This window comes from Tyto alba, unplaced genomic scaffold, assembly GCF_018691265.1.
Source record: "Tyto alba isolate M040663 unplaced genomic scaffold, T.alba_DEE_v4.0 Super-Scaffold_2, whole genome shotgun sequence".
In the NCBI taxonomy this organism is placed as follows: Eukaryota; Metazoa; Chordata; class Aves; order Strigiformes; family Tytonidae; genus Tyto; species Tyto alba.
In genome coordinates, this window is record NW_024881282.1 from 17,526,600 (window position 1) to 17,598,688 (window position 72,089).

Consider the following 72,089-nt stretch of genomic DNA (forward strand, 5'->3'; position numbering starts at 1 on the left):
CTAGGGAAGATCATGTACTGGCCTAGTACACTTTCCAGGGAGTCAGAAAAGTAATATGAAGTACTGAAAGAATCATACAAAATACTGATTTCCCTCCAAATTACCGATCCCATCAACACGTGGTTTAGTTTAGCCTTGAAATTGTTAGAAAGATTCAAAGTATTTCTGTTCTCTCTGGCACAAAGGATGAAAATTATCATCTCTTCAAAGCCTGCACATACTTTATATTCTCCTCTTGCTCTTTATGCCTGCTTTCCATGACGAGAGAAGTATTTTTTGGAATTACTGATTGAATTATATTATTCTCTAGCCCTACAGTCAAAATCTTGCACTAACCTGGCAAAACCCAGTTCTGTCACAAGCAATTAGGATTTGGTAGGCATTCAGAAAGCAATGCGACCCTACACAGGGATCCTCCCTGACATCTACACTAGGCAGTCAGTCTGCTTTCCTGCAGAGCCTTGGAAACCATTTTTTCTCACAGTTATAACTTCAAGGCATAAATGTATCATAAGGACAATCATGGAATATCATACAGTGAATTTGTCTACTTCATCAAACATTACATTTTTAAGGATATAGTGCTTGCAGTCCAGACACAATCTGCGAAGTTAATTTTTAAAGGCATAGTGTTTTTTACATACAGAGAATTAAATATTGCACTTCCGTCATAAATTAGAGCCTTGGTGCCTCCAGTGAGATTGGAGGGAATAGTGCAATGTATTCCTTAGACTGGGACTCTAGCCTTTCAGTCCGTTTCAGGCATCACCTCAAGAGGTCTCATTAGCTGTTGCTCATGCAATAGATTCACCTTCTTTGGGAAACATATAGCTCTGCAACCATAAATTAAAATTTTCTACATGAAAACATGGTCAGTTTCTCGAGTCACTCCACTTGCTGCTCTTGTAATCCAGTTTTCTTTGACTTCTCTGAATCTGTACGCATACACAACACATCTGAAAAATAAAAGTTTTAAGTTTTTCAACTGAACGGGCCAAAAAAAAAGTTGCAACCAAACTTAGTGGAATTTTTTTTACAAACACCCCTTCTCTGTGACTCAATTTGTCAATCTGTATGACATTTACATAAATATTTACCCAACTTGTCAAGTGTTGTGAATCTTCATGAATCATTGTTTGTGTAACACATTGTAATCCTTGAATGAAAAGTAGCATATGAATTCAGAGTATGGATCTGATTAATGGCAGAGGATAAATGAAAAGAATAGATAAAAAATGATCACATCACTTTTTTTTTTTCCTTTGTTCAAAATTGGTTTCTAAGACATTTTCTATTACAAATGCAAATCCTTCTTTTTTCACATAGACATAATATGGTTGATACACATTTTAGTGAAGAAGATTAGGACACAATCTGATGTTAACATATCCAAGTTTGTTCACTTTTATGAAGATAAAAAAGCAGGCGTTGTTAGCATATAGTATTTGAAATTCATGTCTACATCACTTTATTTTACTCTTTCTATATAGAAATATCAAACAGAATGATTTAAATTAAAACATAACATTAAATGCTCTTAATTCAGACATAGACAAAGTCCTTTTTGGCAAAATTCTTTGCTTCAAGAGACAGGTAAACTAAATGAGCATACTGGCTGCTTCACTGTGCTGTCATCTCTCTAAAGGCTATGAGTAAGCCTGACACTTCATCTCTCGTGTTTTCATCATCTATGTGCTTTTGCTGTTGTCTCCCATGTTAAACTTTATGGCATCTTTAGTCAAAGGAATAAAAATGAAACAAAGTGTATCACTGTAAATGGACAAAATAACTAGCAGAGAGATTTAAGAAATGATCATAAAGCTTGTGTGCATGCCGCTTTACTTTCTATAATATCAGTTCACAACAGCCATATAATACACCATCTCAAGACAATTCTGTATTTGACATTTGTCTTGAGCTAGGCACAAAGAATTGCCAGCTCCTCAATATTTCAAAGTACAATGTTGACACAGATTATGAAATCACTGTGATACTTTAAATGGATACTCAGATATAGCAAGAAAATAGTTTTCAATTTGGGGAACCAGATTGCTTAAGCAAATAAAATTATAGAAGTTAGAGATTGGAAATATATTTTGTCACCCCATCCCTCTCTTCGCTGCAGCAGGATGGTTCTTTATAACACACTTCTGTAGTGTTCTGCAGCAAAACTGTAGGCATACATTTGGGGAGGAGGATATCTGGAGCTAAGTCCCCATACACCAGTAAATTACCCAGGACAGTGTCCTAGGAATGGAATCAGCACCAACTTGAATGTGCATAGAGACCAAAGAGAGGAATCTGTGACTGAACCACATAATTCAGGGTCATGCTCACTACATGAGCACTGCATGGAATGGAGAGGAATAAACTACAAACCCCAGATCCCGCCCAGTAAATCCCAGCATGGATATATATGATTATATAAAAACAAATGGCTCCTACATATGTTGTACAGTATCAAACATAGAGATGCTAACTCATGCTAGCACATGAGTATCCTCAGATGAAAGGCTCCAAAAGGGAGATGATTCTTACATATAAGCAAACCTACAGATGTTTAGTATTCTGTTTCTAGATTCTCATGGATCCCCATGAGGGCCTATTTCCAAATTTTTTAAAGCTTTTTTTTTTTTTTTTTTGCTTGTTAGAAGTAACTATAAAGCTCCAAGCAGATACTTAAAAATTTCTGGCTATGCTGATGTAGGAGTAAGAACCCTATTGGGAGCACCTGTCCAGCAGCATACATACAGTCCAACAGCTAGAAATCAATTTACTATAGACACCTTTCACTACAGAGCTCACTATAGTTAGCATACCTCTCACAGGATTCCTGCTCCCACTGGCAACCTCCAAGACTCCATTCTTCCCCTGCAATGATCCTTACTGAAGTTTTTTTTTTTTTCAGAAAGCAACATCCACCCCAAATGTACAGAATCATGGAATGGTTTGGGTTGGAAGGGACTTTAAAGATCATCTAGTTCTAACCCCCCTGCCACAGGCAGGGACACTTTCCACCAGACCTGGTTGCTCAAAGCCCCATCCAACCTGACTTTGAACACTTCCAGAGAGGAGGCATCGACAGCCTCTCAGGGCAACCTGTTCCTGTGTCTCACCACCCTCACAGTAAAGAATTTCTTCCTCATACCTAATCTAAATCTACTCTCAGTTTAAAACTGTTACCCCTCACCCTATCTCTACACTCCCTGATAAAGGGTCCCTCCCCATCTTTCCTGTAGCCCCCTTTAAGTCCTGGAAGGCCGCTATAAGGTCTCCCTGAAGCCTTCTCTTCCCTAGGCTGAACAATCCCAACTTTTGCAGCCTGTCCTTATAAGGGAGGTGACACATGTGTGCAGAATGGTAACAAGCTGTGCTCAGACAAATGTTGTCCTCCCATCTGCATCTTTACAGAAGCATCCCATTCACCTAGATCATAATCACCTCCCAGAAGACATAGCTGGATGTATCTTGATGACATCCTACATCTAAGGTAATCTGAGCTTGATTCTTCTGTGAGCAAAAGCTGTAGTTACCATCAGACTCACTAATTGCAACATTCTTTTTTCATCTGCTTGCTACTGGCTTTGGAAAGGCTCCATTTCACCACATACCAGTATTTGGTCATTTTTGGCAGAGGTCTAACACCAAGAGACCATACAGTTTCATATAAACATACAGTTTTCTAAATGACAGGAGGTGAGATGGCCTTTCCTATGGAGTGAGAGCAAATAGCTGTTTAAACTGAAATCAGACTTCACATGTTCCAGTAGGCAAGAGTACTAGAAGAAAGATACAGACTTTTTAATGCAGAGCTTTTCCTCACAAGCAAAAAAGTTTGATTAGCTCAGTCAATGTAATAAAGAAACACAGCAGCTGGTCTTGCAGTACTTAATCCACTATTGTTCCTTTGATATCACAAGAATCATTATACTTATCAGTATGCTTCCATTACAGCAATTTTCTTTTAAATGCACAGCACTGTCACCGGTTGCCTAATGCATTATGGTCTCTTAAATCATGCTTGGGCTAATAGAACCAGAAGATTAAACACTAAGAAATAAAAAATAAAAAGTTTTAGCTGAGGCTCAGGTCTCAGGAAAAATGCTAGTAGACTAAACACAAGGGTGTGATTTATCACACCCTGATAATGCTCAGCTGACAAAAGGGTCCCCTGACATCCAGAGCAGGTGAGGAAGATTGAAAGCAGCCTGAGAAGGTTTTAATTTATGCTGAGAGTAGCCTGTTGCATTCTGAATAAAACCTAAACAGTTTGATAATCTGGAGTATAGATTCTGAAAACTGAGGTAAAATGGTTCCTTATGTAAATAGAGGAGGTCAGTTTTATTCCTTCCTTATCTTTCCTTACTACAACTTCTAAGACATTTCTGGGAGTACGAGGGTTGTTAGGTAAAATATATTCTTTCTCTTGTCTGTTTTAAGTAAAAGAATACACCTATAGCTAAAGTATTTCTGCCACCATTTGTATTGTCACAAAATGAAAAATGGTATTTGTTAAAAAGAAAACAGAATAATACCGTAAAAGCATTACCTAAAATGTAACTCCTGATGGTGCATTTAATAATGCTTGGGTGGTACATCTTCTGACAAAAGTGCTGGATGGTGTCAAAACACATTAGGTTCTTCACAAGGGCATAGCACGTGTACTCTTTATCAGTAAATTGTGCAACAACAACAGCCTCTATCCAAAATAACGACGGACTTGAGCTTTTGATTTTTCACCAATATCTGAGCTAGGTATGTTGCTATCTGTTTTTTTTTGTTGCTTCTGTCACCTTCTTTCTAAGGCTAAATTAATCATGCAGGTGACCTTGCTGGTTTTTATTACGCACAGCAGGCTGTATGAGCTATTGCTGGAAAAGTGTGACATTGCTCAACTAGTGGGGTCCTGTATCTATTTTTTCTAATACGTTTTTCTCTGCCACTTCTAAGTACAGGTTATATTTCTGCTGTCACGCACAGTTTCTTTCATTTTCCGTAAATTAAAAATAATTATGCTGTTAGGAGGAAATTACAGCATAGGAAAATGTTATGTAACTTCTTATAATCAAAGGAGCTGGGGGCTTTTTAATCCAGGCCCCTACTAGCTTTAAAATGCTGGTTTGCCTAAACTTTCCATGAGAGCAATGATGCTGAACGTAGGTGGCATAGTAATCCAGGTGATTTCCATCCCAAGATATGGAGTGAATGGGTACATCAAACCGCAACTTGATATCAAGGGTCTTATAAAAATCTAGTCAAGTCTGAAGTGGCACTGCATGACTACTGTATAGCTATGTACTACTATGTGATTCCAGAGGACGGGCAAGAGGCCATCTGGAAACTCCAAACACATTGGTTTGATCACCTAAATTTGCTGTAACAGTAAGGGATTAGTCCAGTTTACGTTTTAAATTCCTCCACACTTGTGGACGAGAGTGTTGCATCTGGGAAGGTAAGGCTGCTTCTGTAGCCTGGATCGGCTTTTCATGCTCATGATACATCTTACATAATTATGAATGAACTGCCTCATAAGCTCTGTTCCCAAACTTGTTTTGGGAAGCATTTGCGAAGAGCTATTTGGGAGGCGTCTGAAGCCCCTGAAAATTTCCCCAATACTGGGTTTACTCTAGCCAGTGATGTAGTGACCCGTGGTGGCTCTTCCAGCCTAGTGCTAGAGCAGTTCCTGACAGGCTGAGGCACTGAGGGCAAGGATCTGTGTGTTGGGGGTGGAAATCATCGGGATACAGTAATTAGAAACAGTGCTGTAATGCAGGAGATGGGAGAAAAAACTACTTTTCTAGTTGCACTGATGCATGGAATTGACTTGAAAGCTTACTTTGATGTGCAAAACATGACACAAATAAGCGATGAGGTAGTAGAGCTGCGGTCTGATATCCATCATATAGTGGGTTCCTTTGAGCGTTGGGCCTCGGTGGCTGACGGACCGCACGGCCACCGCGGAGGCTGCGGTGACGCGTCCCGGCCGTTCAGTCAGCTCTGTGGGTCACAGCGTCTGCCAGCCAGGCACGTCAGGCGTGCTGATGTCAAGGAGGGGAAGAGGGACTACGTGGCTCTAGCTAGGAGGAGGATTAACTAGCAGTCTGCTTTGCCCTGAGCTTAAGACACGAACAGCGGTTCCTAGTCATTAAATGTTTAACTTGGCGAACCTAGTGTTTTCGCCATACTTCTTGAATGTGACAGTTGATTATGTGATCAAAAGGACTGAAAAGGGAGATTCAGAAGAAATTAAACCATGTGCCTTTAACAGGCACGCAGAAAGCTATTTTCAGGTTAAGCATAGAAAACCCTTTGAAAGAGGTTAATTAGCCTTTTCAAAGGGCATCTGAAAACCCAAGACAATGTGGGGATGCCAATGGGGCCTGACAGCCTGCTTACAGCTTCAAAGGAACATCTGGACAGATGCGTGGAGCAGTAAGGAGGAACAGAAACACAGACTACTTGCCTACTGGCGGTAATTATAGCACTGGGCAACTTTAAATGATTCTGTGGATGCTTCAGGCAAGGGTCGTTGTTCTCTTGAAGGGGAGAGCCACAGAAATAGACTGGCATGCCTGTGATCCTGATGAACGGATTTTAAACTTTGACAATCAAAAGTCTTCAGGATATGCTGCTGGGGAAGAAGGGACCCTGATCTTGGCAGGTAGGTGGGGTGGGATATGGAGGCAGTATGCTGACTCGCTGGGTACTACCTTAGCTAGCCGCGACCTTAACGCCTTGGAGATGTTGCCCGCTCTCTTCTGGGACCTTCGCTGTCTGGCTGGACAAGAGCACGCGAGGTATCGCCTTTCCTCGGCAAGCGTGGGGAGGACGGGGCGGGAAGCTCTGGGAAATCCACCTTCATTTTAGGACGGGGGAAGGTCAAAAAGGGGGGGAGAGGCGCATCCTTCAGCAGGGGCCGGGGACCGGGGGCGCGTTCGCTCCCTGCGCGCCGGCTGCCCGCGGTCCCCGGCCCCTTCCCCTCCCCACGGGGCGGGCTCGGGCCCCGCCGCAGCCCCCCCCCCGCGCTCGCCGGTGGGCGGCACCGCCACCCGCCTTCCTCCGCCTCCTCCTCACCTTCGCCGGCCGCCGCGCCGGGTGACCCAGATCGCGACGGCGGCGACAGCGACAGCGACAGACCCCGCCCGGCGACGGAAAGGACGATCCGGGCCGGCGGCTGCGCCGCGGGGATGTAGCGGTGAGTGCAGGGCGGGGGGAACCCGCGGCTCGCCTGGCGGCGGGAGGCGGCTCCGGGCAGCGCAGCTCAGCCCCCTCCTCACCCCCCAACCCCCCCCCCCCGCCCCCCCCGTCCGGCGGTGGCAGCGAAGTTTTGCCCCTTTGAACACGGGACTCTCTCTGCGAGGACCTTGCAGCGTAAGGAAATTCGGGGGCCGCTGGGTGCTTTGCGCATTTCAAGGGGGAGGGGGTGTGTTTTGTTGTTTTGTTTTGGTTTTGTTTTTGTTTTTTTTTAATGGTTCTATTTTATTCATATTTTTCTTAAAACACCCCCCACCCCCCTCCATCCTTTGTTAATTCGCGGGGAGGCCGGCGCTGGGCGTTCGCCAGGCGCAGGGCTCTGCGGCTCCGCAGTGGCTCCGCTCCCTGCGTGGGGGCCACCGGCCCGGTCTGCCGTGGGGTCGTGTGGACCTCGGCTACACCGGCATGTGGATATGATAATTATAAAATTTGTTTTTCCTTTTTTTTTTTTTTTTTTTTTCCTCCTTTCCTTCCCTTCTTCCCTGCCTCCCCTTCATCCCTCCGCATGGTCACTGTATATTGAAGTTACACTTGCTCTTCTGAGTTAACTCTAGGATTGATGTCTGTAGTCTTTTCTGTTTCTCTTTGTCCTCACCGTTTCACCTTTTCTTATCATTTCCACGAAGATGCGTAAAAGAGAGTAGCTAAACTGTATGTCAGAACAGGGACGAGGGGGGGCCAATGGAGGGGGACAGAACAACACCTTTGTCCCGATTCAGCCAACTCAACAGTCAGATCACAACAAGCTGTTTTTTGTGACAAAGGCGTTTGAAACAAAGGAGCCATTTTAGAAACTGAAAGAAATTTGTTTTGTGGCATGCATGCTTTAGTAAACCCAGGTTTTCATGCTTCTCTCTTCTGCCCCACCCCCCTGCTATGCAAATTTATCCTAGAATGAAGTAAAGTAGAAGAAATGGCATCTCTAAATCCTGCATCATCCCTATGCACTACAGCAAGCTTACTGTTTGCCTTCTGTTTCAAACATTTTGTTACGTGTTTTTAAAGAACATAATTTGATATTGGTAGATCCGTGAATAGTTGAAGCAGTTGAGTGTGCTTGTGATAAGAACATCTCATCTCCTTAAGATGAGAACAGCAAAAGACTCATTATGTGCGGTAATTTGGTAGGTACTGCGTACTGATGTCTATTTAGCAAAGCGCAAGTACAGAGGAGACTACCAATTCTTAGGAGACCCTGTTTTTCTCTGACTTTCTTAAAAAATGTGGACCGCTGCATTTCCAAACCAAACAGGTGGAGTTACATCTAGAAATATCTTTTGACTTTTTCAGTTCTCATAATTTGCATATCATTTTAAGCAGCATTTCAACTAAAACTAATGCTAAACCACATTGCTGTAGCAATTGACTTATCACCAAGCCTAATAGAAGCTTGGAGACGGGAAGCCTATGATTTTCGGGAGTGGAATCATGTGACAGCATCAGATGCTGCATATATCACTCTAGACAGCAAACCAGCAGAAAATACTTCCAGGAAATCACTAAACAATTGAAAAAATCATGTAACAGAATACATTGGTTAATTTTCTGCTGGTTCAATGATATACAGTAAAACATGTTGTGCTAACGTGAAGCGTGCTAGGGCTTAAGCATATAACCAAAGTGTCTATGAATCCTTTGCCTGCTCAGTTCATGAGACAGGGCTTTATTAGCCGTGGGACAGCATCACATTAGCTGCGCTGACACTTGTGAACCCAAGAATTGCCTCTGATCAAACATCTTTCTGTCACTCTTGCCAGTGAATTACAGCCCCTTGAGCTAAGCTGCACTTAAGTGGGGAAACTTCAGTGCTATGTTGCATTAGGTGGTTATTTAGTTATCTATCATCTCTCCTGCGCGGAGTCTTGCTGCTGCTTGCAGTGACGGAAGCAGAGAAAATGCTGTTGCATGAATGCTAGTGTAGGACTCCAGACTGCTGCTAGTGTTTAAATAATCTTGTATTTTAAAGCTATCCGGAGAACTTGTACTTACAGTTAAGCTGTGATTGGCTGTAACTAATGTTAACAAAAATTCTGTTTAGTTGTACAGACAGAGCATAAATGCTATACAGAGCCAGGCAAGCTTTGTTTTTCCCAAGGGGTCATTTGAAGCGTTAGCAGAAAATTGCAAGAAGAGCAAGGTTGGGCTGCCTGGAGATCAAATCTTGTTGGATTTAATGCCCTCTGGCTCATGAGACTATTTTTATTTGCCTTTTTTTTTTTTTTTTTTTTTAATGAACATCTGCTCAGCCTTCTTGATTGGAAAGCTGGTTTTACTTGACATTCATTTGAAATCTTTTGCTTAGTATGTAGGCCAAAAGACTGCATGACCTATGTTACCCTCCTTGAATGACAGCTTTGAGAAGGAGGCAAGAAGGGTAAACTCCAGGATACGCTTTGTTGGAATACTGGGGAGGAAGCAAAGTGGTGAGATTCCAATCAGGAAAGGGATAAAGTAAGGAAAAAGAAAATGAAAAATTAGACCGATGTAAAGAGATCTGGAGAACGGTTGTGGTAGTGCAGGACTGAGGCTTTGGTTTGGGTTTAGCATCCTCGGCATCCATGTAACATGATATGAGCTCAGCCACATAACTGAGCTTGAGTGCTGAGCTGTGCTGCACCGCAGGATTTGTCAAGCCTGAGCCCAAGGTGGAAACGCTGCTTGTTCCTCTCAGGTAGTGGAAAGGGTAGTTAGTCTGACAGCAGAGGCTGCGGGAGCAGCTTTCCCGGTTGTATTTTGGACTGTGAGAGCACTCCTTTTCAAGGCAAAGCAAGCATTGTAGTGGTAAACTGACCTGTTTGACTTAACCATAATTTGTTTCAAAGCAATGTTTACACTAGCGATTTGGCTTGCATCCAGCTTGAGTATCTGACACATCCTCTGGAGACCTTCTCCAGTTGCCTTGTGGTGGTTCCTGTCTCGGAGCAGTCTCGCTACAAGAGACCTGAACCCTCTCAATGAAACTGAACCAGGAGTCGTGTTCTGTGAGCACTCCCAGTCGATTACCGAGCCTTGCATGAAAGATAATGGTTTCTTAAAATTACCTCTCAGCTGGAATTGAGTGAGCAGTTCTCATTCACTTTAGCATAGAACCAGTGAAGAGCCCCACACCAAGTTTGTTGATTCAGACATTTCTGGGAGTTTGTTCTGGAGTGCTACGTCCCACTTTGCTTCAAAATGTGAGCAAACACTTCTCAGCTGTTACAAGAAGCTGTTACAGCTGAGAGGCCCTTCAAGAAGACAGTTTCCAGCACTTATAGTAGGTATAGTACCTGAGTGGAACCAAGTGGTTGGCATGATGTTTTTAACATATCCTAATCTGTCTGCAGATCCTCAGGCCAAGCCCTCAGTTCTGGTCCAGCCAGCTACAGTCATAGATGTACAAAGGAGCCTGGAGAATGGGAGAAATACAGGAGGTGCAAAGACTAGAATTGGAAAACAATGGGCAGATAGAGCAGGTGAAATTGCAACTTGTTAGAGCAGATTTAGGAGGTACAGGATACTGTGGTCCACATGACTATGTCTATAGGAAACTGTGTACCTGTGAGCTCCCCCCTCTCTGGTGGTATTGTACCTAGGATTACTTCACAGGCATTTTTAGCCGTAATATATATCTCTACAGTAATGTTTTAGCTGAGACAGAGAGTGTGTTTTAGAAGCAAATGTCCCAGTTGTCCCTGCCTTTTTGTTCTTCGCCTCACTTTGTGGACTAGTCTTGGAGCACCTGAGAATAAATGGGAGCAACTGTTTTGGGAGCACACCAACTGCAAGCTGGCATTCAGTCCCAGGGACCAGGTTGGAGCTACTCCAGCATCTGTGTTGGGTGTTTTGTTTAAAAAACAAACAGCCTTTCCCCCATCTATGTAGTTTCAATTTCAAATGTTTGGCACCATTTTTTCCCCCTCCAGAGCCACTTCTGTTGGTCTGTGCTATGCACTGGTGTAGCTGTAGCTCCTGTGGCAGGTATGTATTTTGCTTTTCCAGGGCAGGATGCTCAGGTAGAGAGATTAAGGGACAGGACCAAACTCAAGAAAATTAGTTATGCAGGGTCCTGTCTCCATAGCTCCCTGTGTCATGCAGCTGATTCACTCAAAATTAGCTGTCTTCTGAAGGTGCATAAGGAAGAAAGGCTGTTTTTGTAAAGAATGCTTACTCAGGACTATGTACAACTGGCTATCAATTTCACAAACATAAGAGTTACTCCTTAGTGTATACACCATCTGCCACACAAGCCCGTATTGTGTGTCTGTGACTGAGCCTGCCAAAAGTGAACTGAGGAGTTTCCTAGGACCCCAAAATTGTGATGCTACTGGGATCAGCATATTGAGCAAGAGGTCTTGCAGCCAGTTCCAGATCGTACTAATAATGAGCAGAAGTTTTGCAACAGATTTTTTTTCTTCTTTTTTTTAGTAGTCTTATTTATATATTTAAAACCAAAAAGAAATCCCTATCTTTCATTGCCCTCCAGGATGCTTCAGGTATTGATATTTGTCCATGGTGTAGCAACAATTTGCTACTTGCACAATGGCGTGGGCGTGCAGGTGATAAAATTGGGCACCTTAGTGCAAAGAAGTCCTGTGGTCATGGAAACTGTAGTCCTCTTCCACAGCTCTGGTAGGCAGTTATAAGAGCAAGTCTCTTATTCCTTCTCCCACTCTGCTTTCACAAAGCCACATCTATATCAACATTGGCTTGGATGCATGCCATCAAACAGGTTGTGCTTCTGAAACACTAAGATCAATGTGGGGTTTGTTAAATTTGGGCTTGCTAGGCCTTCACACTGTCAGTGTTAAGGCAGCCTGAGGAGAACAGATGGATTGAAGGAGGAAAAGAGGAGTTCTTGCTGAACCATGGGAGGAAGAGGAGAGATGTTGCTTCCAGAGGAAGATATGGAAAACAGGACATACCCTGGGCACAAATTAAGAATATGCCTTGCAATCTGCCTCAACTGTTTGGACCACAACAATATCTCTGAGGATCTGAGATAGTCATGTTCTTCTTTGAACCTTGTTTGTCCTGACCACCTACAGTGCAAGTGTTTTGGGCCACAGCTTGTTTTTATACAGTATCTTTGAGTCTTTAGGCATGTGTATGACAACAAGATGCCTTAGAACTGTTGGATTGAGGTTTCCCTTTGGAAGGGAAAAATATTTCAGCATTTTTTTTCTCATACTGAAGGCTGTTTTAGCTAGAGTGGTTTTTCGTCCCAACACCCCTTATTTATCATGCTGTAGGGATTATTTGAAACTCTGGGGATGTTTTTCTTCCAGAGGAGGAGTTGAGTGGTGCAGCATGAGCAAGAGAGTGCTTTTGCACATCTTGAACATCCAGTTCACATCATATGCAAGGCAAGCAATTTGGGACTAAATCTAAAGCATGAAAGATGAGATTGTGATCGCCATTCAGTCCAAAAATTAACCCAACATCAACAACAAAACTGACTGAAAACCACCAACCCACTGAATCTGGAAAAAATTTTGGTCTAAATACAGGTTGCCATCTCAAGAATGAGATCAGTTCGTATCACTGAGTTATTATGGCTGTATCTGTTGCTAGTGTACTGGAAACTTGTTTTATTTATTTTCTTCTAGAAATTTTTCTAAGTATCTCTATACTTATGAATTAAAGGGTGGAACTGTAAAAAATGTATGCCCTATTATTCTAAGTAGAAAGACGCTGAAGGAAGAAGACTTTCAGTGTTGCATTATGTTAAAAATAAGTGCGTTATGGCAATGCTGTCAATCATTCTGTCCTAGTTTGTATTCTTCCTGGCTCTGCTCTGTTCTTCTTACCCCTTGGTAATGGTGTTGCAGGAACAGTTTCCAATGGCCTTAACATCTTTTCTTTCTGTTATCTCCCCACATTGTCTTCTCCCCTGTTGCCAATTTTCTGCTACCAAATCTTTGCCAGCATCCTTTTCTATCTGAGACTGGGCACCTAAAAGAAAGCAAATGCCTGGTAGGACTGAGCAGGAAGTGGCAGAGGCAAGGAGAGCACCACGGCACCTCACGCTTCCCTTGCCACTGACTTTTTTCCTTCTTGGTTGAGCAAGGGCATCTTGTGCAATTACCGCATAAGGATGGTTCCTGGGCCATGCCTGAAAGTGTATTTCATAAGTCTTGCTTACCCACTGGTACAATGCTATTGACCTTCAAACCATTCCTTCCTTCTTTACCTCTTGCAGATCTTCATCACCTTTTCGTTTTGCTTTGTCATGGTAGAGGGATGCTTGCCTTACTGTGTCCCTCCTTGCTATGAATGGTCCTGTCACCAAATGCCATCCTAGCTTGCTTTCTGTACTACTCATAGAAGTAGTGCTTGATTTTGCTGCTGTTCGGAGTTAGCTTAAGCTATGGAAGGATGAAGTGAGTCTTAATACAGTCACTTTTACAGTTGGTACAACCCCTGTTAATGGAAACTAAAGTTTGGTAAGATGCTTGTGACTTCCAGTTTGAGGAGTCAAGTGGTAGCTGCTGGTACATTGGCTTGTCTGAACAACAGATTTGGGAAAATGCCCTAAAGTGATTTTCTTTTTTTTTTTTTGGACCATGTTGCCATTCAAAACTTTTCCCTAAAGAAGTGCTTAAACCTGTTTCAACCAAAGCACTTAGTTTGCAATATTTATTGCAGAAATTTAAGAAAAATTTCTGGTTTCCATGGGCAAACAGATTATTTCTTCCATTTCTCCTCACCCCAGACATTGGTAAAACCAGAGCAATCTACCCTGCACATGTTCTTCTGGGCAGCAAATGCATAACCAGAGCTTCCAGCAAGGTCACATACTTGAAGCTGTCCTGGTTTCCTGCCTCCTGGGATGCAGAACATCTCACTGAGCAGCAAACAGGAGATAAAATAGTAGGCCATGAAGTTTACAAAAAAAAAAAAAAAAATGCAGTGGGATTTTTAGTTCTCTTGTCTGCAGATTAAGTATGTTGCTCATTTATTGTGGTCCTTTTGCAGACTACAGAACCACAGGCAGATAACAGCTGGCACGTAAACACTTGCTATAGAATGCTTACAGTTTCACAAACATGTTGCTTCATTACAGCATCTAACTGGTTTACTGCATGGGAGGTCATTATTCTTCAATCCTGTTTTGGGGAACAGTGCGTCTGTAAAATTACAGAAGGACATTAAGAAACTCTCATGTACCTTACTCTTGCACGTCTGTCTTGGAGAGCTCTGTTAAAGAGCTGTTGCTTGCATGCCAAAGTAATCTGGATGCAGTGATGGGAAAACTGGGCACCACATGGAGTAATTTTCTGTTAGATAAGTATGAATTGTGTCTGACCTTGACCAAGTTACTGGGTAAATAAACTGCTTTATGCTCCTCTGTCCTGAAAGTTTTGTCTGGCTTTTGTCCTGACACCTCTGGTGTCCTTGTCTTTACTTTTTTTTGTTAGTTAACAAAATAAATATGCAAGTCCTTAGTTCTACATGCTTTCAGGCTGATGCTTCGTGTGAGGTTGTATTGATCTGACAGCTGAATTGACTCTGACTGGTCCAAGCAAATATAGCAGATGTCGGGAAGGTAGGGGAAAGGATAGAGCAAGCACCTCTGATGTAATTCTACTGACGTTGCACATCTGCATGTTGACCCACTGATTGGATGACGTTTCTTCCCCATAAACTACTGTGTGTTAGAAATTGGCAGGGCTCTAAAGCGAATCTAGACTTAAGTTAATTTTGTTGGCAAGTGAATACTTCATCTTTGCCTTTTACCTCTTCTCATTTATGCAATGAGGTAGAAACCAAGAAGGGAAGGCAAAAGAGCATCAGTCATTCGCTTTTGGAAGTAGTAATTTGAGTTTTTTTCCATGGAGCTTCTTCAGTAATTAGTTTTGGAGCCAACCAGGCAGACTCTTTGAATTCTATGTCTTGTAGGATTTATTCTAAACCTGAAGGAATGTTGCTACAAAGTGTGATGTTTTATTTAGATCAGACTTCCTTGCAGTACAAGCTGTTGTACGGTGCGTCAGGAAACAGAGCAAGTAGGCCAGAAACATTGCGCTGTAAACCATGTAGGCACACAGTAGCCACCCAAATGATGATGATGATCTCCTGGGTGAACTCATCAGTGCTCAAGTGAAAGTTCATGAGAAGTAGCTAAAAATTATGTCTTTTTATAATGCATGAAGCAGTGAGGGGAAGGAAAACTGCTGCGGGTTGAAGGGTGTTTTGAAACATGAGACTTCGTTTTTAGGTGATACATCATGTACTCAGGCCTCTCTTGGATAAAATACATTTTCCTCAACAAGTAAAGTAAGCTTGTTAAGGATAGAAACATTATAGACAGAGACAACACTTGGATACTTTAATTGCTGTTGAAGTTAAGCATCTGATTACATTTCTAGAAGTTTACAGTACTCTGAGGTGTGGAGAACTTCCTCTGCTTTTTAACTTTCTATTTAGTATTAGAAATAGAATGTACCCAGTGAAGTCTTCACCAGTGACCTGAAGTAACTTAATATAATTTTGTCCTCAACATCTTTCAACACTGTAATAGAGCAGAGCAAATAGAAATTGGTACAAGTAGATGATTGCCACAGTTCTGCATGCAAAATATATCTGTATGCATGTATGTGTCCTTTGAGTTTTGGGGATTTAGTTTGGTTTAAAAAGTCAGGTATAGAACCATAGCATTTTCCTTTTAAAGGGCAGAGATGAACAGTGAACCGTGGATATGCTTCTACAGTGCAGAGTTCTGTGGGTTATCACTGAGCAAAAATCTACTGAGGAATTGCAGTGTGTAGGCTGAACTGGGTGGTGTTAAGAGGTAACTTGCCATGTGAGATTTGACAGGTAAGTTTTCTTGAATCCAAATACAGTCCTACATGACTATCTCTTACAGGTATTGTAAGACCCTCTTGATACTTTTTTGTTTCTGTCTTATCTGTGATGCTATTGATCACTTTGAAGTGGCAGTAATGGACTGAAGTGCTAAGTTAGGACTATAGAATTAGAGACTTTTTGAAGCGCTGTTCTATGGCTTGGGGAAGGGGGTTTTTGTGCTGTCCCACCCACCAACTCTGCTGTGGTTTTAAGCTTTTATTCAGGGCCCTTTCTTTGTATTGCTTAATTGTGTTGTTGGCAACACAATTCATGCTCACAGGCTTTTTTAGACAGGACTAAAGTTCAGTGAATTTTGCCTTCATGTCTAGCTTTTCCCTCACACTCCTAGTGAAATACAGAAATATAAAATGTCAGTGTGTGATGGAGATTAGGAGAGGAAAAAAATCTTATTACCTGTGACAGTGTGACTGAAATCAAGTCTTGCTTATTAGCTTCGTCAATCAAGTGTGACATTTTGTTCCAAGACTTTCTTCTAAAGAATGCTTGAAGTTGAATACAGCTTCATCTTGGGCAACATAAATGAAAATACCATTCTGTACTGAGGTGGGAAACTGAGCTCACACAAAACAGGCATCCGCTGTTGATCTTTGAGGAGCATCCTGCCAGCAGCCGGCTGTTGGTGTCAAGCAAAGCCACTTCTGAGCCAATACAAAGCACTTTTGAACTTCATGGAACTGGGGTTTAGGGCAACCTGTCCCTGAGAGCCTTTTCAGCAGTACTGCTGTTTCCCAGGATGTGTTCAGAGTTTGAGAGGTCTAAGCGCTATTCTCGCTATTATAACACTGAAAGACCTGTAAATGACTATGCTGCAGTTGAGGTGGTCAAACATAGTCTGTTTTTATTGGGTTTTAAAATACATCAAATGACTTGCATTCCACTTTTGGGCATGAATGCAAGTTGGAAGCTGCAAGTAGGTATGTGTCTCTTCCATAGGGTAGCCTGATAAACAATATCTGCTGAGTTAGTATGACTTGACCAAACTGGGGTCCTGGAGTCATTGGGGTTTTATTTGTATTTGGGTTTTTTGTGCGCTATATTGATACAGGCAGGGCTCCTGTAGACTCTTATTCTTGAACTGTATGTGCCTTAAAATTACTTGTTTATGATCAAATTGAGTAGTGGAGTCTCTTGGGTGGGAGCGGTGGGGAGAGATGAGGTAGAAGGAGTAATCTTGTTCCATCCTCAAGCTAAGCTTGTTTCATGGAAAACATGGCAAATTAAACAGGATTTTAATGAGAAATTGGTAGCTCTTAAACCAATAAAATAGCAAGGACTTGGGCACCCTATCTGTTGTACAGAGTAGTTGGGTATATCTGAGGATATCTGAGATCTCCCCGTAAGAGTGACTGTGGGGGAAGCAGAGAATCAAAAGCTGGAAGGGACCTCACAGAGTCTCCAGCCCAACCTCCTGCTCACAGCAGGGTCAGCTCTGAGGTCAGGCTTTTCAGGGCTTCATTCAGTTTGGGCTTGAATTCTCAGGATGGAGATGGGGAAACCTGTGACACTGCCTGACTGTCCTCTTGGGGAAAAAACATTCACCTTATCCAGGCTGAAACTCTCCTGTTTCAGTTTACGCCTGTTGTTTTTCACCTTCTTGCCCTTCACAGCTGTGAAGAGTCCATTTGAGACTTCTCAATGACCTCCCTGTATTCACTGGAGGTGCTGTTAGGTCCCCCCCAAAGCTGTCTCTGCCCCCATCATCTCAGTGGCCTCTGCTTAACTCTTTCCAGTTTATTGGTGTCTTTTGTGTATTGCTGAGGCCCAAAACTGGACAGTGTCTAAATATGGTCCAAAGAGTGCTGAGCAGAGGGAGATAATCCCATCCCTCAATCTACTTACTGTCTCTGTGTTCATGCAGCTCAGGGTACTGTTGTTTGTCTTTGCATACTGCTGGCTTGTGGCCAGCTTGCTGTCCACCAGGACCCCAAGGGACATCACAAAACATATATCAGCTATTCTTCCCCCTTCTAATTCTAGTTATCGCAGATTGATGCTCAGGATAGAGAAGCATTAACTTTCCCATCAGCAAAAAGAATGGAATATACAGTAGCAAAACACTTTTGGTGACATAAGGCTCAAGATTGTTGTCACTCAAGTAAATATACATTGGCTTTTGAGGTGAATGAGGATAGGTGGCAACTCAGGATGCTACTGGAAAGAAAAGTTGCAAGCCACAACCAACATCATGATGGTAGTTGGTGGAATTGAGCTCAGAAGAACCAACTTTGAAACCATAACAATTAAACCTGAAAATAAATTAATTACTTCTTTTTTTTTTTTTTTTTTTTTTTTTCTCTGCACTGAAAATGGCAGATGTAATTACTGCCTTCTATTTCAAACATGTCCTTTTTGGGGTTTTTTTGGTTTGTTTTTTTTTGAGAGGAAGAAAGTTCGCATGAACTGTAATCTAATGATCCACATAAAGTCCTACATTCAGCCTGCTCATCTTAATGGTTCTGATGATTTGTCTCTTCAGCACAGCTATTCTTTTTTAGAAAGTTTATATTGTAATTATAATGTTTGTGATATGCCAGGTGAGTCATTAGCTCCCAAGACAAACATTGTGAAGAAAACTATCTTGGTTTTATATTTTACCCTGCAAATATGGTAATTTATATTAAATAACACAACTTTTTCCCTCAACTGTGTCTGTAGCTTTCTTGAAGACAAACAAAGCAGACCCTCAGCTTCAGATAGAGGTGACTTTTAAGGCTTACTCTTGACTTCTTTCAGCCTCCAGCAACTGTTAACCTTTCCGATTAATGTGTGTTTTGCTATACTACTTAAAAGATCATAGAATTTGCAAGAATTCAAATAGTTAATGTTCATTTAAGGAGAGCTTCACTTATATTTTGAGACAGATCTTGCAATAGTTTTGCTGTTCTATGTGATTCTAGTAGTACTGCTTCTCTTCCAAGAAAAGCTGTAGCTAGTTTTGGGAAGGGAAACTCCTGTCTGGTTTAAGATAAACTGGATTAAACAATTGGCAGTGAATGGGTACGTGGGTGTGTTGTTGGAGGGAGTAGGAGGTTGATTTGTGTAAGTGGTGTGGTATGGGATAAAATCCTGCAAACTGAGAAACTCGAGCATATGGGAGATCCAAACTGTGTCCTTGCTCAGTCATCCTCAATCTAGAGCCTTAGAACATGAATCTTTTTATGCTAAAGAGCAAACTTTAAATGTTGGGCCAAGAGATTTTCAGTGCTGGACCTGTGTTGGTGTGAGCTACTTCTAGGGAATTAATGAAAGATAGCTAACAAAGTCAAACCCTCTTGTCTTTAGGTTTACTCCAGCTGCATGACTTAAAATCAGAAAAGGCTGAAAAGCTGCCTACAAAATGAAAAGAGGGGAAGTATCTTGCAGGTTCCTCAGTGAGAAAATATGTGTATAGGTTAAAGCTGCAACATTTCCTTAGGTTGCAGAAAAACACAGCAGCAAGTTCACGTGAGTGAAAGCATGTAAAAGCACAAACTCAGGCTCTCAGTGGTGGGTGGGTGCTGCAGCCACAGGCTTCTCCCCCTGGGTACCTGCTGGCTCTGGGTGTCCTGCTGCAAGCCTGGCACTTTCTGACAAAAGTGAGATTTCAAAAGTTCAGGAATTCGAGTCTTCAGAAACTTGTATTTCAGTCTACCCAAATCCATAACTGCTGTCAACTTCTCAACTAAATTGTATAATTGTTCTCTTTCTTTCACCAAGCTCACAAACATTCATTACCCTCATTATCTGTCACTTGTAGAAATCTTTTTCTCATATGTGTCCTCCTTTCCCACTAGAGGACCTTGAAAGCTTTCCTGATCTGCAAACATCCAACTTGCTCAGAAACCGTTCCTTAAGAAAACAGAAGGCTGTAAATCAAGTCCCTTTCCCTGATCACAAATGCTTTTTTTTTTTTCCTAAGCACACCTAATAGCAATTGACTGAAACTTTTCAGACAAACTCTGAAGTGGTTTAAGTGTTGTCCAGATGTATAGCTGCCCTTGTTCACTGAGATGCTGTAACATCTTTACTGCAAGTAAAATGGAGTACTAGTTTATTTTGCATGAGATTGTTTGTTTGTTTTCTCTCGTTTAAGAAATCTATTACATTTTGAGAGGAGAAGAGGTTGGCAGGTCTTGTGGTTCTACAAGTTTATGAATAGTTGAACTTAGCTGTGAATTATGTAACAATCTTTTTAGAGAGGTTAAACACTTTTTTCTTCACAGAAAATCTTTACTGAACTCTGCTAGAGGGTCACTTATGGAGGTATAAGGAAATAGGGAATGCTGCCCTGCAGTCCTACTTGTTTGAAGATGACTGTAAGTTCTCACCTTCTGATTTGGCTTCCCAGTCTAGCCTGGATGTCAGTAGCTTAATGCCATGTGTATGTGTGTGTCCACATAAGTGAATTGTTGCAAGAATTGCAAAGTATGGCATTGATTTCTATCCCTGTACTTAGCAGATGACAGAATTTACAAAGCCTGTCTGCCAGACTTTAAAGTAAACTTTTCACTTTATGAACCAAGACAGCAGCATAGACTACTTTTATTCATGCCTCTAGGTCTTGAAAACCTTCTTGGAAGAGTCAGGTAGAATTTGATTGCTTTGTGCTTCAGTGGAGGAAACTGCTTTTGAGGCCACAACCTTTCTATGGACCTTGTTATTGGCTCAGCCTGTGCTGTAGGGGACTAGCTGTTGAAGCCTGCAGGGTGAACTGTTCCTCTCCAAGCTGGAGGGTTTTGATGTTGACTTCTGTGGCATCAGGACTCCAGGTGTAAAGTTTCTTTCAGGTGACTTCCCCTGCCTTTAATTAAAAGGGAGAGAGCAAAGAGATTTATTCTTGTAATTCCAAGGGTGGGCTTTTAAAGAGATCCAAAACTGGGACTTTTAACCACTTGTCATGCTTGTTGTGTCACTTAGTTATGCTTTTTCTTTGCAGCCAGTGACCTTGCTTTGAGCTTAGCTTTCTGGGTAGAAGACAGGGGTTTATGAACAGCAGTGTTGACTACTTAAAATACAGTTTTAAAAACATTCTAATTTTTAATGAGCATTCAAAACAAATTTATAATTGCCTGTAGCTGGTAACTGTTCTTGAAGGGAGAGTGTCTTGAAGCTCCTACCATGCCACACTGGGATGAGCCAATTCTGGAGTTCAGGCAAGTGGAACTTCACTGTGAAGCAGCAGTAAAAAAGCAGCATCATTTTCAGTAAGGACCTTGATCAGAATCAAGAAAAAGCTGACCTCAGAGGCTGAGGCCAGCACACTCTTTTAGAGGTAGTTGATTTGACAGCTCCTGGCACTTCTGGAGCGTTCCTTACACTGCTGCCCTTATGGGTCGATATTGTGGTGAAGCTTCCTTTGTTCCAGCTGATCCTGCAAAGCTGAGACTCAGCTGTGAGAACCTTTCACAAACTGTATTTTTTAAACGGCAAATTATTAGACTGGAGAAGGGGAGCAGGTTACAGTCCCTCCAGTTTTTGCCTATGTCCTGTGCTTGCTGTCATTGAAGACCTATCAAAAGCTGTACCAGGAAGTGTTAGGAGTCTGCCTACTGTGTTCATTAATGAGCTAGAGCTTGATGTTATCATCTCTCTGCCCTTGCAAGCAGGTGCCACTGCAGACAGCACCAATTACAGCTGTATTGAGGGGACAGCAACATGATTCAGCCAGTCAAAAACAATATAAATGAATGAAGCTTTCACAGTTCAGGGATTATATATTTTTAGCAAGGTGTATGTGATGTAATCCAACAAGATAGCTGCATTTTTCTGAACTTAAATGCATGTTCTGTTCCTGTCAGCAAACAGCATAACTTAAAACTTGCAAGTTATGGAAGGGAAAGAATATGGGAACAAGATAGGGTAAGAAGATTTTTATCCCATCGGTACTGATAGGTCCTGCAAAAGAAAATAGATTTGAGGTTGTCTAGATTTATAACTTTGTGACAAAAGAGGTCATATCTGTTAAGGCCTTCAGGTGCTTTTCAGCATACTACATGCAGTGCTAATGAAAAATGGGCTCTTAAATACTTTCTTAAGAGTACAGCTTTCATTCAGGCCTTTGTGTGGGGTTTCTGCTAGTACAGAGCTTGGAAGTGCGTTCATGTTCCCTTTAAGTTTTGGATTGCACTGTCCCAATAGCAGACGTGTATCAGTACCTTGTTTTCTGGCAGCAAGTAAAGATGTTCTATTGCATTTTACAGGATATGAAATATAGTAATCTGAGAAGTCTGCATCTCCTAGTCAAATATGGCTTGTGTGTGAATACTCCATTTTAGAAACCTGAAGTAAAGATGTGGTGACTAGGGAGAGTCTGCAGTGCATGGACAGGGTTATATTTATGCTGTTTCTTCCTGAATTCTTCCTGTTCCTTTCCTCTGCTGGAATTAAATGCTAATCGTAATGAAAATAAAAGTAGGATACCAGATCTCAGAATGGCTGGGCAACCTGGTCAACTGTATCTATTTTAAGACCTCATATGTATCATTTAATACAGTTGGTCACCAGGAAAACTGATTACCTGACATCTATAGTGACTTAAATCAGGACCTGTAGTAGCTCTTTGATTACATGCTACTTTTACCCAAGGTCTCCAAACACTGTTGCAAATTCTGGGGAAGAGAGAACCTTGAACAGGAAAGTGATCTGAGTATCTCTTGAAACTGCCACCTGGCAGCTGCTGTGAACCAGACGGATGTTTGAAGAACACAAGAAGCGTTTGTAATTGTTTAGATTTTTCTTCAAGCTTTCTCACTTATTTCTGTACTCTTATTCAAATTTTTTACTTTCCTGAAAAGAGACATACTTAGTATAGTCTGCGCAAAATATATGCTCAGGCTGAAGAGTGTGAATGAATTGTGATTTTTTTCATTTTGTTTTTATTGACGTAAGATATCTTAACATCTTTCCCACGTATTTCCATAGATGTTTGTTTCAAGTGCAATTTAGAAAACTGAAGTACTGCTTCATTTTTGTTGTTTTTTTCCTGTTAGTAAACACATCTCAATCCTATTTCTACAGTACTGATATTGCCTGCAAAGAAGAGGTCATCAGTGATCAATAGATTACAGCTCCAGCAACACAAACCAAACCATCACCATGAAACACTTCCTGAGGTAACTCTTCTGTATTTTTTCTGAATTGTTAAATTACGCTAATTACTTCTGTGCTGCAATGAGTTAAGTGTTTTAGCTGTTACCAGTAGTACAGAAGGTATAAACTAGTTTATAGCAGATTGCTTTCTGTTCACCTAGATTTCACTAATTAAAGATATTTTAATTTAAAATTTCCTTTCCAGTTCTTTATAGAAGCAAAGAAACGTGGGAACTGTCTTTTGGGATTGGAGCAGTGATGTATTGAATCAGTAGTGCCTGATATGTCAGGGAAAATAGGAGAAACAGTAACAGAACAGTGCTTGGAAAATGTTGGGTTTTTTCTTTCCCATTCTTGTCTGGTGTCTGGATTTTTGGAGTGTTACTTATGAAAGCAGAGAGGGGGAGATGGTTGGTGAAGATGTGCAAATGGTTTTGAAGCCAGCTGTGCTCAGTTTGGGGAGAAATGTCTATTACTTACTCCTACATGTGACTTGCAGTTGTTTCTCTAAATGGGGGACTTGCAGACACCAGCCATAGGTGCAGAAAGCCCATATTGTCTTCGTTCTGTAGTCAGTGAAGAGAGTTGAGCACCCCTAGAAACTAATACAGATCAAGAGCTTAATTTGTGTATAAACCAAAGAAATCATATTCTGTCTGGTTGAGAAAAACCTCTCCAAGAAGACTGAAACATATGTTTTTGTAAATAGCATCTGTCACTATATTTTTCTCACTTTTTAGACTGTTTATAGCAAAGAATCTTATCCACTGTGGATATCAGCATCATTACCTCTAGGCTGGTCATCTGTAATGATTTTACTGCCACTCCAGCCTTGGCTTAAGTATTTCTGTGGAGTGTTTGGGTCAGTTTCCTCAGGTATCTTGAGCCAGGTGCAAAAGGACTCTGTAAGCAGGACATACACAGGTTAAAAGTATAAAGCAATTACTTATTTACTAATACCCACAAAAGATAGGTAAGATTTAATGAGCCATTGGGCTCACCACCTTGATCACCGATCAGGAGGGAAGGGATTGGCCCCACCTGCAGATCCGGCCCACCAACTCCATTGATACACAACTAGCCTGGCAAACATCCCTGTGGTGCTTTTATAAAGTTCCATGTTGAAGCCTTGCTTCTTGTATCCTACAAATAATTTCCATCTCAGCAGTCCTGCCTCTCTAATTTTTACCTTACTTTGTCTGTACTGTCCTGTGGTTGAGGGCCTCCAGCTGGGGTCACAGAGGGTATTACATCTTGCCCTCACAATGGCCTGGTATCTTTTGAATATATTGTATTTTGCTTCCTCCTGATGAAGAAGCTGAGCTGCTGACAACTTCTAAGCTGCCAGCTCTTCCGTGACTACAGTAAACACTTTGCTTCTACCTTGAAAAACTGCCTGTTCTGTCTGCCTTTGGCTGTCCTGGCCCCTTGGTGTTTTTTCCATGCTGGAGAAAATGTTCTGGTTTGAATATTTGGGTTCCTGAGACTGTCTTGAAGAAACTACGTCCTACTTCTTTTTGTATTTCTAAAGTCAGTGATAAAAGATTTGAGAAGTCTTGATGGTGTTGGCTTCTCTTAAGTAGCCAAGGTAGATCTTCTGAAAAGCAGTTGTTTATCTCAATAGCACAGTCTAGGACTTTGTTATGGAAAGTCCAGTATTCCAAATGCTGAAAGTCGGATTGAGGGGTAGGGGTGGAAATATAGAACACCTCCAATAGGAAAATACTGTTGAAATAGGAAGACTATTCTGTTTACTTACAAGCATCTGGATTTTCATATTTGATGCTAATCCTGATATCAGCACTATACTCATATTTTGTAAATATAAAAGAAATATAGGGAGATTAAGAAATAAACTGGGGTCATCCTCCAGGAAAAGCACTTACTGGGAATAGAGAGTTCTGTTGTACGCACTGTGGTTACAGGTTTGTGTGATGGGGAATAAGGCAGTGAAGTTTGGAGCTCCAGTGGGATATACGTACAAGACAAGGATATTAAGCCTTCCAGCTTGGAAATCAGCTGGAAAATAAACAATTTAATATATATTGTGTCCCGTAGTATTTGTCCATTACCAATAGCAGCAGCCACCTAGGAGCTTGTTAAAAGTGTCCTTAACTGTTTGTGAAGATCGAATGTAGGGCTGAATGTGGTATACTGTGAGTGAGGACTGCTCAGTGGCACGGGTTTTTTTCTTGTTGCACAACATGGAGCAGACACTGGACTAGCTGAGGCTGATGGCATAGATTATCTTTATTTAAAACCAATGAGTTTAGTTAAGTCTACACAAACTGCAAGTCTTCTTATTGACTGCAACAGAAAATTCCATAAAACAGATGGAGAGAGGAGCAATCTGTAAAGTTAAGATAACCTCAGCTGCTCTCTGAGTAGTGGCAGTAGTTTACCCACAGCAACTTCATGCAGCAGATATTCACCTGGAGACCTGAGGATGACTTTCAACAGTGGCTTTCAAATCCAGTTTGTTGTAAGAGAAGCTTCTCACCCATAGGCAGACTTGCCACTCCGCTCTGAGTTAGGTTCGTGGACTGGAGGCATGCTGTAGTCTCTGCTGCTACTATCTAAGGGTATGCTGCATCAGGACTCTGATTGCTACTGGAGTTTGTCTTCCAAACAAAACACTGGAGAGATGTGAGTACAGATAATAAGGAAGTGGTGTAATTTGCACGCTGCTTTTGCTGTGCCTACTACTCATCTGTTGGACCACTGACGTGGCTTTTTATAATCAGCTTGACATCTGTCTTTCTTTTGATATAGTCTATTTTGTATTTAATATCAGTGAATTGTCTTTCTTTTTTTTCCCTCATACCTTTCCATTTGAGAAGCCCTGTTTAGTCTTAAACCATTCTGTGGTTAATGAGGTTGAAAGACAGCTCTGGAAATCAAGTCCAATCCCCTTGCTCAAACGGGTCAGCTACAGCAGATTTCTCAGGGCTGTGTCCAGTCACATTTTGAGCATCTCCAAGGATGGAGACTCTGCAGTCTCTCTGAACAACCTGTTCTGATTATGTGATGACCCTTACAATTTAAAAAACAGTAACAGAACAAAAATTTTTAAATACCCACAGTATGTTTAAATGTGATTCCTGCTTTTCTGCCTGTGTGCATTGCCTCTTGTCCTGTCAGTGGGCACCACTGTGAAGAGTCTGGCTCTGTCTTCTTTACTACCCCCATCAGGTATTTATGCACATAGAGAAGACCACCCCGAGTCCCTAGCTCTCAGTCTGTCCTTCTATGACAGATGCTCCAGTCCCTTAATCATCTTCGTGGCCCTTTGTTGGACTCTATCCAGTAAGTCCATGTCTCTGTAGTACTGAGGAGCCCAGCCCTGAATAAAGCACTCCAGATCTGTCTCACCAGGGTTGAGTATAGAGTACTATTAGTATGATCGACAAATATATGGAGCTTTAAGGGCCTCACATGAAAAGCAATGGAAGAGGTAAAACTTTGAACATTGACTACTTTTCCACAATTGAAGAGATTGCTTAATTTTATACGAGTAACACTTGTATGTCCTCATATTTAAAGGAAGTAAAAAGATGGTTTCTTCACGCCATTGACAACACTGGCTAAACTACATTTTACATGAAGGTGATGAATTTGTTTGTACTGATATTTAGAACAATAGAGAAGTATGCAATATCCCTTTAAAAACTTATGGCATAATGTTTTGTTGCTTTTGACATGCGTGTTTACTTGAGGTGTGGGATGGGTGGTTTAGTTTTGATAGGGGTGTTGTTTGTGTGTGGTTTTTCTCTAAGACATACTCTGAAAGGTAGTCTTTGCCTGTTGCAAAGTGACTTGACTCTGAAATTACCTATCTTTGCTGACAGTCACCATCTCTACTGTAACTGGGAAGTGAAATTGTCTTTGTAAAAGTAATTTAAAAAAATGTCTTACAATACATTTCTGACACAAAGTTCAGACACTGAACGAGACAATTAAAAAGATACAAGAAGATATATCTTGTGGTGCCATGTAGTAAGACTGACTAATAAACTGAAGTCCTCCAGTATTTGAACAACTGCAAAAGCTCAGAATAAGTCCTAAATTGAATGGGCTGCTTGAGACTCATCTCTCAATCTGAATGACTTTCTCTATTCCTGCCTTTCCCAGGACTGTATTACACATCTGAATAGCAAAGAAAGGGGCTGTGCTTGCACAAACAGCAGCTACTCTGACATCTAGATCTCTTATAAGAATACAGGTTTTAGACTGAGGGATCCTTAATTAACAGAAGTTCATCTCTCGCTTTACATCCAACTGCTTTCAACAGTTGCTGCTTTCCAGTGAAAGGAGAATGGAAGGAAAAGATTTTATTTTTTTTTTTTTTTTAAAAACAGACAGCCTAGTACTTGGAATAGGTCTAAATCCCTAAATTTAGGGGAGTGTTGTTGGCCAGTAAACTACAGGACTCTTGTGCTCATCTCTCTAATACAAGGCAATGTCTAAATGAAATAAGCTGTTGTAGATTTCTTTTCTTTCTCAGATAGCTCTAATATGAATTACATAATAGAACTGTTTCTCAGTGAAATATTTAATCTTTCAGTGAGTTTTTTTTTTTGTAAAGGGGTTTTGAGGAGTCTGTCAGTGACACTTCCACTTTGACTGTAACTTACCTTAAACGTCTGAAATAATGATAACATGGAGAACCAACTGTAGCAGATACTTATATTTTTTTCAATAAATTCTAGAAACTTGACACCTTCTCTTGATCTACTGCAGAACAGTCTGTAAGCACTGGGAGATTTTAAGCATAAGTTCTGTCTTACTGGAGTCACATCAGATAAAATGAAAATCAAGTCAGCAAAAAGCAAAAGCAGGGAAAGCGTGGAAAGCCACTGTTAAAAACTACTCTTCTGTCTTCCTTAGCTGTCACAGTGACTTGCTTCTGTGTCTAAATGGAGAGTTAAGGTGGATTTCAGTTGTCAAGTCTGCAAAGGCACAGAATTAAAAAAAAATCGTATGTTTTAAAGGAGCTATTAACAGGTTTGCCTATGGCAGAAATGGTGGTTGGTGCTTTACTTCTTGGTTGATGCTGCATAAACACTGTAAGTTATGCAAATAAACCAAAGATAGTCAAGTTAATTAGCTCCTAAGAGAGTAGTATCACTTGCTTAATCACCTATTTGGCCAGCTTGTCATCCGTAGCTAGTGTGTCCTTGACTTCTCAAGCCATACTCAGAATTCTCAGGAAGGAGATACTGATGTGTAACGCTTTCTTCTCTGAGCTATGTCCTTCAGGAAAAATAGTTGCGTAAGAATCTTTCCTATCCACAGTATCTAAAACAGGACACACAGGAAAGAAAATGATGTGTAAGTAGATTCAGTGACTTTTATTTCACTCTGTTAAACTAGTATATTTGGAAGGTTTTTTGTTGGTTTTTGGTTGCTTTCCCCCCCACCCCTAATTTTAAGTCCAGTCCCTAGGATTGAGTATCTAGCTGAAGTTTTAATTTTACCCAAAGTATTTGTTCTGGTTTTTACTAGCTCTGAAAATACAAAGATTGTGAAATCACTAGGGCGAGGGAATAAGCACCCTTGTATTTTATTAGTTTTGAAAATGTTGCACAGTAGTTAATCTCTGCTTCCCTTTGTATCAGTGAAATACCTTCATGTTGCATTATACATGCATCTTACTATTTAGGCAAACATACCTCACACAGGAAAGAGCTTCACAGAAATATTAGACAACTTTAGAAACCTTTGCTCAATTTTGCTTCTGCCTGTTTATCATGGAGAAGACTGTCTAGAGCCAGTCACTTTTGAATAAAAAGCCAGATTTTGTGAAAATGTGATGTCATACTGTCATTAGAGATGTAAATTCTAATAACTATCACATATGCCATTCTCATCACACTGACCCAACATTAGTGGGGCTAGTTGAGGGCAAACCTTGAGACCCCTTGTTGAGAATCACTTCTGTCCTTCCCTTTGCAACGTCAGGGTAGGAAACAACATGGCAGCAAGAAGCAGAGCGAACTGAGCGTGTGCTTTCTTACCCCAGGCAGAGCAGCTCGTGCTGTGGAGAACAGAGGTGCTGTGACTGCCACAGTGGTACTCTGTGCTCTTTTTGGCTGTAAATTTCTCTGCATCTTGCAAGGATGCTAGCAACTGTAAGAACCCTGTTCTTCCCCTCCCTGATGGAAGAGAGCTCTCCAGAACCTCTGCTGAGCCCCATTATTGCTGATAGACACTGGTTGCTTGTTTGGTTTGGCAGTGTTCCTGATAGTCCTTGCAAGGTACTGACTGCCTAATTCTTTTTTGTGTTAAAGCTGTTCTTAGCAGAAAATTAGAGCTCAGAAGTCATGACATACAGCAAGGAAAATATGAAAGAGCTAAAAGCAGAAGAGCAAGGAGGAAGGAGAGATGAAACAGGTGCATATACCAGCCCTTAACTGATGTTTGCTAATTATACAGAAGAAAACTTCACATTTCTGCGGCACTTCAGGCTATTGTGGTGGTAGCTTTAAGCACTGGGCAGTATTCCATAAGTCTCTTCCAGACATGCAAGGGAATACTTACTCATTTCAGAGTATTTTGTTATTCTGATTCCTCCCCCTTGGAATCCGAGTAACAATCACATTTTCTGTAGTACTGATGTCAGTTCAGCGACCCTTTCTGCAAGCCAACTTGGGAGAACTATGCTGAATTGCGTTGGTATTGCCTAGGTCCTAACAGGTAGTTTCTGGTGTCCAAGTAATTGTCATCAACGACTGGGAATGTGTAACCTTGACTTCTCATGAGAGGATGGCTATATGTGCTTCCACTCACACAACATCCTTGGGAAGGGAACAGCTGGTTGATGGGTCCTGTGCATATCAGCATCTTATTTGCAGTATTTTCTTTTACCTGAATAAATGTTTGTATGGACTCTTCTAATGTACTTTGCATGCATAAACATAAATCTGTAGGTCTGTACAGCTGCATGTAATACAGGAGGAGAAGGAACTTGTATCAGGATGGGGAAGAGTAGAGTGCAAGTCTGAAAAACACCTCAATTTCTGTAATACTTCTGTTCTTAAAACTTACCTCAGGATCTGAAGTATTGCTGTATATGACTACATAAATTATTGGTGAAGCACACTATCTTCTGTGCTGAGAAGAGCTGCAAAGACAAGCAGGAAAAGAAAACAAAAACACAGAAGAGATTGAGTGGACAAGAGGTTTGAAATTGGACTCTAAAACAAACCAGAAGTTAATAGCACTGTGCCATAGTCAGACACGTGGCTCGTGCTACACTTCCGTGTGTTCATGATATGCTATGTTTTGTTTTAGAGCTGCCAGTGCCTCCGCTTTGCTTACATGAACTGAAGTGCATAGCAGTTAACATAAAATTTGTCTTATTTAATCACTAGTGTGCTTTTATTACAGGACTTCTGCAAGCAAGAAATCCCTTTTATAAAGAGCAACCCTTTGAAAACAAACTTGTGTTACTTTTTATGCCGTTCATATTACAAATGGAAGATTTCAACTGTTGTAAGCTTGAAATGGATGAGTAGTAGAAAATTGAAGGTATCCACAAAGGCTAACTTTCTTTCATAAGCTACCTAGTCAAAACTAGTGTCTGTTTGCTTTCTTAGTAGTAGCTGGTAAGTATATTTTAGTTAATCACAGATGTAGTGTTTGTGTGCTGTAGTGACATGTTTTTAGTAGATGCTTTTTTATTAGTTAATCCTTGTGCAACCACAGCCAAAGCAAAAATTTAGTGGGGAAGGTAGTTGCAAACATGTGGTCACAACTCTATCCCATTTAGAGATTGTCCTTTGATTTGCAAGTTTGTCATTGGGCCTGAAGGCAGCAATATATAATTCAAATGCACTTAACATCTCCCTGTCCCACGCCCAAAATTTATCCACATCACACAATTATAGGAAATCATAGAATGGTTTGGGTTGGAAGAGGCCTTAAAGATCATCTAGTTCCAAGACCCCTGCCATGGACAGGAACACCTTCCACTAGATCAGGTTGCAGTAAGAAACAAGGTTTTGAGTAATTAAGTGGGTTGTAATGTATTAGCCCTGAAGGCAATTAAGTGTAGGCATGAACTTTCTTAAAAGACGTGGTTTTTATGGGAGGTATGTTGCTCATTAGAAGGAAATCTTACATGGGCTCTTAGTGTGAAATTAAGTGGGTCTTTCCTCCCTTCTTTCATATAAATGAAACTACCTGTCTGGGTAGTGAGTTGCTCTAACAGACCCCTAACCTTTGGAAACAAAGCAGATCGAAAGACAGCAACTCTAATTTCTACTACAAATGTACTTTGTTTTACTATGCTCCACCTTCCAGTTTGTCATTAATCTTTTGTATTCATTTCTCTGGACCTTCAGCCTGACTACAGAGCTAGGGTGTGGTGAGGAGGTTGAAGGATAGCTATAGGTTGTGTTTAGATTCTTCAGAGATGGTGAACTAGTCAAATCTGTGAAAGTTGATATCAGACGTCTACTGGAGAACCAAAATGTCTGTGGGGTTTTTTGAAGCCACTATTAAAGGTTGCAGCTGAAGGCATTAGTTGACTTTATGAGAGATTGACTCTTTAACTGACTTACACTTCTGATTGTTGCAAACTTAAAGAAGGCTGCTTGGCTAGTGATGGACTTGCCTTCTGGTAACTGGTCTTGTTCTTAATACTGAAGGTGATAACCTGCTATGAAGCACACACAAACTCCTCACAGTAGTGTTTTCTGGCGCATCTTGCAGGGGGGCAGGGCAAATATTTCAGTGTCAGCAGCTGAAACTTTTGCTTGCCTAAAATTTGATTCCAGTGTGGGAGTGATTCCTCATTCTTTGGGTTTCACTTTGTATCTAAAATAGAGGCTTCCTGTTGCATAAAGACAAGGGGGTTGTCTGAATGCAGGCGTTTGGGAGTGTTAAGTGAATTAACTAAAAGTGTGAAGATAAAGTGGATGCTTTTTAAAGTATGTTAAATACTTGTTTGGATGCTCTCCATTAGACATAAAATGGTTTTAGTTCCCTTAGTTTAATCCTTCTTCAAAGGGGATTAAGCTAAAGTGAATATAAAGCAGATTAAACTCCTGTGTGGACATTAACATGAGTTAACTTTATCTTCCCTTCCCTGAATGTCCTTTGACACCATGCCCTTCAGGATGTTTTTAGGAAGTGATGGAGCTCTTCAAGCTTTATTAACACTATAACTCATTTGGGTGTCTGGAATTCAGTATTTCAGAATAACCACTGTGCTCCATTGAAAAGGATAATACAGTCTCTTAAAAAAATAACTGTCCTTTGAAAGTATCAACAGCATGTGGAGGAAATAATGGGCTAATGATGAATATGCATACACACAGGCTTAGAACATAATGGACCAAATTATTTTTGGCCATTTAGTGGCAAGCTAGCATATCAAAGCTGTATTGATGTTTTCCCATAATATAATCACAGTGTGGTTGAGGTTGGAGGGGACTTCTGGAGGTCGTCTTGTCCACCCACCCTACTCTAGCAGGGCCACCTAGACCCAGCTGCCCAGGACCATGTCCAGATGGCAATGTCCCCATTGTCAGGTCTTTTCAAGTTGCCTTTTCTGATATGTGCTCTTGAATCCAAGGATCCTGGGTGGGTCCTCACCCCCACCTCAAGTCCTGGTGCACCACATGGGGTTCTGCAGAATCTGTGCCTTCATAGCCATAGAAACAATAAAGCTAAATTGTGTTCAAATACGTTGTAGCCCATGAAATCTGTTTTTGGGGTGTGTTATGTAATTGTGGTAGCAGTATGTGGGCTTTGGTAGCAGCTGCAATGCTAACAAACTTTAAAATAGAGCTTTTCTCATTTATGCAGCCTTTTTCAGGCTTTCATAGGATCACAGGATAGTTCAGACTGGAAGGGACCTCAACAAGTTTCTGGTCCAACCGCCTGCTCACAGCAGGTCAGCTCTGAGGTCAGACTGGGCTGCTCAGGTCTTCCACTCAGGGCTTAAAAAACTCTGAGGAAGGAGACTGCACAGCCTCTCTGGGTAACTGGTTCCACTACCGACTGTCCTCATGGGGTAAAAGATTCTCCTTATATCTAGGCTGAGCCTTTTATGTTTCAGTTTGACTGTTGTCCCTTGCCTTCCTGCCCTGCACCACTGCAAAGAACCTGGCTCTGTCTCCTCCATGATCTTCCCACAGGCACTGGGGGCTGCTGTTAGGTGCCCTTGAAGTTATCTTTGCACCAGGCTGAACAAGACCAGCACTCCCCGCCCCTCTTTGCAGGGTCTGTGCTCCAGCCCTACCATCTCAGGGGTTTCCACTGAAGTCTATACAGTTTGTCAAAGTCTGTCTTGTATTGCTGGGGCTCAAAACTGGATTCAGCATCTAAATAGTGGCTTACTGTCAGTTCTGTACCTTGAGAAATTGCACAACATCAGCGCTGTATAACAGCTGATATTGGGAAGAACTGACAGTCCTCAGGACAGGTTCTTAAACACCTCCTCTCCTGAAGGGGGGGAAGCTTTGGTTTCCTTAATTTGTTACTCTTCACTCTTAAGGACTTGATATGAGTGTTGATTCATGTTTGTCAGGATAACCAGCCACTCTGTTTGGAGCAGCTGGATGCAGAGGCAAAGCTAAGCCGGGGTGTAGGGGCTCCCTGGATCCTCAGCAGCCATGATAACAGGGTGAGCTGTGTTCCCTTCTCATTTAGTTTCCCCAAAACATTGGCCTTTTAAGGGGGCAAAGAGTTTTCTAGAAATACTCTTTTGAGAATGATGGAGCTGACTATTCTGTGCTTCCAGTTCTGATGCTTTGTGCGTGGTTTTTTTTGTTGTTGTTGGCCAACACTAAAAAGCATGAATTAACACTTATCAGGATAAATGTTTGCAGTGTGAATGCTGCTTTTGCTTTAAAGGTGCCCTTAGTCAATGGGAATTTGGGGTAAGGAAGTACCTTACGTTTGTGTGGTGACCTTGTTGAAATAAATTCTGCTCAAGGTTCTTATTTTCAGGCTTCTTCTTTTGCCAGGATGTTTGTCCAGGTATGCCTGTACTTCTACTGCAAATGCTTGTGGCGCTGCCTGAAATTCGTGGTCAGGAAACTAACAGGTCAATGTGAATTGCAAAGGATCTGTTACAATACCAAACCTGGAGCTGCCAGAACTATGAAAATAGGTAACTGCAAAATACTTAGTTCTGCATGCCTTTGCACCTTTCTGTATGTGCTAAAAATAGGATGATTTAATTCTTATAAATAAATAAATTGATAGTTGAATGAATCCAATATAAACTTAGCTTGTCTGACATGATGCTTTCAAATACTGTTCTCTTACAGAGGCATCACTGAAAGGTTCAAAAAGTAAGGTGAGTGAAACATCTCATCGTTCACCTGTTCTGTTGTGTCCTGTGCAGTTGGTTTGTTCAGTTTGCTGTTTGCTCACCCCAAAAAATCACTTTAAGGTTTGATATGATTTTTACATTAAAACCATCTTCTACTGAAAAGGATCTTGTGTCTACAATAGCAGGTGGTCTCATAAAGTCAGGGAGAGTGTCCTGTGCTCCAGGGACAGGCACGCTGTGGCACTGATGGAATGAAGCGGGTAACAGGCCATGGTGGAGATGATGAGGGTGATGTGTTGTAATTTGGGGTTTCTTACGTTGATTCCTCAACCTGTCTTAGAATTTCTGTCATCTGCAGTCAGTCACTTACACAGTTTACACCTCAGGGTTTTTTTTGTCCGCAAAGCAGGGATAAAAGAGGCTGAAGGCAGCAGTACCTAGATAGCCAAGACAGCTTTGTCCTCTGCTTTCATTTTAAATACATTAATGGAGAAGAGCTTCTGTCACTTCATCCTTTCACTGTAGCACTGGTTGTGCTAACGTAAATTATTCTTGCAAAGAGTTTCCGTATATGTTAAATAGCATCATTCAGCCATTCGTTTTTCTTTGGCATAAGAATTGGTGATGTTGAAAAGCTCACGTCAGCATTAGCAAAAATGACGTCACATAGCACATCATTCCACATAGTGTTCTAACTGTACTTCTAGCACAAACAGAAAGGCAAGATCTTATTTAAAATCTTGCATTTAAGCACCTGTGTAGTTTTGAGATGGAGCACCAGAAAGTTCAACCTCTTAATTTTTTGGAAGTTATGTTGATTTTCAGTTCATGATACTGAACTTCCAGGGGCACCTCTGCAAAGTGCAATGACATGCAAGAGAAAGGGATAATGTTTTGCTGTCTTGCTGCAATGTATTGGGAGAGGGGGTATCAAATGAAGGCATATAATTCTAGTGTAATTAGGTGGATGGTCTGAAGCTGCTTCTTGATCAAAGGCCTCAGTGCAGATCATCTTCACTGGCAGCTGCCACAGAAATGCAATAGACTGACTACAAGGGCATGGTGAAGTGACAAGAATTCTTACAGGGCTAGTGTTCTGAAACTAGTCAGTAGGGTTGAATAGACTGGACAGGTGTGTATATGTACTGAGTTGGGTCTTTTGGGCTCTTAATCTAGAAGCTTTTGGGTATCAAATTTAACATTGTTAACTTCTATTGAATAATAGCGTCCATAAGAATTAATGTGTCCAAAACCTCTTTTTAGCGGCTGCAAACTTCAGTAAGTGTTCACCCTGATGCTATTGAAAAAACGATAGATGACATCATGGAGCTGAAAAGGATTAATCCAGATATAAATCCACAGTAAGTTCATGGTTTCCTTACAAAACAAATAGGAATTATTGATTTCTTCAGTGTCTAGGTCCATGGAGAACTGGTTCTCCATAGCTATTGTGGCTCACAGTTTGAAGATTAATTCCATCTCTCAGCATAAAACTCCAACTTAAGCTTTGCTATCAAAAATCTGATGGGAAAATGAATGATCTTTTATGGGGACTGTAATAGGTGAGTCCTGAGCCCGTTCATCGAGCTGTTTCCTGAATCATGCTGTCTTAATATATCGTTGATGCACTGATTTATGGGAGCCACTTGCCCAGGGATAAAATACCACCAAGGCAGGTAGTCTTGACAGTGACAGTGATGGCTTCTTAGCAAGGATGTATGCTGTCTTTTGAGTAGGGAAGAAATCATCCTGTTGTAACTAATATAAACGATATACTGGTTTACGTTTTAAAACTGCCTTTAATTATTCAAACACAAATTTTAACAATACAACATAGCTGATGTTTTTGTAATGCTACAAGATCTTAGTGGTAAGAAGAGATTCTCAAGAAACCATTAAATTTACAAGTTTGTATTTCAAGTGTAAGTGGTAACACTTTTGTGGTTGCCTTACCTCTCAGTCCCTAGCTTAAGGCCCAAGATGGTCTAGGTCAGGAATCGGTGGGAGAAGTGTTGAGGCTTGTATTATTCAGGTGATCTGTCTGAGGTTCACTCCTCTTCCCAAACTTGAAACCGATGTAAATAATCCAAAATGAGCATCCATAAATTGATGGCTGCTTTTCTTTAAGTGGTCAGCAGCATAAACAGGTCAGGTGGTCCCAAGGTCTTGCTGCAATGACAAAACCCAAAAGCTCATTTGGAAACCTAATTTTTTTTCTCATTACAGGAATGACCCCCTAGCCCTAACCCTCAGTGAAAAGGACAGTAACTGGGTAGTCTTAAAATTAGGCTTCACTGATCATTAAGGAAATAGAGTACACTGCGTGTCACTCGAGCTGGAGAGGCAAATGTTGTGGACATGACTACTGTCCACCTGGATTGAAAACATAGTGACCCAACCATTAAAAAAGGGAAGAAAATGAGAGAAACAAAGCAAAGAGAGCATCTTGTTCTCATAGATGGGAAGCCCTGTGAAGTTTTTCAGGGGGTGGGCCCAGAACTTTTCCAGGGGTGTCTCTTCACAGGACCTTACCTGCATTATCTTCAAAGGGAGGGTGATGAAAGAGCAGCTGCTTAAGTGGATGCAAGGCCTCTCTGAGAGGCTGCCCATCTCAGGAGGGTGTCACAGCTCTGCTGCTATTGTATTGCACAGGATGCTGAGAGTGGAAATTCAATAAAAAAAATCAGCGATGGCAAAATTAGTGAAAGTGACGTATGAGGAAAAACTGCAGGATGTAAATGTGCACAGCTCAGAGCCTGGCCTGTGGACATCAGTAACTGCAGTGTTAGCAATCAGACTGATTCAAGTACTTATTTCTCTTGGATAATTGCGTGGAATAATTCTAAGAAAAACGAAGGAATTAATTAAAATAGTATTTTGTATGACACCAGAGATCACCATGTGATTCTTCTCATGGCATTGCCTTTGGTCTCTGAAGAAATGCTGTCTTCCAGAAGAGAGACAGAGCAAAGGTGCAAATTATTTCTGCTTGCTTGAATCAGGTCCTCAGACCTTAAGTGTTACACTTTGAATGATCCGGTCCTAATATTTAAAAACAAACAAACAAACAATGGGAACTATTTTTTTGTTTAATCCAGGTGGTATTTATATGCTTAGCACAGAACAAATGACTAATTGGTTTTGGACTAGAACCCTTGCACTCGACATTTTACAGGACTAAGTCTTCCATTCCTATCTTCCCCTCATGCTCCTCCCCAGTTTGATGGAATATCTTTTCAAAACAGTGAGGAATGTGGGTGCCTGAGATGTGTAAGGTGGTGCCACATAACTATAAACATACCCTGCTACTAAATTGCTCCTTATATTAAATTACTCATAGTTCTGCGAAGCTTTAAGTATCTGCATTGAAGTTTTACATGTGAGCCATTTATTTTATGCTAAAGTTGTCTGGAGAAATTTCAGCAGAAGCAAGTCAGCTATTTATTTAGACAGGATTAAGGAAAATCCATTGGTTTGCCTACTACTGAACATAAAAAACCTGTATCCAAGCTGTCTTGCTCAGAAGCTCTGGCCTTCCGTTGTGTAGTAGTGACTTGAAATCTCCTGGGGTAAGGACAAGGGGATAAGTGCCATACTGTATGTATTTCTGCAAATCTGTATGCAGTCATTTTTGTTAATGTAGCATCTTTGCAGAGCTGAACTAGCATCCCAGGGGTGTTTGCACTGAGCTGCTCTTGAAGGCTGTGGGCTGCTGTGACCTGAAGAGGAGGAGGCCCACAGTAACTTCCCTTTATCAATGCCTCTGAGTTAAGTGTTTATATTTAGTGATGGGAGCAAGTAGGTTGAATAAGCAGGTGGTGACACATGCGGTTTACACTGACTATGGAAACAGTCCATTAAATACTCCCAGTTTTGGACTCGCATTCATCTGGTGGAGCACTTGAAGCTGAGTATGGTGGAGGTGCAAGTCCAGGCAGGTTGCTCCCATGCTCTGAGAACTGCCACCGCCAGCACAAGGATGGCAGGGAGGAGGTGTGTGGCATTGGCGTCTCACCCGCCTTCTCTGTGTGGCAAGGAGGAGGGCAAAAACTTAATGAAAGGGAGAGCAGTGAAACTAATTTCACCCCTCCACCACCCCCGTCATGAATAACATTGCATGGAGCATTTGACTGGCTTTAGATAAAGTGCAAACATGACTTGTTTTGTATATTGTGTGCAGCTTGGAACTTAAAAATATCTTTATTTTTTTATATAAAATTTCTCCGCTTTGCTACTGCCTATGGTATTCTGCTCTAAACTACTCTGAGGTTATAGACTAGTTAAAAACATTATGGCTGTGGTTCAGTGATGCACTACTGCAATTTACATGCAGTCTTGTCAGGCTTTTCAGCTTTCTTTGAAATGCAGCCTCTCTGTAAAACTGTAGGTTATAGCAAGTGAAGCATGTAAAAAGAACAAACAGCAAAGGAGGGAGAACACTGCATAGGTTATTCTGAAAGGGTTATAGCCACAAATAGCATGAAACTGCATCATAAGAAATGGCCTAATGATGACATCTCTGATTCTGTAGATTAATCTCAAAAGATAAACAGTGAAAATCCCTCTTCTCAGAAAATGTAACAGTATTATGGAATAAACAAAATGTTTCAATATATCAAACAAGACAGATGAGGAACCTGTGCAGCTTAATTTTTTTGCAGACTGTGTTCCACAGAGGAACGAGGGTACAAATTTAGCTGTGCCCTCCAAATTCATACTGGATGTTCAAATAATTTCAGACATTATTAAAAATTAAGGGGTTTATTCCCATATACAATTAAATATTCTTATGAGTGTGGCGGTTGTGTGCTGCATAACTTGAATTTAATCTTATAAAATCTTAATCTAAAACCAAATAAGATGTTGCAATTTAAAGCCTTGGAAGCCACATGTCTGGTGGGTTTTTGGGGAGCTTTTTTGGTTTGTTATTTTGGGTTGTTTTTTTGGTGTGTATGTTTTGAGTTTTGGTATTTTGGGTTGGTTGTTTTTGGTTGTTTTTTAATGATTCATCAGGAAATGTAAAAATGAGACATAAAATATGCGTTATAATGAGAAGAGAGCTATTGTGGTGATTCTTAACATGAGACCGAAAAAAAGCTGCCTAAAGGCAGATCTTTGAACTATATTACTTCAAGGTTTTGTCTTCTTTATGCTGGCTTTTGTGGCATGGAAGCAAAATGAAAATGTTTAGCTTTTTGCTGAGTTTCCTCTCCTCACTCCTTTTCAAGCTCACATCTCTCGTCTCAGGGCATTGTTTGAGAAACTGCCATTTGAATGAGGAGAAAGATTCAGAGATGTGCTTGTTGCAGACATTCACTGCTGCTGTGTATAGTTATAATGAGATTTCAATGTGAAAATTCACTAATCAAAATTTTTTTTTAAATCCCAAATTTTATAATCTAAGAAAGGCACTAAATAAGACTATGCATTTCACAAGGCTTTGTTTAATGTAATATTGATCTCTTGGAAATTGTCACATTGTAATTAGTGTTAGACTATCAATTCACTACTGTAACATTACTCCTGTGAATTAAATGGGTATGTACATGGTAGTGTTCTTTCATGGCTACATATGGCTGAGTTGGATTATGTCGCTCCTTTCCCCTCCCATCAGGTTGGGAGTATCTCTTCAGGCGTGCCTGCTGCAGATTGTGGGGTACAGAAATCTGATTGCAGAGGTTGAAAAGCTGCGCAGAGAGCCATATGATTCGGAGAATCCGCAACATGAGGAAATGCTTCTGAAGGTAGGTGCTTAAGAGATACTTAAAGGGCATCCTTTATTCATGTCAGCTCCAAGCCCCCTGGTTTATAAACCTCTTTAAAACATCGAGAGGTATTGTCACCTTCCTCCATCGTGTACCTGTTTTAAGATAAGGCTATACAGCATATTAATCTGGTCTGGGCGTAACACCTGCCAACAAGCAGCTCACTCCCTTGTTGATGAATGCGTGTCCCTTGGCTGGACTTTACCTACACACTGGATACCCAGCTCTTACTGCAGATAACAGCTCTGCATTATAAGCTCTGGAGAAACAGCCCTATGTCCTACTTCAGTACACCTTTCCTCAACATGAGAAGGGTGTTTTTCTCTCTTAACCAGAATAAACACTTTTTTTCTTCAATTTCTTACATTTTTGAAGACATTGTCTGTGTATCCCAGGGACAAACCTCTAGCTTTCATTGTATGGGATTGAAGGGTGGGAGATGATGACTTACACATTTATATTTACCAACTATATTTTCAAATAAAAACAAATTGAAACCATTCTTTAGATAGTACATGCAGAGAGATGAAAAACATACCAATTGGGTTTTACTTACTTTAGGCTTTTGGGAAAGCCTTGCACTGGAGCAGATAATAAAAGTATTTTTTCAGGAAGGTGACTGTGAAGCCATAAGCAGAGAGAAAGCTAGAAAGCTCTTGTATTAGAAACTGAGAGGAAAATAAAGGGAGTGGAAAATAACCAAATAGCAAGTCTCAGTATTTCTTCTGATCCTGTTTCTGACCGTAGCTAGTGCAAGATGCTTCAGAGAAATGGCAAGAAACATAGGACAGTGATAATGAGCTTATTACAAGCAAAATGCCTTCTTACAGAATTTTCAGAGGTCTTATAAAAATATACCACGTGTTTCATTTTTTTAAATTATTTTAAACAAAAATATTGACAACATAAACACTACCTGTGCTTCTGCTTCCATTTGACTTTGGCCAGGATTTTTACAGCACGTGATGATGAAGCTGTCTTCCACACTCCAGCTTGCAGCGTAGTGCTTTACAGAAGTTAGTGGAAGCTTCTGGAAATTTTACCTTAGTTACTTGGGCTTCCAGGTACTTCCAGAAATCCCAGTAGGCATCTTATATAAGCACTTACCGATGCAAATAAGTATTTCTAAATAGTGCATCAAATGGTCAAAGAGTTCCTGTAGGTGTTGAGAAAGCTGTCTTTAAGGTTGGCTCCTTGCTGGGAAGTGGGAGTCTTGCCAAGGAGGAGTCAAAATCCAGAGCTGGCCCTGAAGGAGTGCTCTAGCCACCAGGTAGGTTGGGGCAGATGGCCTCCTCCTGTTCAAGTTCTGCCCCTGTGCAGCCAAACATGCACATTTCTGGGGGTAGAGTGGGTTTAAACTAAAAGGACACACAGAGTTACCCAGGGAGGAAGCCTGTGTCTCGGAGATGAGCAATCCAGGTGCCAGCCTACAATGTTGGTTCCTGAAAATACCAGGTACCTGGATGTTGTGGTTTGAACCTGGTCAGCAGCCAAACACCATGCAGCCGCTCACCCCCCCTCCCCCACCTGGGAATGGGGGAGGAAATTGGAGAGGCAAAGGGAGACTCGCATGTTGAGATAGAAACAGCTTAATAATGGTAATAAAATAAAACAGTGACAATAATAGAAAGTATAAATAAGCAATGCACACTGCAATTGCTCACCACCTGCTGACCAATACCCAGCCTGTTCCCACCCAGTGATCCCGAAATACCAAGATGCCGCAATCACAATCCTGGAAATGAGAGAGAGCCCTGCTTCCCGACCACCCCTCCTCTGTATAGTGAGCATGATGTTCCATGATATGGAATATTCCATTGGCCAATTTGGGTCTGGTGCTCTGGCCGTGCTCCCTCCCTGCTTCTTGTGCACCTTCACACGGGCAGGACATGGGGAGTTGGAGAGTCCTTGAAGTCTCAGCAACAATTGAAAACATGTGCTGTCAGCATTCTTCTCATACCAAATCCCATACCAAATCCAAAACAGCACTATTCTAGCTACCAACAAGAAACATTAACTCTATTCCAGTCCAATCCAGGATACTGGATGCAGGTTTAATGAGGGCTTTTGGCTCCAGGAAGGCATTCCTAAATACATTGGGCATCTACACTGCCCAGAGAGCAAGAAGTTGAGTCTGAGGATGGGATCACAGGTGTGAGAAGCACCAAGGAGCTGGCTGTGGTCTCTTTCCCAGCCACCCAGCCGGTGAGGGCAAAGTCCTGGTTTTCATATGCTCCTGAGAATCCTGTCAGCAATGGTGTGTGGTCACATAAGTGCTTTAAAAACACAACTGAGGGAGAATAGAAGGAGAATGGAAACTAAGCGTTTGTCTGTGGGGAGATTAAACAGTGCTGCTTATGCAGTAAAATTTGAATGTTGAAGAAAATACCAGTTTCACCATCTGCCTCCAGTGTAACCTGTGTATTAGCACTTGTTTACAGCAGGCATTTTGCTTTTGTGAATTCTCATGTCAAATGGAAATATGTCCAAGGGTTTAATTTGGTTTCCAACCCGTGCTGGGGAAGAATAGGCTGGTTGGTTTTCATTCCTTTTAAGTATTCTGCTAAGTGATCTCTGCAATGGGTAATTCAAGTTCCTAATGTCTATCATTTATTCACGTTTACCAGGAAGGCACTTTATGAATGAGAGAAAGATTAACTTAATATGATTGAACTAATGAATAATACTGTATTTACTGTCAATGGATGAATAAGAAAGACAGCAAATGTGATTTAAACAATGATGCGTTATGCAGTCATTACAAAAGTTTTAACCTTCCTAAGGCGCTTCATTTTATATGCAGTTAGAATTGCTAAAATTCATACAGTTTGGGGGGGTTTATTTGGGAAACATGCATACAGCTCTTTCCCTTCAATAGGCTTTGTCTAAGTACGTTTCTTGAGGCCCTACTCACCAACTTACAGTTTATGGAGAACACCTGACTTCTTTCACTTTAGAAAGGGTGAATCTGTGATATAGCACGAGGTGTGTGGAAAGGTATGTATTTGTCAGACATGTCAATTCAGGCTGCTTTTAGGTGCCTAGCAACATGATATTTAGGCACAAGAGGCACTGGACCAGTGCAGCTAAACAGATTTATTCCTGCTGAGGATCTGGCTTGTTAGATCGCTTTGTCCTTTTTTTTGTATGTGAGATCAATGAATGATTCACCCCTTAGTTAAATATGAAGGTGGCACATGCTATTCTTGTATGGATTTATTTAATTCTTTTTATGTTCTCTGATTTGCTTTTCACCACTGTGGTAGCCAAGTCAGCACTCCTGATTTATAACCCTTCCAGAGACTTGCAAAAGATGCCAGAGAAAAGATTGCTACAGAGCCTCAGGGACTTGAGGGCTGATTGCCTGCCACTCTGTCAGTGATTTACAACCAAATTCCAGCCCATTTTTGTTTCTGTGCTTATGGAGGTAGACTCTAGTTTGATGCACAAAGTGTGAACAAAATAAGTCCTTATGTGAGACATTAGAGCAACTGCTGATAAGGTCAAAAGGGCCTTGTAGGACTGAAACATCTGCAATACTTAAGAGTGGTTTAGGATCTCACCCCCAGAAATTTAATTTGATTTTACGTTTGGGTTGGTGGAATAGCAGTGCAGTGATGTTACATCAGAACTTAGCTTGGTTTAAAAAGAAGAAAAAGCTGTACTAATATGTGGAAGTTTAATTATGTTTTACCTGTAATCTTCCTAGTTGTGGAAATGCTTGAAGCCCAATTCACCACTGAAAGCTCGGATTTCAAAGCAGTGGTGTGAAATTGGTTTCCAAGGTGACGATCCTAAAACAGACTTTAGAGGGATGGGTCTCCTGGGCTTATATAACTTGGTGTAAGTATGTTCCTCTGTAGATGGTTTATGTGTGTCTGAAGTCATGAAAAGCAGCAGATTACTTGCAGATTCTTAGCAAGACTGTGGGAATAACTTCTAAAATTGTTAGGGACTTCATATAAAAAACCTGACAGAATTTATTTGCTCATCTCATTTTGGGAGGGTATCTCTTCTTGAAGGGGTCTCCTTTCTTTAGGTATTCCTAATTCAACTCGGTAACACTGCTTGCTAAGCCCTTTTTTTAGTTTCTCTGACACAGTGAGTTAGCACTCTCTTCCCACAAGAAACAAACCTTAAAGTATATTTTTAGCCTTATCTAGATCTCCTTAAACAAAATGCCCTGGAAGTGAGTAGGTGGGAGGGTTATGTTACTGCTCAGCTTTCTTGGTTGAGAACTTCATGCTAAATTCTTAGGCAAAATACTTGAAATGCAGCCACTGATGGTAGACTTTTGTAGTTAGACTGCTTCAGTTTCTGTCGATACTCAAAATTAAGCAGTGAGTTTACATCACTTTTCCCTCCACCTCATGCACACCAGGTGTTGGTACCATATCTGTGGTTGATAATTTGAGAATTGATCAATACCTGTTATTTCCTCCAGCCCTTGTGTCTACTGCGGGTAATTACATAACTTAGAAACATTTGATAAAATAACCTTTCCCTATAAGGGGAAAAATAAATATTTTCTGCTTTTACATTTTGAAGGACATAAATCATCCACTGTCTGTATGTCATTCTCTAGCAAAGCTCAGTTGAGGATCTGGATTCTTGACTCTGGTTTTGAACTTCCATTGGAGATGAATCCCTACCATGTATTTCCTTTCTTAGTCTCCCGTGACGACTCTTATCTAGCTTAATGAATCTGCCAGATCAAGAAGCCTGAACAGATTTCTCTTGAGCTCAGCAGCCAACATATTCTATTAATAAGCAACTGATTTTCTGCAGGGTGGTTAGAAAAGGGGACTTTAGTAATGCACGTTCACTAAGCACTTATAGGATTGCACTTGTAATTTGAAGCTGGTTTCATCTTTTGTTTTGGTGGTCTGAGTTGTAGCTTCATGAACTTAACACGATAAATGCTACTCGTACTGCATAACACATGTAGTGACCTTTAGAAGGGTGTGTTTGGACATCTTAGTATGACTTAAGATGCTTTTTTGTTGTGTTTCTTTAACAATTCACCCTAAACATATATATCTGCAGGTATTTTGCTGAATGGGACAATGAGATAGCTCAGCAAGTTCTCTCTGATTCTCTTCAGCCTAAATACAGGTAATGCTTGAGACCAGAAAAAATAACTTGAGAGAGCACTGTGCTGTCTTGTGTCTGGGGGAGGGGGCTGTATTTTTCTTTTTGGTTGTTGGGCATATGCTTGGGTATTGCTACAGGCTATATGTTTTTAAGTACTGATTCTGAAAACTGATCAACTCCAAGAGGCAAACTTGTATATTGAATCTTAAAAATAGTTAAATTTAGTGTTAAATGTTTTCACTTCTAATTTCAAGTGACTTTGTATTTTTCTTTACCTTTCTTTTAATTCTTTTGTCTTTTCATAATGAAGGGAAGTCACTAAGAAGGAACTAAGGTATTTTTTTTTTTCTCTTCTCTTAGTTTTATGAGACCCTACATGTAAATAAAGATCAAACCATACTACAGTTTGGTGTATTATAAACTGAAAGTCTTTGTTGCAACACCAAGAAATAAATATTCCCTTCTTTAAAGTTAGTTCAGATGTAGCTGGAACACTGAGTACATCTGAGCATGCTTCTATATAAAGAATGAAATTAACTTTGTTTGATGTAACTAAAGCACTGTTTCTTAGACCTACTTAGTACCAGGATTAACGAACAAATTTTGGCTTTTACCTGTAGGCAAAAATTCTAAGCAGTGCCACTATGGTCACAACAGCTGTGACTGACTTGATAACCAAAAATAGTCTAGGCCAAGGACTTGTTAGCACAGCTGAAGAGTCCCTTCATTTATAGTCACATACTCTACCTTGACTAATGATGGGTCTAATCTGGCTAGTCCATTGTCCTGACTGTTGAGAGATCAGGTACCTTCAAGTGGCCAAAATTTTGTGTTGTGAATGATTTGTGAGTAGGAGATTTATTCCATAATTATTGTGGAGCGGGAGAGATGCTTCTTAGCCAGTTACCTAGTAATCAGTTGCCTTAAAAGGCTTTTTTCTTCTGCCAGTAGTGGTAGATATCCATATAGCATGTTCACATCTGAATCCTGTGAAGCTTTTGATCTCAGTATTTTGTGGTTGAGTTCCCAATGGTAATTCTGTGACAAAAAGCACTTGGAACACATTAATGTTCTTCATTTACATGTTTGACTACCAAGGGCTGTCTTGGAGTGCTGTGTGAGCATGAACAATTTCTGTCCCTTGAAAGAACATTCAGTAGAAGATAGATGCTGCTGGTGGTGCCTGTGGTGTTCTTCCTGGTGTGGTTGCTTAGCAGCCGTGCTGGTTTCCAGTGTGATCATGATCAATGTAATTCCTGTATCTGTTGAGCTACCTTGCTTGTCCACATCCTACATGTGCCACCCTTATTATCCAATGTTTGCTTGGGGTTTTTTAACCGATATTATGCTACAGCCCGCAAAGATGGTTAAGATTTCTAGAGAATGAGTGAAGACCAATGTATTCCTGTATGCTTAAGCCATTTAGGAGGTGAAGTTTTGTCCTCATGCATGCCGCCCGGTAACACTCAGGTCAGGTTGGATATGAAGCTATTGGCATCTTAAATACTTAATGGAAACAATTTTTAAATGATATATTTACACAAAGCTCATGGGACTGTATTTAGTGTAATACTTATTGTAGTTCAAGTATAGTCCAAGAACAACACTTTCACACATAACTGTCTATAATTTGGGATCTAATGCTTACAAATTCTCATCTGCCTTACCAAGGCAAAGCTGCCACAGGCACGTCTAAGTTGTAGCCCACTGGTTAGGGTCAGTTCCGTGCCTGCTTTTAGCTCGTGATAAATGCAGGCAATGATTTTTGCTAAACATGCTCCATTTCAGTAGATTAAAACCTGGTTAGTGGGATGTCAGCTGACTGGTTGCATCACATAGCTCATTTAAAGGAAACTGTTGTTGAACAGTGGAAATTCAGTCTACAATCAATGTGCTCCCTGACTAATTTTGTTTTAAGGGAGGGACCTTGTTTGTCCTTGAAAAGCTCTGCATTATTGTGTCAAATAATAGGAAATACTGTTCATTAGTTTTGGCTATGGAGTGGTTTCTAATTTTACTGGACATAAAAACTTTCTATAAGAGGAGTATTTTTCATGTTTGCTGCCTCGGGTGAATCATGCCTCTAGTGATATCATTGAAAACACAGAAGGCTGGAACCATCTTTGATTAGTTAAAAGAAATGTAATTTTTTCAGCTTTTTGTATACCTGAAACTTAATTGAAGCAAATCACCTTGATGGTCAATATAGAAAATAACTGGCTTTTACAAAGAGCATTGGCATAGGTGCATACTTTGTAAAGATGAGACAAGTTTATCAGCAATGCTATAAAACCAGTTACCCAGTTCAGGTCTTTTTATACCAATCCATTCAGTCAGAAGCAGAGTTAAATGTGATTAGCCGTATCAGTGGACGTCAACATTATAATATCAAAGAAATTGAAAGAAAATATTTGTCAATTAATAATGCATGGTAATATCTGGATTTTTTAAATTTTTTTTTTCCTCCTCAGCCAATTCAGCAAAGCCGAATGGGAGAAAAAAAAGTTTGATAAGGCAATTGGGTAAGTTTAAAAATCTTTTTAAAGTTGCCACAAACACAACATCTAACAATGAAGCTGTATATTTGAGGGGAAAAAGGTGTTTCCTGATTACTACTTAAAGGAAATTTCACTGTACATACTAATATGTATTGCCTTAACCACACCTTGACTTTGATCAAAGATTACAGGAAAAACAGTTCGAAGTAAGAATAAAGAAAAATAACCCACAGATGTTGTAGCAAGGAGAAGCTTCCTCTGTATGCTATGAATAGTGCAGTGATGAATATCTGTTTAATTCTTCTTGACACATAATGTGATCAAGTCTCACTTCTTACTGTGAGAGCCAGGTTCTGATTTGCTTTCAGGAAAGTATAATAGGGAACAAATAGTAGTGAGGTTTTTTTCTCCTTAAGCAGTGAGTTTGCTATAGCTGCATTATTCATGAGTATGGAACTGGATGTTCCTTCTGAGTGTACCTGAAAATCTGCAATACAACATTTTAATGCCCATATTTCATTTTTCTCTGAAACTTGCCATTAGACCTCATGTTGCAGTTAAGTCCTGGACTTATATTTCAGTAGGAAAAAATAATAAATAAATCAAAGATTAAAGTAAAGGGAAGTATTTTGGTTTGCTTGATAGAGATAATTGAAAAAATGCCCAGGACAGCCTACAGAAGACAGCCATGGTTAGGAAAAAAATTTAAAAAAAAAATCACTGAATAACGAAAGTTTGCTTTTATCACTAAATGTCAATGTGTGACACTGTTTTCTTGGGAAACAGTCACTGCTAGAAATGTCAAGTTCATTATGCAACAGGCGCACAAATTAAGAAATAACTTCCAATTTCTGAGTTCTGTTGTGCCTAAATATACTTTTTTGTTGATATCTCTTAGCAGGATAGAAGTTTGCTTCATCAGTCTGATTTTCTGATATTCTGTTTTCAGCATGCTCTGATTTAGGGTTTTTTTCTGTTTTCTGACCTGGGTAGCTAGTTTTCTGTTAGGAATACGTTGGAGGTGATTCAGCTGGATCTTTTCAACAGGCTTTTTAGCCCTATGAATGTCTTTATAGGTCTGATTGTTGAAACCTGATGTTGTTTACTGTGGGTAATGAATTCCAATGGGGCAGATGGGTTAAAATAGCAAATGAACAGGTCACCCTGCAGACACAGCCACGGTGTGGAGTGCTTGCCCTGTGTCAGAGGCGAGCACAGGGGCGCCTGAGCTTGTTCTTATTCTGTAGGAGTGAATCTGTGCTGCTCCACTGAAAATGCTGGCACAGTGATGAAACTCTTGCTTTCACTGTGACCATGTTTCACAAGGGAAACGCTGCCATTGGAGTGTACAAAGCAGGCAGGATAAATGTTTTTCTTGTTTTCCAACCCCCACCTTGGAAGCTCACAAAGGAGAGAATAAATACCCCTCAGTAGCATACAAAATCTGCAGTGTCAGTGTCATCTGTGTTTCTTGTAGTGTGCTGAAAGAAGACGAACTCTGCACAAATGTTGCTGCTTCTTTTTTCTTACAGCTATTCTTTTGCTATCGTGGGCATTAACATAACAGACCTCGCATACAACCTGCTTGTGACTGGAGCTCTGAAGACCCATTTCTACAACGTTGCTCCAGAAGCACCAACACTAACTCACTTTCAGCAGACGTTTTGTAAGTGGCAGGGGGTTGGGAAATATGAAATTTGTATTCCTGCTAACATTTTTATACTACCCATACTTCTAAAAAAGGAAAAAATCTGAACAGCACAGAGACTGTCATGTTAGTCTTTAGGATGCTTGGATTCAGTTCTTAATTGTGATGGATGCCACCAGCTAACCAAGGGGTAAAACAAACAAAACAAAAACCCAAGAAAACCCAAACAAAAAAAAAAACCACTAAGCACCTGAACAAATGATCTTCCTGTTTTCTTAAAGGGGCTTAAAATAATAATAAAATTCAATTAAAGGTACTTTAAAGAGCTTCTGGAGATTGCTTCCTCATAAATTCAACTGTCTTAAGGTATTTGCATCTGCATGCAAGTGGTCTACCCTTCAGTAGAGTTGTCACCCCTCTAAATAATACTTTCCCAGCCCTTACCCCTGTATTCGAGCATCCCTTCTACAGCATAGACCTGCTGTACATCCTTGCACTGTGGGAGCAACACTTTTAATATTTTTCAATGTATAAGCAAGAAACTGATAAGTCATCAAGATGCACTGTTTTCCACATTTATGACAATTGCAAAGGTTTTGGGTTTGGGGGTTTTGTTTGTTTTTTTTTAAATTTGACTATTTAGGTGACAGTCTTCTTTTGTTTGCAGCTATAGCATTTTCTTATTGCTTAGCTGGATAAATGCAAGTATTAGTGTCCTGTGCATCTCTTTCATTAAATAGCCTCCTTGTTCTGAAAAACATATACTATTTAGTAAGACTCATTCACCCAAATTCTTACATCGGTAGATATACTGTGGCAGGGCTCTCTCTTCTTCTGATGGTTTCTGAGTTGCTGCCCTGGATAGGCTGGCTGATAGGAACTCTGGGCAGTTTAGCTGCTAGATTTTTGTCTTTGTTGGTGGTTGGCTTGATAAATTAAAAAAAGACATACATATCTACTTAAATATCCACTTATGCATCTTCAGGATGTCTTTTGATTGGGTTACTCTGTCTTTTCACCACATTCATGACCTGCCCATGGTCTTGTGAATGGATATGTGTAGTATGATTGGTGTGGCTTCCGTATCTCATGATCGCTAGCCCTTACTCTTGTGGGGGACGTAACTTACCAGGTGTCTTCTGGAAATACAGTTGAGCAGAGAGGAAATAGCCTAGAAGGTTCCTGGAGGGTGTGAAAGATAACTTCCTGACACAGCTGGTGAGTGAGCCAACTAGGGAAGGCACCCTGCTGGACCAGTTGTTTGCGAACAGAGAAGGACTTTGTGGATGATGTGATGGTTTTGAGGCCATCTTGGGCATAGAGATCACAAAATGATAGTTTTCAATTCTTAGAGAAGTAAGGAGAGAGAGTCAGCAAAACTGCCACTTGGACTTCCAGAGGGCAGGCTCTGGCCTGTTTAGAAGGTTGGTTGACAGAGTCCTTTGGGAGGCCGTCCTGAAGGGCAAAGGAGTGCAGGAAGGCTGGACATTCTTCAAGAAGGAAGTCTTAAAGGCTCAGGAACAGGCCATCCCCATGTGTCAAAAGACGGGCTGGCGGGGAAGAAGTCTGGCCTGACTGAAAAGAGAGCTTTGGCTGGAACTCAGAGAAAAAAAAAAAAAAGCAAATTTTTGACCTTTGGAAGATGGGCTGAGCAACTCTGGAGGACTACAAGGATGTCATGATATTATGCAGGGAGAAAATTGGAAGGGCCAAAGCCCAACTAGAACTTAATCTGGCTACTGCTGTAAAAGACAATAATGTTTCTTTAAATACATTGGTAACAAAAGGAGGGCTGAGGAGAGCCTCCATCCTTTATTGGATGTGGGGGGGGAAGCATAGTGACAAAGGATGAGGAAGAGGCTGAGGTACTTGATACCTTCTTTGCCTCAGTCTTTAATAGTAAGACCAGTTGTTCTCCATGTACCCAGTCCCCTGTGCTGGAAGACAGGGATGAGGAACAGAAGGAAGCCCCCATAATCCAAGGGGAAATGGTTAGCAGCCTGCTACATCACTTAGACACACACGAGCCTATGGAGCTGGATAGGATCCACCCAAAGGTACTGAAGTAGCTGGCAAAAGTGCTCACCAAACCACTTTCAATCATTTATCAGCAGTCCTGGCTAACTGGGAAGGTCCTCGTTGACTGGGGTTTAGCAAATGTGATGCCCATCTACAGGAAGGGCTGGAAGGAGGACCTGGGGAACTACAGGCCTGTCAGTCTGACCTTGGTGCCAGGGAAGGTTATGGAGTAGATCATCTGGAGTGTCATCGTGTGGCACATGGGACAACCAGGTGAATCAGGGCCAGTCAACATAGGTTTATGAAAGGCAGGTCCTGCTTGACTGACTTGATCTCCTTCCTTCAGTGACAAGGTGACCTGCTTAGTGGGTGAGGGCGAGGCTGTGGATGTTGTTTACCTGGACTTCAGTAAAGCCTTTGACACCATTTCCCACAGCATTCTTCTGGAAGAACTGGATGCTCATGGCTTGGACAGGCATACTCTTCACTGGGTAAAAACTGGCTGGACGTCTGGGCCTAAAGAGTGGTGGTGAACGGACTTAAAGCCAGTTGGCAGCTCGTCACAAGTTGGTGTTCCCCACGGCTCAGTATTGGGGCCAATTCTGTTTATTATCTTTAACAGTGATCTGGGCAAGGAAATTGAGTGTATCCTCGGTAAGTTTTCATCTGTCATCAAGTTGAGCAGGAGGGTTGATCTGCTTGAGGGTAGGAAGGCTCTACAGAGGGATCTGGACAGGCTGGATCCGTGGGCCAAAGCCAATTGTATGAGTCTCAACAAGGCTCAGTGCCAGGTCCTGCACTTGGGTCACAACAACCCCATATAACTCTACACTCTTGGGAAAGAGTGGCTGGAAAGCTGCCCGGTGGAGAAGGACCTGGGGGTGTTGGTTGGCAACCAGCTGAATATGAGCCAGCAGTGTGCCCGGGTGGCCAAGAAGGTCAATAGTACCCTGGCTTGTATCAGAAATACTGTGCCCACCAGAACGAGGGAAGGGGCCACACCTTGAATCCTGTGTTCAGTTTTGGGTTCCTCACTACAAGACATTGAGGTGTTGGAGCGTGTTCAGAGAAGGGCAATGAATCTGATGAAGGATCCAGAGCACAAGTTCTGTGAGGAGCGGCTGAGGGAACTGTGGTTGTTTAGCCTGGAGAAAAGGAAGCTGAGGGGAGACCTTATTGCTCTCTACAACTACCTGAAAGGAGGTTGTAGTGAGGTGGCTGTTGGTCTCTTCTCCCCCAAGTAACAACTGATAGGAGAGTAAACGGCCTCAGGTTTCACCGGGGAGGATTAGATTGCGTATTAGGAAAAATTTATTCACTGGAAGAGTTCTCAAGCATTGGAACAGGCTTCCCAGGGAAGTGGTTGAGTCACCATCCCTGGAGATATTTGAAAGATGTGTAGATGTAATAGTTAGGGGCATGGTTTAGTGGGACTTGGCAGTGTTAGGTTAATGGTTCGACTAGAGGATCTTAAAGGTCTTTTCCAACCTCAATGATTCTATATCTTGTTCTTGGTTCTGGCTTCCTGCCATGTTTAAAATCCCCCACCACTGAATTTTTCAGGGGGGAAGAGACATGTTTTAGTACCTTTACAGTGTCTTGTTGCCACTGCCAAAGTCTTGGCTGCAGGAGGGACTGTTCTGCTGGCTAAACTTGGGACTGTGCCCCAGGACCAGTGTGTCTGCTGACCAGCATGGCCAGTCCATCATAATGAGGCTGGAGGGAAAGCTGACTTTGACAGCTCTCACCTCTACAGCCCAGGCATGTATGAGTTACGAAGAGGGATAAAATTCACAGGGGTTTCTGGTGTAGTAATGGATCAGTAATACACACTCTGCCTGCCATCCTAGAAAAAACTTGAAGTTATCCTAGGAAAAACTTGAGGCTAATGGACTTTATTGTAGAGAAAGCATCAACAGACAAACTTCCCTGGAGCAAGGATGATTCATCCAGAGAGTATCTGTTTGAGCCTGACATATCCCTGCTCTTATGCCCTTGCAATTTCTCTCCTCTCCCTGCTTCAGTCATCTTAGGTTTCCTTCAAACTTCCTTCAAACCCAGACACCATTAGGCTGCATTAAATGCCTACAGGCTGCCTGGCTGAACTGGAAAGTCAAAATTACATTGCCCAGCCAGCAGCCTTGCTGGTAGAGGAACACAATGGTTGTACTGCATGGACCTCCTAAACGCTGCTCTACCACATCACCTCATCTGCACCCTTCTGTTCCCTCAGGCCATGGGCACACACATGAAGCTGAGAATTGCATTTGGCCCACTGCTCTTGGGCTCTGTTGCCTTCTCTGATTGTACAAGCAATGCATGAAACTGCATTGCTCAATGGTATGCTCAACACAGTCACCGCTGAAGTACAGAAGGTACACCTCAGAAATTTCCTAGATTTTTGGGGGTGAAGATCCAACAATGTTTTACATTTTATATGGTGATTTTTATTTTTTTTTTTAAAAAGAGGGTTACTGAGCTTTTCATTGATAGTAACATCTGTTGGAATGAAACAGCCTGGGGCTGTTGGATTATATGGAAGAGATTTGAAGATGTAGCTAAAGTACTTTTTGAATGAAGTTTATCAAATCGATGATGGGGAAAAAATATGACTATACAAATATATACTGAAATTTAAGTTAGAAGTGTGTTGTAATTGTCATACAACAGCAAATGAATAAAGGCAATCAAGCCCTTTTTACAACAAATGCCCTCACTTTCTGGAATACAGAAAATTTACTTGCACATTTTGCTGTGTTGGGATGAAAGATTATACTATTTCAATGGTTCATCTGCTGTTCACTGAAGTCCTACTTCTGGATGTAATGTTTTTCCTGTCAGTGATTTTCCTGTTTGTCCAAGGAGGACACAGAACTGAGAGAGTAAAGGCCTTAATCAGAGCCTGTATATTAAACCGACCTTGGAACCAAGCTTCCTCCTGTAACAGGGATGTCTTACCAAAGCTAGTAGTTCTGTATATAACCTTGTTCACCTTTTCAGGATCAGGATCATAGGCATGTGTTAAGCAACACTTCCAGCAAGGTCATGCACACACAAGATAACATTGTGCATGAGGAAGAACTGTTAATACAGAAAGACATGGTCATAACTGTTACATTACCTACGAGTACGCTCTTTTAGTGGAGAGTAAGCATGAGGGAATATCTATGAGGCAGAACTTTAATATAAACAAAACTAGTGGGGCAGCGTCAGCAGCATCTTCCCTTGCTTTTATACTCATTGTATCCATATGTCCAGGCAACTAGTGGCTTCTTGTATTTATTGTGATAAGTTCTGCCACTGTATAATATTAATCAAATTTGGAATTTGTCCAAAATGGGTTTAGTCTTGTCCCTGCATAGTGTTGAGGTGTCAGACCTCAGTGACAAGGGTTTTCTGTGTAAATCATAATTGTTAATTGCAGGTTTCTTTCTGATTTTGTATGTGATCTTCACATACCGTATTTATCTATTCCACTTCTCCTTTTTTTATTATTTTCTAGGCTACTTAATGCATGAGTTCCACAAATTCTGGATTGAAGAGGATCCACTGGACATAATGGAGTTTAATCGTGTCAGAGAGAAATTTCACAAGCGAATCTTGAAACAGCTCCAGAACCCGGAGATGGCTCTGTGCCCTCATTTTGCTGCATCAGAAAGTTTAATCAATATGTAGTTACTCACTTCATTTTATTTGGAAACACTGTCTCACTCTTGTATTAGATCAACGTTTAGACCATCACTAGCATACTGAATGACCATGGAGATTGTATGCATGTTTTTGGTGCAGTATTCATCTATTTTTGTCACACGTACTAGATCCCCATATGCTTCTCCTGTTGGGGAATTCTCATTTTAAATGGATGCTCATATTGCCGCATTATACAGTGTTACATTCTGAATTGATGTCCAGGAATCAGAGGTTTTCTATTTTTTTAGACTTTCCTCATAATTCAGCATCGACAATTGAATTGTATTTCTCTAGCTGTGTTTTTGTATATGTGGAATAAGTAGCTGGATCTTGTATTGTGAAAGCTTTTTAACTTGGTATGTTTTAAGATAACTATTGGCATTTCAAGCAAAATATATGTTTGGACCTCGTCTAGAAGATAATGCGTGTAATTTAATCTGATGCAGGCAAACACATTAAAGTCCAGTTTTCTCCATGCAGCCATTATATGCTTAATGCAGAATTAATGAGGCTTATGAGATACAAGTTTCAGTGAGAAGAGTTTATGCAGAATTACAATCAGACTCCACAGCTGCATGAATACCAAATGGTCTGGTGATGCTAATACATTCACAGTGAACTGCAAACACACTCACAACTACGGGATATTGGCAGGGTCCAAAAATTATATCATCAGGCTGTTGTCACCACCACCACCATGCTGAAGCATGGTCTAAATTCCTTCACATTCCTTTGAATATGCAGGGGTTAGTATTTTGTGTCACATGTTGGAAGGCAGCACAATTTGGTCACATTGTGCTTGGTGAATTCAGGGGAGCAAAAATCTATATATTTTTTTGAACTACTGAAAATGTTGCTTTGGTTGTCAATTCAGTTCCTAAGAACTGGGAGAAATAATTGATTAGAAGGTTTGGAGCAAAAGCACTTAAGTTTCCCAGACTACTTATTAAAAAAAAAAAAAATAAAATGGCAAACTGCCTTTTTTCTAGAAACATAAATGAGTAAAAGTGTCTGACACTAAGATTGTGTAGTATATTGAACAGCATCTACCATGGCATTTCATACCCATGGTATTTTTTACCTTCTAAGCAATCAATTTTAGTATTATATGTTTGTGTAAATCACTTGCATATGGAGATTAAATTAAGTAGTGTCCAACTACTTGTGAATTATATGAATAAATAATGTCATTATAAACTGAAGCACTGTGGGTTTTATTTTTGAGATATGCAGTAATAGAGATGAAAGCTATTTTACTTTAATGGATCAGGTAAAAGGGGATGTAACAGCTTTCTGGTACTTCCCTAGTCTGAAGAGTGATCTGAGCTTCCTTGGATCAGGTTCTTTATACCGTTTCCTGTTACAGCTTGGGCCATCACTTTATAAGTAAAAAATAAAGTAATGGGAGTTGTTGGGAAACTCCTTGGATTTAAGCCCTCTCATTTCTTTGCTGAAATGTAAGATGGGGATCAGCACTTTTCTGCAGGGCTAGAAACTTGCACTCTTTGTGGAGTTAAGCAGCAAAACTCTATGGGTGTGGTGATAATTAGTCTTCTCCCATAATATTGCATATTATGAAATAACTATTGCATATTTTGCATGAAAATACAAGGAATAAAAACTGCATGTTTAACTTACTACCATTGATTTTGGAAAGTGGTTATTTGTACTCACTAGACTTTGAGGACTACTTTGCATCGCTCTTGAAGCTTCTAAAATAAGTTTCTAGCAACAGTTTTCATTGTTTCAAATCTTAGACTGTTGCTTTCTTTCTCTGCCCTGCTCTGACTTAAGTACCTTCTGCAATTAGTTAGGCTACACTAGTTTATTTTTAATACTCTGCACTGGAGTTCACAGAGCTGGGGAGGAGGGAGGCACAAAGGTCCCTGCTACCTTCTTACTGGTGTGATCATCTCGGTTGTTATGCCTTGTCTCAAGGTGTTAATTTCAAATAAAATCAGAAGATGTTATCTGGCTCTGTGTCAGATTATGTCACTATAATCTAGCTGCTTTGGGTGATTGTTTTTCCTATCTCGCAGGGAGATGGATTTAATGAATCTGTGTGAAATTCTTCCTCCTGTGGAGCCCCTGCATGCTGGTGCCTACAGATCCTGTTGTCCTGCCCACTCATGCTTCAGCTTTGCTCTGTGACATCCTTGCTCTCAAAATTCTTTGCAAACCTGGGGCAGAGTATGTGCCTGGTGACTGCCAAACTGGCTGTGCACCACTGAGGGAGGACACCTGTCTGGCACTGCCTGCCTTCCTCCCCCGGAATGGCCTCTTACCATGGTACAAACCTAAACTTTTCTTTAAAAAATTAGAGTTTACACTATCACTGATACATCTCCAAACTAACCTGTAATGAACTGGATGCTGCTTTCCCTAGGGAGGAGTAAATGAAAGAAACAGGAAAAAAAAAAAAAAAAAAAAAAAAAAAGTCAAACTATAAAGTTATTTCAAGAAAGTAGAATCCGTATTTATACTCACTGCAGCATGCAGATTTTGGTTTAATTAAGAGTAGAGAAAATTTATGTTGAATCTTTCAAAGAACCTTCCGCAGCCTCACAGTTGCTGCACCTTCATGTGACATCTCTCCCAGAGGCTCCCATGATGTAGGCTGGGTGCCTGCTGCTGGGAAAACACCATCCCTGGCCCTGCATGGCTGGGGCAGCAAGTGCTGCCTGCCCAGCCTGTAAAGCTCTTTGGCACCTTTCTTTTTTAACAGGTATTTTTCTCAGGCAAATAATTTATATTGGCAGAGCTATGCAACCCAGGTGTTTTAAAAAGGCACAGCCATATTGTAAGTCTTAAGTTGCTAATTTGCTTTATAAAATACAAGATAGCTTACTGATGCTGTACAGAATATGTCTTGCTTTGAGCAGGCAGATGAAAATATAATTGATGAAAACATGATATTGACAGGTTGCCTGTGATTTAAAATGCAGAAACGTTTGCCTTGATCTGCTTAAAGCCAGAAAAAAGGGACACATAGCGTTGTGGTTCTTCAATTCTGTATACAAAATTATACTAGGGTGGCCTATATTTCTCTATGTTACAGGTTTAGTCTCTTCCCATAGCACAGTACTTCCTTATCCTGGCTAATGTGAATTCAAATTGTTGCCAGGGCTCCTTCAACAACGCAGGTGGGCACTGATTTGTCTTCAGCAACCTCAGTGCTCTGCTAGCGTTTGTGGATCAGGGGCTGTGAGTGCCGGCAGGATCTGCGCCTGGGGATTTGGTTACAGCCAGGAGGAGAGCAAGTGCTGCTCTGACTTCACATCACAATCTGGCTTGTAGCTTTTTTCTTCCTTTTGGGATGGGAGGATTATCGTTAATGAAATTCTTATTGGTTGTTTTGTAAGGTACTTTTTCAGGTGCGGGTGCTGGTGGTGTTTCTAGGTACTATTTTTAGAAGCAAACAAAGTCCATCTTATCTATGGTGTTTGTCTTGGAGAATTGTATCTCCTGGCTGTTTGCCAAAGCAGCATTGAAGCTGATCTAGAAAATTTCCTGTCGTGTAGAGGGCAAAGGGGATCAATCCATTGTCCTTATTAGCAGAAGAGCAATCTTTAAAAGTGCCTGTACTCACTGTATGGTTTGTGCTGTGTGCGGAGCACAGCCGGGTGGCAATGGCTTAGTGGTGCTGGCTGAAGCACTTTGCTGCAAGCGGAGGATTTTCAGTGTGTCCCCAGTTGAAACAAGTGCTGTTTGGTGGAGCAGGATGTATGTGAACAGAGTGTTGATGCTCGGGTTAATGAATCCCGATCTGCAGCTATTGACCCAAAGAATTACTGGTACCATCATGCACACATTGGTTTCCTTTATGCAGTTGATATCATTTCCTTTTTAATTCTGTCCTTCACGGGCTGTGGTTAGCTTTTAACATTTGTGATAATGTGACCTGAGGTTTTTGACCCTTCTACAGGGGTGATCAGCATTGCAGGGTTGTCCAGTAGTCAGGTCTTGCAGATTGGAATCATTCCTGCATGAGCTCAAGAGGAAACCTCAATCCACAGCTCTGCTGCTTGCATGGATCTGTCTGGGGTAGGAATCAGTTACAGCCTGAAACAGTAACCATGTGCAATTCTATAAATGCTAAATTCATGCATTTAGCAAGTACTGTTGGGAATATAGAGGATCTCTGTATATACTTTTTTCTGTCCCCTGGTTGGCTCTTGACAAGCTTGACATCGTCAACATATGACCAGTTTGGCATCATAGGAGGACTCCTCTATAAATGACTCCCATAATCTCTGTTTTTCAGAGAACTGTTCTACTTTGAATCTTGCTAACCACCTTAATTTTCACTTCTCACTCCTCACTTGGAATTTAGTCCAATGTGAGCTGGAATTTTTCTCTAATGAATCCTCCAGGCTACTTTGAGAAAAACAGTATGGCTCTCCTCTGTGCACTTGCAGCATGGTGCAGCTAAAAATCACATGAATTATTAAAATAGATGTTTTGCAGAAAACAATCCTGAAACAGATAAGAACATGAATTATTCATTGTTTTCCTCACTTTGCAGCAGTGCAGGTTTTCTATAAGACTTGCCAAAGATTAGACAGGAGTCTTCCTACAAGATCATGTAGGAATATAGCAGGACTGGCTTTGTGCTTTCCCCTGTGAGCAACACACATAGAAATCAGGTCATTACTTATTCTAGTAAAGGAAACTGTTCTTTTCTATTTAGAACTATAATTAGAAAAATGGATTTAGCTCTGAAACCTCTAAGCAAGAACTGGATACAACAGCTTAAATTAAAATGAACTGTGGAGCGGGGCAGGGGGTTTGTTACTTGTGTTGCTGTCTTCCTAAACCTGGACTCTGCTGTACTGAAACCTGGGCTCTGCTGTACTGAAGGACTGTAAAAACATGTAACTAGAGGTAGTATATTCCCCAAAGAGCTTACACCCCGAAAGGAGGGAGGTAAGCAAGACAGGGGAGCATGGGGTCAACACCTATCAGCACAGCTGGCAGCTCCGCAAAGCAGAGAAGCACGAGAGGAGCTGGAGAAAGGGACATGAGGCAGCTTATTGTATGCTTATGGGCAGTTTTCCCCAATTGCAAGGGCAACCAAGAACGGTACATGGAGATGACTGTGAAAAACCTAACCAAAGAACAACAGGGCATGGCACTGTGACATATTGGAAATGAGGACAGACGTATCCCTGGTGGATACAACATGGCTGAGAAGGTCTTTGAAAGACAAACATAGTCTGAAGTGAGAGTGCATGTTGAAAAGATGTTGGAGTGATTAACATGGGACTGGTGCAGTTGGCACAGAGGGCTTGGCAAGGGATGTGTACCAGGGTCCTGAATGGGTCTGAGAATGGCAACACTGCATGGTCCAGGGCCTGAGAAGATAAGAACAACTTTGGGTACAAATTTTACTTTTGGGGATGGATAAGAAAGGCTGTGCTTTTCAACGGAGGCCAGTCAAGAAGTATCAACAAGATGTAGACATAACTTAGATGTAAAGCCCTGAAGAGAGGTTAGGGGCAAAAGTGGAGCCCTTGGTCATGGTCCAGAGACAAGACAGGAGTGTTCTTCACAGCTGGAAAGAGCTTTGTAGGCACATCAGGCTTAAACTAGAGAGAGTTGTTAGAAAATGGTGAACAACTTGGGACAGTATATGGAGATTAGGATAAAAGTCGAGCAGAGAGAGCTCTGTGACTCATCATCTGGGTAAGAACTGCCAAGATTGTGCTTGTGAACAAGATTAACCAAGGAGAAAATGCTGAAGTAGAAATAAAAAATAGACCAACAACAGAACCCCCTGGAGAGTCCCATGGATAGAAAGAATCCTCTACAGGACTTGTGGCAATAATGGTCAGAAAGGTGGGAGTCAGGAGAAGACAGTCTCAGAAACTAAGGGGAGACCAATTTGAGAAAACAGCCATGGTCACCTGTGTCAAAGGCATTTGACAGCTGAGTGCTCTATTTATTCGCTGGTGACATGTTCTATTCTGAGATGATTCCTTTTAATTCATCCAGCAAAGCACCTGTGCAGTGCCCATCTCACCACAGGTCAATCACCACTGTGTACACCAAGCAAAAACAGTACCAAAATCCTCAAAAGCAGTAGATCAGTTCAACTCTTCAGCTTTTCTCCCCCACCCTTGTCAAATAAAGGCATCCTTCTGGCAAGATTCATTAAGCAAGCACTACTCGAGCACACAAGCCCTCCTTGCCTGCTCAAAGGCAGGTGTGAGTTTTGCTGAGTTGCAGACTGACTCCTGGGAATGACTCAATCTTTTTGAGTTGACTCAGTCCTAGACGATGGGAATGGCCTGTGTTCTGCACCTCGTGACACAGATGTCTCAGGCTGATCCAGCCTATGAAAACTGCCTGCTCACCCTGGTGAAGTTGCTCCTGCTTGTTGTGCTGCATGGGGGGAATGCCAAAGAGGCAGGATGCAGAAGATAGGAGGCTGCAGTTTGCTGTCTCTCTGATAGGGGTATTTGTGATGCTAATTTGGCTCTGGATGTTCCCACAGGTTCCTTTAAGCTGTTGTGACTAGGCCATCATCTGCCTCTTCACTTTCTCCCAGTTTTCCATTCACATTGGTTGGCTTGAATTTAAGCCAACTGACATACACTTTGCCTCGAGTTTAATGTCTCTGTCCCCACTGCCCCTTCAGCTTCTCTTCCTTTCACCCTTTGTCACACACATTTGACAGAGACCCATTTTGGAGAGGATGTTGTTACAATCTGGACTGGGAGCCCAGGGAGTCATAAAGACTCTGTGATCCCCTCGGGTTAAATTAAGGTGAAACGAAACAAAATGACTGATTAAAATGTTTTACTTATGGTAGAAGAAACTTAAACTTGGAAAATTATAGTAAGCAATGGAGTCTCTTATTGATAAATCTACAAGAGAAAAGGAAAGAAAAGGGAAAAAAAGTCAGGTCACCACCAGTTGTTCCAGCTTTGTCTCAGGTCTGGAAATCTTGGGTAGAGAGTGTACACATAGTAAAGTTTTCTGTCACCTTTTAAGTTCATCTTTATCAGCTGATTAGCATAGTAGAAAAAAAGAGGCAGGTATTCCTCAAACTCATTTCCATGAGAGATGAGGAAAGGGTGGAGCATCGGTTCTACTTTTGTATCGAGAGGGAATGGGATGCGCCAATCCCCTTGTCAATTAATTTGGTGGTTGTGCTTGCTCCCCCACCCTTACTTTTTCCTCAGTTTTTGCTTAGGTCATTCTGGTGATGGTTATTTATCTCTCTTATCAGTCCTTTAACCTGAACATATGGTTTTACTCAGTCCATGTTTCCCTCCTTTGAGGCTTATCTAAGGAGTTTGGCAATACAACCACAAGGGAGTGAAGCCGTACATCCTTCGATACACTCCACACTTCCTTGGGTGCCGTTCCTTAGACTAATCACAAAGGCCACAGCTTGTCAAAGTTTTCTGTGTCAATGAATGTTCAAGGCATTAATTCTTTCAGTTCCTTACAGATGTGGGATGCCACCTCTCCATAGCTCTGTGGCCAAAAAAGGTCAGAAAAAGAATGGTAGGAGCAGAAGTCTGAGCAGGTGCCAGCTGACCTGGTGATCCACCGCCTCCCATCCTGCCCTGGACCAGCTTGCAGGTGGCCACTGTGACACCAGGGGTAGGAGAGTTGCTCCAAGCTTGGCCATCTCAAGGCTGCTGCTTCCAGCTGCTTTCTGTCTTTTGTGAGGGCTGTGAAAAAGAAGCATGAGCATGTGGCTGCATGAGGAACATAGGGCTTCCCTAGCTCAACTGCTAGTTTAGTGCATGGGGTTGTTCTGCCCCTAAAACACCGTCAAACTCCCACCAGGATCTCTCCAGGGAGAATCAACTCCTTCAGTTTTGCATAATAAAATTTGTTTTATTTTTATTGTCCATGGCTGAGACAGACCACAGTTAGTATAAGTCAAGCCTGTCTGCTGTGAAGTTGTGCAAATTTACACTGGCTCCAAATCTGGCCAGAAGAGACAAATCCAGCAACAGCAAAGAAGAGGGAACTCTGATTCCCAGCAAGGAGTTGTAATCCCAGCATGGTTCTCTCCTTCATTTGCTGAATAAAAAGACAGGTCTAAGGGAGATGTGAACATCAACTATCTACTGAGTGGGTCAAAAAGTCTTCCTTAATTAGTGATATGAGTGCCCTTGTATTAAAAGCTACACTAAGCATTCATATCCTCTGAGACTATTTGAAAAGACAATCAGTGACTTTCTTATCATGTGGAAATATCAATGCTTTTGGAGCACTAAGCTCATTTCTAATTCCAATAGAGATCAAAAAGCTACAGAGAGGTGGTGCAGTGCATTTGGGAACCTGCAGTGGCTCACGTAATTTTGGAGCTGTCCGAACTGCAAGTCATATAGAGAGATGCTGACACTTCAGTGTTTTATTCTATATTCTTAATTTGCACCTATAAATGCAAATTAAACATTACTGTCTAGCAACAGTATCTTTTGTGGTCCTCTTAAATTTATTATGGATGTCTATAATCACTGCTTAGGAGCCTCATACATAATAGTAATTAACTTCTATGCCACAGTTCTATTCCATTATTTTTCAGGCACAGCAATGACAGGTCCTAGACATTTGAGTGATGGCAGTTAGAGACTCTCTTTCTCCCAGAGAGAGAATTACCTTTGAGGTAGAACATCGTGGGAGGCACTGCAGCCTATGCCATTTGAGTGAGGTCATCTATGAAAATTGAATCAATAATATAACCCTAATGTCAAAGTACTAAACTTCAGTGAGGAAGATAAGCACAAGCAAAAATGTTTATAAGACCATGTACCTATATAAAAAAAGATGAGTCTAAAATACCCACAGGAAGCTGGGAACTGCGGAGTGATGCATTACCTGCATAAGAAGTGAGACTTCTACATCTGTCTTGTAGTTTTCCAGGAGTTAATTCTGGGATACCTCAGCTCACTGCTCTGAGGATCAAAGCAGTTGTAATAAATTGATTTTCTTCATGTTAAGTTACCTGTAGCAAACACTGCAATGGTAAAAAATAGTGTTTTAGAGAGAGAAAATTTTTGTTAACAAGCCCACACAGTATCAGTGTACCTTAGCAAGCTGATGTTGTATGACTGTTCCCAGCAGCCATATTCCAGCCAGGACAAGTAGTGCTTTGCACATCAGAAAGAATTCAGTTTCACAAAATCCCTGTACATGGACAAATAACACCTACTTATCACATTTGGGGAAAATGAGGTGCAATGGAAAATAATCTAAGTTTTAATTACCCTAGTGCATGGGTAAGTCCTGAATTCCCAAACTCTTCTTCCTTGCTTCAGCTATGAGGAAGGTCTCTCCAAAAAAACAAGTAGGATGTCCTTTGAGATTTAAATAACTTGGTTTATAGTTGGTGAGTAAAACCTTTGGGTAGGGTTTCACTATCTTGACACAGTAACTGTAGCAGCCACTTCTCTGACATGACTGAAGTTTGTGTTAATATATATATATACTGAAGACTTGTCTTGTTTAAAGCTATCACATCATCATTATTCTGCATCACTTGAAATCTGACCCTTAAGTGACATCTAAATGGAGAAAGTCAGATTCCCCAGGCAGAGAGTCACTCTGTTTAGTGCCTGGTACATTTTCCAGTTTCTAACAATAATGAGTTAACCATCATGCCATTTCCTTATTTGGACTTTGTCTCCGTACCTATTACTTTCACCTGCATTCTTACCTGATCAAACCACAGTCTTGCTCCCCCTTCAAAACTTTTCTTCTTGCAAGGCCTCTATAACCTAGTCTCCACCATTGATGTCTGACTATACGGTGAATTTGAGGTCATAAAAGAGAAAACAAACAAAAGGCTATTGCAAAACCATAAGTACCAATAGCTTTAAGAACAGCCTCCCATTAATTGTCTTCCAGATCACACACACACACACACACACACACACACACACACACACACACACGAGTTATAACTAAGGAACGTTCTGGGGTAAAAGCAAGAGCTTTCTGATCTTGTGTAAAAAAAAAAAAAAAACAAAAAAAAAACAAAACCAAACCAATAACAAAAACAAAAAAAACAACAACAAAAAAAAAAAAAAAAAAAAAAAAAAAAGAGAGGTTTCGGGCAGCCTTGACCCCCCGTGCCAGGGTCCCTCTCACTGTCCCGCCGGGCCCGAGCCGCCCCGTCACAGGCCGGGGGGGGCAGAGCCGCCGCTTCAGCACCCTGGACAGGGACGGGCAGGGACAGGACCGCCCGGTGCCCGGTGCTGTTGGGTCCACCAGGTCTCTACGGAAAAAAATAACACTATCTGCTAGCTCCTTGTTAATTCTTACACCCTGTTTCAGCCCCCTGCTGCTAGTCGACTCCTGGAAGTATTGTGGTGTGGAATGCTTCCTAACGATCGCCATGAAATCTTTATTAATCAAATTAAGTTAATTATACTTGAGTTTCTGGTGGAAATCAGATTTTGGAAATCATGCTGCATTTGTGCCCCTCCAGGGGTTTGCAACTGCACTGGGAGATTTTCACTCAGTTTGCCTGACAGAGTTCAAGCAGCATCTGGACAATGCTCTTATACACGTTTTAGATTTAGGTAGTCCTGCAAGGAGCAGGGAGTTGGACTCAATGATCCTTATGGGTCTTCTTCCAACTTGAGATGTTCTATGCTTCTATTCTATAGCCTGTTGTCTGGATAAGAGTCAGCTATTGTGAATGCCCTCACCTTGGAGTAAGACTGCCAAGGTTCCTGCACTCCAAGGTCTGAGAGATCCCAAAGAGGCTGCAGCAGCCTGGAAGAAACAAAATTTCTGTAGCATTTGTCTTCCCTGAGGCAAGCATTTTCTGTGCTGGGAAACACAGCTCTAAGCCACCTAAATATTTTCTAAATTCCACCGAGTACAGATTGGCCCTTTCACACACTCACTGTTAGTTTCTGTAAGCAAATTGCAGCAACTTTCTATTAGCATTTTTCTCCATTGTAAAACATCTACCTTTTCACTGAGCCAGGCTGGAGTGCTGAGACCCCTTAAGAACTGAAAGAAGGGTAGCCCTTCATATTTGCATTTATGGAAGCTCCCCAAGGGATAGTATCCCTCTCCAAGTTAGGACAGCTGTTATAAATTATTTCTGATGAATGATTGAACCACTGACAGCATCTCTTGATATTGGTAGCCCTACATCTCTCAACAGTGTAGCATAGTACTCAGCTATATCCTTATGAGTTAGACTAAGAAAACTGCTCTGAAATTCCTTTGCTAATGTTTAAGCCCATTAATTTGAGTGCAAGGAAAATAGTTTATTGCTTTCTTCTTTGTTTCTATGTTGTATATATTTGAAGGTTGTTAATAATCTTCTTTTCTCTTACTTGGCCCATCCCCATTCCCGGCGAGGTGCCCGTTGGCTGCTGCTGGGGCTGCCACCGGTTGCCTCTGGCCTGCCTGCTCCATGGCTGGGGTGGTGGCACAGGCCCTGGCTGCCAGGCCCTGCTCTGCCATCCCTGTGCAGCCCCTGGCCCCTGCAGTGCCCTGACAATAGGTAACACAAGGAACAATAACTCTTCAGAAGTTACCAGTCTGTGGGTTAAGCTTCCTATGGAGCTAGCAAGTTTATTCTCATATTTGACAGGTCTTGATGGTTGTTTTTCCCTTCCACAGATTTGTGTAAACATTTTTAAACATATCTGTCCTGTTTTCTTACAGAACACCCTGTACTTCTGAGTTTTACAGTTTGTTTTTGCTCTGTGAAATGCCTTTCTTCATTTTATATGTCCCCGCTATGTTTGCTATTTATTTGATGGACTAGGAAAGTGTAAATAGCCAGTCCATGTGCCCTTACTTGTTACTACTCATATCCTTTCCTCAGTCACCTTTTTTTTTTTCAAGTTAAAGAGATATAGTCTGCTTAATTTCTTCTCAAGCTGAAGTCATCACAATGTTTTTTATCATTTTATTACCCCTCTCCGCAATTTCTCCAACACTGACCATGGATCTCATGTTCAGGGAACTCTCTGCAGTGATTGCTAGATCTTTCCTGTGTGCCAGTGTCTGCTGTTCTCTTTGTTCTATGTGTTGGAGTCATTTTTCTCCCTATGTGTCCCACTTCACATTTGTTGACCTTTAATGTCATCTACCATTTTATCACTTAGCATTGAGCTTTGAGATGACATTCTACAACCCTTCATCTATGACGTTTGTACCACCAGAAAATTTTGCAATCCTCCTGCTTTTCCTGTAAGTATGTTAAACAATGCAGACTCTTATGGAGCTCCTTTTATTATGCAGTTTCACCGTTCACTGCCACCTTTTTTCTGCCTTTCAACCAGTTAAAGGGAGAACTTCCCTTTCTGTCTCATGACAGTTCAGGTTTCTCTTAATGTATTGATCAGCTCACTTTTACTGACATGTTCGCTGACTCTTTCAAAATTGTAATACATACCAAAAGCAGGATTTCCCTTTGCAGAAACCAGGCTGATGTTTTAGATTCATGTGCCTTTGAATTCTATCTGTTTGCTTTTCCGTGGTTTATGTTTTTTTCCAACATGGAGATGAAACTTCCCAGTCTGTAACTGCCCAGCCCTCCTCTGCAACCCTCTTAAAAACTGATACTGAATCTTCCACCTTCTGTTCCTCTGGTACCAGCCTGACATGAGCAATAAATTACACTCTACAGTAACTAGGCAGGCAATTTCATATCTGAGCTCCTTTAAAATCACTGGGTGAACATCATCTGGTCTTGCTGATATATCACTGTTCATTCTATTGACTTCTGGCCCTCCAGTTGAGACCATTTGTCCAACTCATCACCTGCAGATAAGTGTTGTAGTGTGGAAACCCTCCTAAGCTCTTCCACAGTGAGCACTGCCACAGGTGATTAATATACCTTTCCTGTACCAAACTTATATTCTCTGAGCGCTCCTGTTTGCATCTATCATCTGCAGACCCTGCAGTCTCTGTGGCAGATTTCTTGTTTCTGATTTGTTTTATTATTAGCTTTTAATGCATATGGCCAGGTGTTACTCAATGTTATTTCTTGCTTTCCTTATGACTTTTTATTAAACTTTTCTGAGTTCTTTTCAGTTTTTCCAATTTGGATGTATTTTCTGTGTTTTGAACGGTAGTATTTTATTTGTAATTACTCCCTGTGCTTTGCTGGTTCTTCTTCTGGCCTCTCCATTTGCATAAGGATGTTTCACACATGCACATTGTGGTCACTATCACACCATCATTTTTCAAAGGTAACATTCAGTCCTGATCCTGTGTGCTGTTAATGGCTGCACGGCTTCTCCTTCTGTGATATCTGACTGCCCAAGAAACAATAATTTATGTTGTTAAAAAATGTAGCATGAATTAGAGCCCAGTCTGACATTTCCCCACTTTGTGGATGTGGTATGTAACTGAAGTTTTCTGTGACTACTGTGCTTTCTGCCTTACAGCTTCACTGGTGTCCTCTAGCATGTCATATTCTGGTTGACAGTTTAGTCCTCATTGCACTTTTTCTATTTTTGAAATGTCAGACTAGAGGGGTACCATATTATTTTTTTGAACAGTTATTTTCTTTTTCTAAAGCTTGCTTTAATGTATGCTGCACCTTCCTTATTGATATCATCTTTGTCTTTCTGACATTTGCATTATAGCCATGTCCTACTGGTTGTCTCCCAGTCACCACCTCTCTTATAGGTCACTTCTGGTTAACAGCCAGATGTTCTAGTCTACCCAACTTCATTTTGTAATTCATAATATTTTCAGGAGAAAAAGTATGTTTAACATTGAGCTTGGTCTGATTTTGGCTAAATAGGCCTTTATTTGTTGAAATTGCTGTTTGTTGTGTTTCCCATCTAAATTTTCTTGACTTCTATACTGTTCTTTATCAGAGGACACAGCATGATATGATTTCACATCTAGAAGATGAGCATTATTTCTTATGCAGACAAGCTTTCCCCAAGGGAGTTTTTGTTACTTTCTGTGCTCAGGAGAGTACAGCCTCAGCAGAGTAAGAGCCAGAATTCACAGCCAGTACTGCAAAGGGAGTGTGACTCTGGTGCAACAGGTGGGAGTTCCCACTTTTTATTCTGACAAGAGACTTTATTTAGCTTCATTATGATCTGGCATTGACTGCAACTTATTGAATCATTTCAGTTTAATTGTTTTGCTGATGCACAAATGAATATGCAGCTGAGGTACCCAGAGGTATAGTTAAGTAGGGAAGTATCTTAGGCTGAAAAAAAAACAACTAATGCTTAGTGTTTTCAATGCTTATTAGCTTCTGAGTTCACTTAGTTTTAAACTATTAAAAAAAAAAAAAAAAAAAAACGCAAACAAACAAACAAACAAACAAACAAAAAACCCCAACTGGACTAGATTTAAAATTCTACTGGAACTGTAAAAATAATTTTGCTGCAAAAAAATATATTAAATTCAGTTAATTGTTATTACTTATTTTGTTCATAGCCCAATAAGTTTCAGAACCTAGCAATACAAAGATATAGTTTAAAATACAGCTGTGGATTTAAAGTGTGAAGCTTAATGTTTCCAAATCATATGTTCATTAGAGTGTTAGTTAATACAGCTTAGTAACTATAGGATGTAAGATTTCCTATAGCGAAATTCTTCTATTGAAAACTGGGTTTATGTGAAAGATCTAAAACAACTTCTGGCATATCTCTTCCAGGTGATGCTGAAAAGACTTTTGCAGAGAGCAGATCAGAACTGGGGAAACACAAAAGGACCAATCCTTGTCTGATATAACCAGACCCAGCTCCACTGAAGTCCATTGGGCAGATGGTTTACAGCATGCCAAAGCAGATCTTTCCTAACCTAGTTGAAAGGCTCAGGTTAATCCTACCGAAACTGGCAGTCACCAGCAAAACTGCACTGCAGGTACTTAAAAAATTATGTCCCTGATTTCAGATATGTCAACAGATGCCCGTGGACAAGAAGCTGAGCAGAAAATGGTTGAATACTGCAAGGAAAAGAGGTACATGCAAAATCCATTCTAGATTGTTTATTGCTCAGTGTATTCCATAGTTTTAAGGAATTGGGTCAGTCCTGCTAGATGTTTTGGAGGGTGCTTTTAGGCCAGGCTGTCACAGTAATGTGCAAGACAAAAGCTGCACCAAGTGCATGTAGAAATGTGCAGATTTCTAAGAGCACAAGGTAGGATCTTCTCCAGGAGTCCTTTTCCCAAGGCACATCTCTACAAGGGATTAAGTCCCTCCTAAGAAACTATTAGATACCTGGGTCACTGTGAATATCCTGACCCCATCCATTTGATCTTCAGGTCACTTGAGCCACACTCATTCCAGGCCTTCATACACATAGGCAGGGACAGCAGCGCAGACATGAACAGGGCATGACATTGTTGTGGTAGACCATGTACCACTGTGGCCACCAGGCCAAGAGAGAAAAGCCACTGCCTGCCTCCCAAGAGGGGAGAGGTGAAACACAAGGAAAACAGCCATTTGGAAGAGAGACACAGCTCTGGCTATTCTGCACACATGAGGAGGCATATATGCAAAGCCAATAGATCAAGGCACATCCATGCACCATGTAAATGCCCTTCTGGACCCTGTCATACAAGCTGTAGTATAAGGAAGCATAGGTCTACATTTAGCTAACAACTGCTGCCAAAACCATATTATTACTCATCTCCCTCATCCACCCACTACAGCAAAGAACTGGCAAGTACAAGTGCAGCATAGCACACACTGGCACAAACTGGCCATCTCCATTCATTTTGCATGAATTTATGCTTCTTTACACTCCCTCACAGATCAGCCCAGTGTGAGTAGAGATTAGCATTAGCTGATAAGCATAATGGAGTCTGCTTGAAAATGCTGTCATCGCTCTTTAGAAGCTGACAGCTGAACTGTTAAGCTAAGAGGTCAGAGTTGATTGGCTTGAGCACCAGCTGTATATGGTCCCAGGAAACGTGCCAAAGGCTCTTCCAGATCAGACCTGCAGACGCTAATCTGTGGGTAAACCCCACACACCAGGGGCAATCCAACTCAGCTGTGTAGGTGAAGAATGATTTAGGAGCCCCCGCAATGGCATCCCAAGGTGTCAGCAGCTGTCAGTCTTATTGATCTCTGCTAGCTCACTGCACCACCAAAATATAGATAATTATTGTGCAAAGTTCTTCTTGAATTGCAAGGGTATCTATTGCCTTTGGGACACTTCCAAATGTGGTTGTATAAATAGAACCGTGCCGGACTTGCTATGTAGCAAGGAAGTTATTTGTGCTTCATATTTTCTTGGTTTGATCCAGAGAAAACTTATACGCATACACGGGAATGCTGTCTTGATTAGGCCGAGAACCTTGTTTTTTGCCTTTCCTTCTTCTATGTCATCTACTAAGCACACACACAAAGCACACACACACATAGAGCTTACACAGTGTGCAATTTTTTCCATATAAAAAAGAATTTTGAGTGAATCTTTGAAAACTGAAAAATGTCAGCAAGAAATGGTTTGGAATAAACCCACTTAGAAATGCAGTACATGCAGTTCCATGGTGTCAATCACTTCTTTTTCCATTCTCATCTCTCTCAGTGCATGGCAATTTCCTACCTTGTGACTTGGAGGTGACACATCAGGAGAGTGGTTGGTTATGTCACACAGGATAGAGCACATGCCTGACCTGAAGCCTGGACGATAAAGTAGAAAGGGGCCACAAGCCACACAGTCTATAGCAGTCATGACATCACTCAAAAGCAAAATGGACACAGTAGGTTTTCAAGTATGGTGTTTGCCTTTGACAAATTTTAGTTTTTCTTGATAAAAACACTTTTATTGAAAAAAATATAGAAACCGGTTTCAACTGAAAACACTTTTGATTGGTAAAAGCATTTTGATAAATGCCACCTAACAATTTTCTAATGTTTAGCCAAAGTTTCAAATCTTAGTGCCTAAAATTTGATTTCTAGGTTGGTATCCAGGCACACAAACTAGTGGTTTGATTTTTC

At 41.1% G+C, this 72,089-nt stretch overlaps 1 protein-coding gene across 5 annotated transcripts; it reads left to right on the forward strand.

Annotated features, from left to right (window-relative positions):
* Positions 1-6,834: 6,834 nt before the first annotated feature.
* Positions 6,835-56,375, forward strand: ELMOD1 (ELMO domain containing 1). 5 transcript variants are annotated; one of them, XM_042792965.1, is made up of 13 exons: positions 6,835-7,195; positions 23,101-23,195; positions 30,562-30,702; positions 34,149-34,294; positions 34,455-34,483; positions 35,723-35,820; positions 40,074-40,203; positions 43,934-44,067; positions 45,271-45,339; positions 45,629-45,652; positions 47,790-47,840; positions 49,349-49,482; positions 54,986-56,375. In XM_042792965.1, the coding sequence occupies exons 4-13, from the start codon at positions 34,150-34,152 to the stop codon at positions 55,156-55,158; spliced, it is 987 nt and encodes a 328-aa protein (XP_042648899.1). In that variant the 5' UTR covers positions 6,835-7,195; positions 23,101-23,195; positions 30,562-30,702; position 34,149; the 3' UTR covers positions 55,159-56,375. The 5 variants fall into 5 exon arrangements, with proteins under 5 accessions (XP_042648899.1, XP_042648898.1, XP_042648900.1 ...); XM_042792964.1 differs by lacking the exon at positions 30,562-30,702 and having other exon boundaries at positions 6,836-7,195; XM_032991046.2 differs by lacking the exons at positions 6,835-7,195; positions 30,562-30,702 and adding an exon at positions 7,203-7,371.
* Positions 56,376-72,089: the final 15,714 nt, after the last annotated feature.

What these genes read in the sequence shown, in the direction of transcription:
- ELMOD1 (XM_042792964.1), top strand. An exon ending in TGAAAGGTTCAAAAAGTAAG is followed by an intron (nt 34,484 to 35,722) that starts GTGAGTGAAACA and finishes ACCTCTTTTTAG; the next exon opens with CGGCTGCAAACTTCAGTAAG. An exon ending in ATGAGGAAATGCTTCTGAAG is followed by an intron (nt 40,204 to 43,933) that starts GTAGGTGCTTAA and finishes TAATCTTCCTAG; the next exon opens with TTGTGGAAATGCTTGAAGCC.